Source organism: Pistacia vera, unplaced genomic scaffold (genome assembly GCF_008641045.1).
Source record: "Pistacia vera cultivar Batoury unplaced genomic scaffold, PisVer_v2 Contig1140, whole genome shotgun sequence".
In the NCBI taxonomy this organism is placed as follows: domain Eukaryota; kingdom Viridiplantae; phylum Streptophyta; class Magnoliopsida; order Sapindales; family Anacardiaceae; genus Pistacia; species Pistacia vera.
The window spans coordinates 443088-504268 of record NW_022195183.1 but is presented as its reverse complement, the minus strand read 5'-3'; the positions used below and the strand labels follow the sequence as shown (position 1 = coordinate 504268).

General features: G+C 34.6%; 2 protein-coding genes across 2 annotated transcripts; both read left to right on the top strand.

The window, feature by feature from the left end:
- Positions 1-13646: 13646 nt before the first annotated feature.
- LOC116144589 (transaldolase-like) lies at positions 13647-20794 on the top strand. The gene is made up of 13 exons (XM_031430035.1): positions 13647-13806; positions 13887-13989; positions 14067-14145; positions 14299-14374; positions 14474-14557; positions 14653-14757; positions 15374-15454; positions 15578-15642; positions 18065-18134; positions 18227-18304; positions 19219-19316; positions 19424-19559; positions 20345-20794. Exons 1-13 carry the CDS (start codon positions 13744-13746, stop codon positions 20489-20491), a joined length of 1185 nt encoding a protein of 394 aa, XP_031285895.1. The 5' UTR covers positions 13647-13743; the 3' UTR covers positions 20492-20794.
- A 1475-nt stretch (positions 20795-22269) lies between these two features.
- Positions 22270-25390, top strand: LOC116144543 (acid beta-fructofuranosidase-like). The gene is made up of 7 exons (XM_031429990.1): positions 22270-22696; positions 23051-23059; positions 23507-24363; positions 24457-24618; positions 24705-24940; positions 25020-25107; positions 25184-25390. Exons 1-7 carry the CDS (start codon positions 22315-22317, stop codon positions 25388-25390), a joined length of 1941 nt encoding a protein of 646 aa, XP_031285850.1. The 5' UTR covers positions 22270-22314.
- Positions 25391-61181: the final 35791 nt, after the last annotated feature.

Here is a 61181-nt window from a genome sequence, read left to right as displayed (position 1 = left end):
CATTATTTAAATGACGTATTCGTGTATATGCATTTTAAATAATGAATCATTATTGTATGAATAATGTAGTAATAATAAAATACCAAAAACAACATTATTATATATTGGTGAATATATTTTAAAAAGAACTAAAAAATCATTATTTAAATGACGTATTCGTGTATATGCATTTTAAATAATGAATCATTATTGTATGAATAATATAGTAATAAATAAATAAGTAATCTTACAAATTAAAATCTAATATTAAAATTGGACATAGGCAACAGACTTCAGAAAATTTAATTGTATCATTATAATTACCAAAATACCCTTTGCCCCAAAATGACAAAAATGCCCCTACTCCAAATCTTCTTTGACTTGTCTTTTACATGTGTGACCTGTAGGCTGCTTATCATATCGTCAGAGGGTAATATCGCAACTGACACTCAATCAATTGTCTCATAACACATGGACCCAGATTAGCCTTTAGTCAAGCATCAACGTCACCCGATAGATTCGGAATCAGTGTATCAGCTACCTATCAATGGTATGATTACTGTATAATCAAATCCTTTCATCATCCATTATCTCATCAAGGTTTGAAGTACAAAAGTAATGTCAACTTCAAATATGCTACCTTGATATGTTTGTATTCGATAATTCAAACTAACGACTTAATCGAACTTGAGCACTGACTCTATTCCACTGTGACTATAGTTTTGCAGTCGTTGTCATTTACCAAATTACCCAACGAGATAATTCTCCTGTAATCAAGAGTAATGAATCCTGTACCAATCCACTATAGTCATAGTGTACTTCTTAATGTAGCTAATCACTTCTATATTGATAACCCTAAATAGGACTACGTTAGGCCAACGTAAAATTACATCGATATTTACACATGGCGCTCTGGTTATCTCAAGTCTAACGATCACATATAGTCATATACCACCAACCGTTAGAGGATGTATTCCATAAACATATGGAATCCTTTATTTGGTCATGTCCAGTGAACTTGCCAACTGCAAGCACCCATGCATCACACCAAGTTGTCACCAACCGACTTTAACATGCAATTACTATCTTTCGATAGGGTCTTTCAACACTAGATAGCCATACCGTATTATCTGTGTCTTTACTTCAAGATAATACTAGGCCTACGAAGGATTTCTAGAATGACCATCTAATTTGAACATAGGGTCCTTACAATCAAGATTTAAAGCACTTGATACCCTCGTCACGATTCTACAATTCTAAGGATATATATTATAACATATCCGAAATACGGTTTACATAATATAGTCAAATTGCCTTTTATTAAGATCAACATGTTGTTACAAGCAGTCAAACACTACAATTTGATTAGCTCTAAGGCACCTCCCCTAACACGGTGGCTACGACCGACAATCCAAGGAAACACACAAACAACAAACTCCAATCCAGATCAATCCAAACTCCCAACAATCAAACAAAACCAAATAACAGTCTCCCAACAATCAAACAAAACCAAACAAACTCCCCACAATCAAGAACATGTCGACGAGTATGGGTAGGTGGGTGTCGCAACTCAATCAGTTGAGAGGGCTATAAGGTGTTGTTGGAGGTGCATGGGATGGCCAAGGTGATGGGGTTTGGGTGTGTTTATGGGCGGTAGAGTAGCTAAGGTGCGGCTGGTCGTAGTCACATGGTGCGTGACGCAAAGAAGAAACACAGGGCATCTCTTTCAGGTGACAACGTCGTGGTGGTTCTCTTACCCAATGGTTTGGCATTGTTTTGTCAGTTCAACCCCAGGTCAATCCTAGCGAATGACTAAAACAAGGCTTAGAGTGTCCTCAGACAGGAGAAAGGGCTTATTCCTAGGCATGTGCATGTTCCTTGCTTTGACCCAACTCGAATGGGGCGAAAGATTCCCCGAATTGATTAGGGACAAGGACAGGCCCGGGCCAAAGCAGTCCCTAAATTCAAGATTGGGTCGGGGATGAAATTTGATACAAAAGTTGTTATATTTAATTTTTTTAATGACATGATATTATGTTATTTTGATGCAATTTATATATTCTCATTTTAATTAAAATCTAATTGCATCTAATTGTCATTAATAGCCATACTTAAAAATTTTAGTTAGGTTTAATCGTTTAATCCTATATTAATTTGAATAGTTGAAAACCAATCAATGAAGCCAATAACTACGAAGAACAAATTAATTGCTTAAATCGACATTCAAAATTGTTCTAAATTAAATTTACCAATTAATTAGAAGAAGGAAGAGGAACTTTATGTGATATTCAAAAAATTCATACATTGTATTATAAAGATGAAGAGACATAATAAATTGTATTATGTAACAAGACACAATTTGGTAATTTACTGATGTAAAAGAAAAACAAATTTGTCAAGAAATTACCACTTTAATAATTAATTGTTTCACATTATTAATTGATCAAATTCAAATGTGATTACAATAATATAATTTTAGGAAGATTGAGTGAAACCATATACAAATGTGTAATAATTAATAATAGAAAAATTGTCTATATTAAATATAATAAGCTAAATATGCAAATATAAATTACTTGATATATATGTAAATGACTAAATGTTAATATATATGTTATATTATTGATAGATAATAACATATTTTTTATTCAAATAACTTGTAAATGTTAATAACATAAATACATAATACATATGTATTAAGACATTTAAATTAATTAATAATAAATTATGGTAGTTATTTATATATAATTTATCTTAAATTATCTTTTATAATTTGATAAGAGATTTAAAAAAAATTATATCTTAAATAGAAATAATCTATCGTTTATAAAATAGACATAATGTATCATTTCATAAGAGACGTATTTTTTGACAATTTGATAAGACTTAAGAGACTTAAAGAAAATAGTTGGATGTCTTTTATATTTTTTGCGGAGAGTTTAGGGATTCCCCAAAATCCCCATTCGGGGATTGGGTCAGATTCGAGGAATCCACTTGGGCCTTCGGGTTGGTCTTGGGGATAACTCGACCTTGACCCGGCCCGTGCACATCCCTACCAATTCTCGGTTGGACCGGTTGAATCGGCTAGTTCGATCCGGGTTTTAAAACACACCAGCATCCAAAAATGTTTAAAACTTAACAAAAACACCCCGACTCATCCCAAGCCACTACCGATCGCCTAATACCATCGTTGGCGAAGGCAACAATGGCTGTAACAATGCATAACTGGCCAAATTTGGCTGAAAATGGCCAGATCTAGCTGTTGTCTAAGGCCAAAGTGTAAGTAAGTGATCAGGTTCGCGCAGCGGAACAAGTGTAATATTAAAAATGAAAAGATGACTTACTCGAACCAAGATCCAGGTACAGATTATAACTTTTTTCATGCATAAACTAAAACATAAAAATAAAATCTGTTTAAATCAATTCCATACAAGGATTTAGTTCATACCGACGTTTGGAGGCTCCTCCGAATATCTTTGACTTCACTTATGAATACTGTTCACTGACTATTCATCAGATACTGTTCACTAAACTGTTCATCGGATACTGTTCACCAACACTGTTCACTAATCGATCCAATGTAGGATCGCACTCAATGAAATCCACAGAAAGATAATCCAAAGAACCGCCAATTGTTTTGCTAGAACAATTGCCGACATCAAGAATCAAGAACAATCAAAAGGAAAAATTTATTTTCACTCAAAGAGTGAAAACGTGACATAGAGAGAGAGAGATAGGGTGGCTAGGGTTTTGTTTTTATAAAAAGTATTAATTGTGTTTTAATTAAGTTGCTCTTATATAGTGCAACTAATTAAAACCCTATTCTAATAAGGAATACTAATAGGCACCAACCCAAGTTTATCCTTGCAACCAAACACCATGTAATTGGTATTTTAAATTAATTAATTATTATTATTATTAAAATCAATTAATATGTATATAATAATATATTAACATTTAATTAATAATAACAATTCATTTAAATATATGCATACATATATTTAAATATAATCTCACGTATTTAATTTTAATATCAAATTAAATACAGGCAACAACCTCAATAAATTTAATTGCACTGCGAGATTATCAAAACACCCTTTCATCCTAAAAGACAAAAATACCCTTCTCATGAAATGATTCTTAAATTATCTTCTAAGTATGTGACCCATAGGCTCCTCATCATATCGGTAGTGTGTGGTATTGCGATTAAAACCAATTAATCATCTCACTATACACAGACCAAGATTGGCTTCTAGCAAGGCATCATGGCCACCTGATAGATTCGGATTCAGCGAAACCGCGGCCTGTCAACGGTATGGTTACCGTGCAATCAAATCCTTTCATCAACTATTATCTCATCTAGACTGAGGTATAAAAATAGTGTCAACCTCAGATATCCTCGACATGTTTGTATTCAATTACTGGACCAATGACAGGAATATCAAATTGGATTGAGTAACAACTCAATCCCACTGTGGCCACAGATTTAGTGTCATTGCCATTTACTGAATTACCCAGTGAGATAACTTCTTCCGTATCCAAAGTGATGAATCCTTTATCGATCCACCATAGTCTCGATACACTTTTCAATGTAGCCAATCACTACCGTATTGATAGCTCTGAATAGAACTACGTTGGACTAGTGTCAAACCACACCAATTGGTGCACAAGGCGCTCCGGTGATCTCAAGTCTAAGGATCACATATTCACATGCACCACCATTCGTTAGAGGATTTATTCCATAGACACTAGGGTTATCATCCATATGGAATCCTCTGGTGGGTCTGTCTAGTGAACTTGCCTTTAGCATGCACTCATGCGTTGCACCAGGTTGTCGGCAAATAAGCTTGACAAGTGAAATCAGTCACTGTCTTTTGATAAAGTTGTTCAACACTATGATAATATTATTGTATTATTTGTGTCTTTGGTCAGAATAATACTAGGGCTACGGACATTTCTAGAATGGCTACCATATGTGATCATAGGGTTCTCATTATCAAGATTTGAAACACTTGATACCCTCGTCACGGTTCTGCCACCTTAAGGACATATATCAATACATATAATATGATTTACGTGATATAGTGGATAATGCCTTTCATTGATTAATAAACATTATTACAAATAGTCAATTCTATAATTATTGATTGGCTCTAGGGTACCTACTCCAACACAAAGTTCTGGCTACTGACAACCAGATGTACGGCGATGGAAACAGCTAGATTTGGCCACCACCCTTTGGTAATTTTTTTTAAAATCCAAGGATATTTATGTCCTAAAAATTTTGTACATAAGGATAAAATAGTCTATTAGTATTTTTTGTAAATTATTTTTAAAATAAGGGCATTATTATCCAAAAATTTTAATAGTTACGGGAAAAATGTAACAAAAATAAGATTACCACATAATCTTAAAATACCTAAAAAAATAGAGATAATCAGATTACTTCCTATATTATTAATAATAATTACTATTGGTTTTAGAAAATTACTGAAATCTTATATTATTTGATAACAAAACATGGTAATTAAATAATATGAGATGATAAGAGATAACCTCAAACTAAACACACCCTAATTATTAAATTATTTTAATTATTATGATTAAAATTGGGCTAGCGAAGAGTTTCAGTTGGTTTTATATAATACTACTCTTATAAGCTTATCTTTTATTATCAATGAAAGGTCAAAACATACCTTGAAAATAACAATTTTAACATTAAAAATAAGTCTTTTACTCTATTGACGAATCAAATCAAAAGGTTCGCTCATTAACCCGTATAAAACTTCTGAAAAGTGCGGAAATTTAAAATAAAAATTCACCGAAAGTCTTGACGTGCTTTCTTTCTCAAGTATATTGTTATTTGTCTTACATTTTATGTTTCTCTTGTAAAAGTCAATTGCATCAATTTTTTTTTTTTTTTGTTTTTGTGGCCAATAAAACTTTATCAATCATCTTTTCATACCTCTTTCATCCACTTTGTTGTAAATGACTTTGAAAATTACGTCTGCAAAAAGGGTCTAGGTATTATGATCTATTGTATAGTCCATTCACAGCAAATGGAATTGACCCTTTAATTATTAAATAAGGAAATTACGAAACTTGTGTGTTTGGTTCAGTATTTCTACCTATATTCCCAATCCTAATCTCCAAATATTGTTTGGCACATTATTATAGAAATATTAGTGAATTTTTTTAATTACTTTTAGACCCCTTAAGTTTATTAATTTCACTAAATACCCCCTAGAAAAAAGTTTAAATATTACCAAAAACACCCCCACCCACCCATACTTGCCAAATTCCGGCAACCACCGTCGGTGGTAACCGAAATCTATCACAACAGCTTAAACCAAGCCCGAAACTGATCGGTTATTCATTGATCTAGTCGGAAAATGCAAGATCTGAAGGCCAAAGAAATGGTCGTCGTTGATGGTCAACGACGGCCAAAACTTGGCCATCATTGGCCAAAAACGACGGCCATATCTTTGGCCATCGTTGACGGCCAAAGATGGACCTTTGCAGCCCGTCAACGACCACATTTGGGAGTAGATCTGGCCTTTTCCGGGCAGATCCATGGTGGATTTGGCCGGAAAAGGCCATAGCGACACGTTACAACACAGATCCGACCGGTCTGTGTCGTAACGAAATTTTTTGACCAGATTCCAGTGGTGGTGGCCGGAATCTGGCATTGCGGGTGGTGGGGGTATTTTTGTCATTTTACATATTGGGGTGTTTAATTAAATTAGTAAACCTTAAGGGTTTTTTTTTTTTTTTTTTTTATAAATTTTTAAATTTTACCTCGTAATACTCCCTTATCCAACTACCCAAAATTATTCCTAAAATCCTATCTAAAATAATGAATCAAACACACCCTATATTATTAATTATTAGCAATCTCAGATCAATGAAAGTTCAAATGTAGTGTTTGTATTTGTATCAAATTTGGTTGTATTTGTATGTACAACTCAAGCCAGTGCAACGATTTTTATTCCAACCCTTCTCCTAGAGCTTTGGAGTTCACGATGTCAAAGTAGCTGTGGTGGGATGATCTAGGCTAAAAAATTCAGCCTTAGCTACTCGACTGGCCTAATTCTAATTCGCCTAATGGTCATCGCTTCTCCCAGACTCCCACTAGGGCTACTCTTGCTTTCGTGCCGATGTCGATCTTCTGTTAATTTAATATTTAATTTATATAATCCTTTGGGTAACAAATTAACCATTGTTTTGCATTGCATATTTTACTAAAAAAAACTTCTTTAAAGTGCGTTTTCGTATTGCAATATCTATTGATTAAGCATATATAACTTAAGAATCTAAGACAAACTTTCATTGCAACTTGTTAGAAAGGGCCAAAAACGATGCCCTTTCGATTGGTCTTGCTGATGTTTGTTCCCACAAAAGTCCACATGAAGCATATTATTTTTTCTTGAACTTCAAGGAAAAGTTTACGAGGTCACTTAATTCCAACTGTAGTCCAGTCAAAAGTTGCTTTAATTTTCCACTTCTTTTCTTGGCAANTATATATATATTGTCGTGAGAGAGTGATCGCCACCACGGTGGAGGTTCAAAGTTGAGAGATTTTTTTTAAGGAGAGACAAAAGAAACAAGAGATCTAGGGTTGAAAGGCAAAGAAGCCTGCAGGTGTTGTTTATATATTGGAAATCTTGTGTGGGAAGTTGTAAAGTAATAACATGACATCTCCCAATAAAAGCCTGCCACATGCACAAATTGATATATATATTTAAAGTGGTGGGGTGGGGTGGGGCGGGGCGGGGAGACCTTTATCTCGTCCCCATCCTGGATATTTTTGGGGAATCTCGCCCCGACTGGAGCAGGGCGGGTAAAAGGTCTATCCCTAATTCAAGATACATGAGATAATACCAAAGGCCACATGTACGGTCTACGGTCTAAATTTTGATGTCGATCAGGATTACTCTGTGGGGTGCATTTGGTTTGGGTCATGCAATATTCGTTTAATTTTTAAAATTCTTTTTTTTCGTTTGTAATTAATAAAATATTACAGTATTTTTTTTTTTGGTTATAAATAGTATTTTTTCTCGTAATATAGAGGGTAATCAGATTACTTTGTTAGAGGATGTTATTAAAAAAATTATCGAGCTAATCTGATTTTTATACCTATTTTACCTTTAATTAAATACAATTTCAAACACAATTGCCATCAAATGTCTATCAAATAATCATTAGCCCAAATCTCTTACATTTGAAATTTAGCTAAAACACTCCAACCACAAAAAAGTTTAAAAGTTAACAAAATATCATCAGCCATCCAAAATCACCGTGGATCTGGCCGAAAATGGTCAAAATAGATCTGGTCGTTTCCGACCAAATTCACGACGATCTGGCTATTTCCAGCTTTCGATCTGGCTGAAAATAGCTATATCACGACCAGATGTGTGGCCATGAAAAGACCTTACTGGCACATGACCTACCAGATCTAGCCGATCGTGCACCATTTCGATGACTATCAGCGGTGGTGACTGGCTATTGGTAGTGGGTTAGGATGGGTGGAGATGATTTTGCTACAAATTGAAGTATTTTATTGGTTGGGTGTTTTAGCAAAATTTCAAAAGTTGGGGTTTAAAAGAAATGATTAAAAAAATAATAAAAATAAAAATATATTAATATTTTAAAAATAGGACAATTTAGTAATTTACATAATATACACACCCATTTATCTCTTAACCAAAAATATCAATATAATATACCCACAAATTTATTCCAACCTAACCAAACATATTTCCCTAACACATTCCCAGTAATCTTCAAGGTAATCTATCTTTCTATTAATATAACATTCTCTAAACCAAACGCACCCTAAGGGTGTGTTTGGTTGGGGGTTATGAAGATTACTTTAGTAATGTCATCTTATATTACTGACATTACCATGTTTAATTTTCAAGTAATAAAATATTCTTGTAATCTTCTAAAACCAATTGTAATTACTGTTGATTATATAGATGGTAATCTGAATATTACCATTTTTTTAGGTATTCTAAGATTACTTGGTAATCTTAATTTTGTTATGATTTTACCCCCTAACTAATAAATTTTTTGGACATTATTACCCTTGTTTTGAAAACAATTTACCTAGAACACCTTTGCCAACTTCTGATGATTGTCGACCATCGCCACCACTTGAGAACAACCAAGTAGATCTGGCATTTGTTAATGGCTAGCTCGGCGCATAGTGGCCAGATCCGATTAATTGTGCGCCGTTTAGGTCACGGCTGGCCGCGACCGATAGTGGTGGTCAACGATCGGCATTGACTTGGGTGGGTGGGGTGATTTTGTTTAAATTTAAACTTTTATTATGGCAGGAGTGTTTTAACAAAATTTCAAAGTGTAAAGAGTTAAAAGAAAAAATTTGAATAATAATATTAAAAAAGAAAGACAATTCGGTAATCTATATAATATACCCACCAATTTATTCAAATCTAACTAAATACATTTTTACAATCTTTAAGGAAACTTATTTTCTCATTAATATAATATTTCCAATAACATTTCTTGAACCAAATGCATCATAAAAGGAATGGTTTATACAATCCAACAAAGCTTACCCCTTAAAGCAGTTATGAAAGGACACGTGGCCTAAACTCAATGGGACAAATGGTGCTAGCTCGAGGAAACCCTAATAGTATATAAAGGAAAAGACACCCCCAGAGATACGTTCTTAAATTCTATGGCACTCACTCCTAGAGAAAATACTTTGAACGAGGGCATTGGTTCGAGGAAGAAGGTCTCTTCTTGGTCTCACTGTTCTCAAAACTCACCAACGAGCTACCACTGATAATTCTTGACTAACTTGAGTGTCAATGAGCTTACGCCACCGACCTCCAACGTCGGTTGAGCTTTTGATGTTGTGTTTTTCATCTTATCAGGAGAACTTGGAATTGGACCAGAAGAAGAGGGAAAAAGAAAATCTAAATCAGAATAGTGTTTTTAGTTGACCTTGGGATCCAATTTCCGATGTTAACAATATTTTTGTTGAAGTATGCTATGGGATGGACATAATATCTGTCCCCGCCAGGACCCATCCTGAATGGGGCGAAGTTTCCCTGAATTATTCGGGATTTGAGTTGGGCCCGAGTCAAAAATCGATCCTCGAATTCGGGGACGAGATTAGTCTTACTCTGGCCTGACCTGTCGCCACCCTGTTTTATATATATATATATGAGAAAGAGAGAGAGAGGTTTTAATTTTAACCATTTTAATCCTATATTAATTTTAATAGTTGAAAATCAATCAATGATTAGTAATAACAAATGTCCTAAAATACTATTTTACTAGAATGCCCTTTAGATGATTACTAGATATAAATAATTAAGGGCTTGTTTGTTTTATTATTTCAAACCCTATTCTCTATCATATTCCCAAAATACTTGTTTGTTTAATTATTTGGGAAAAACTATTCTAGTTTTTTAATCACTTTTAGACCCCTTAAGTTTATTAACTTAATAAACACCCCCAGAAAAAAGTTTAAAAATTAACAAAAACAACCCCACCCACCCATAGTTTCCAAATTCCGGCAACCACCATCAGTAGTGGTCGGAATATATCACAACGGCCTAAAAACGATTGGAAATGGCCGTTTATTCACCGATCTGGCCTTTTCGACTAGATCCGTGGTGGATCTGGCCGGAAAAGGCCAGATTTGGCCGTCAGTAATGGCCAAAGAAATGGCTGTCGTTGACGGCCAACTCTTGGCCGTCATTGACGGTTAACAACGACCAACTCTTTGATTTGGCTTTTTGCGGCCGTTGATGGCCAGATCTGGCTGTAGATCGACACTCCACCGGCCAGATTTGACCAGTCTGAGTCGCAACAGCAGATTCTGACCAAATTCCAACGATGGTGGCCGGAATCTGGCCCTACGGTGGTGGGGTGTTTTTGTCATTTTACAAATTGGGTGTTTTGTAATTAACAAAGCTAAGGATATTTTCGTCCACATCATCCACTGTTTTGGGGCAAAATTGGACAGAAATTTGCATTACCGAAGTAATATTTTAATACCACCCTCCCCACAGGTAATATTATTCCCGGTGATTTACCCCATTTTTGGCACTGTTTGTCATCTTATTTTCTGATAATGTTTTTGTACAAAAATGCCAAACACGGTAATCTGCTCAATTAAACAAATATTACCCTTGTTAAAAAATTTCAACTTGATCCAAACGGGCCTATGTATAATATTATGTATTGTTTAGAATATTAATGAGACATTGTAATGTATATGGTATAATTTATTTAAAATTTATTATAATATATTATAAATTATAGATAATATGCTATTATCCGGAATCATAATATCATATATTTATATATTAATACTTGTTACTCAATACAATAATACATAATATTATACCATTAATATATAATATATTTACATATATGTATAATGTATCATAATTACAATTTTGATATTTTGATCCATTAAAATAAATCATTATAATATTTTTTAATCATTAAAAAAAAAATTATAATGTAAAACCCCAAATGGGACTTTTGAGGATTCCCCGAATTCTCCCGTTTGGGGATTGGGCCTAATTCGGGGATTCCCTGAATTCTCCGTTCGGGCTACGGATCAGGATTGGGGAATCCCCTTGAGCTTTCGGGCTGGGGTCGGAGAGAGGGGTCCCTGGCCGTGCCCATCCCTAGTATGATAAGAGTTGATGGTGTAGTTGGATAATTTCTCTCATCATAATTAATTAATTCATTATTCTAGTGTTTTTCTACTTTCTAAATAAATTAAAAATTGTATAGTTTTTCATGTTTGGTTGACATATAAGAAAATGGGGGACGGAGTATCCGAGGGGTGGGGATGCTGTTCGTATCAGACAAATTGCACCAATATTTCTTTAGATATTATCTCCATCTGTCCAGAGGCCAATGGCGATATTTAAGTGGAAGATTGTTTTAATCGTGCCATGTTAAATAATAACAAAAACAATATAACAAAGGCAAGAAAGCAGGGTACATAGATCGGTATACATTTTTGATGTAAAATATTCGGTGCCTATAGCTTTTTTGTAACAAAGGTCTATTTTAATATTCAATTTATGTTAAATATTATAGGATATAAATCTCTATATGATTGTAATTAAGGAGAAAATTATGAGAAGGTAATATTTCATAAAATAATAGGTGACCAAACAATCATTCATTAATTGATCTCTCATTCGATTGTGTAACCAATTTTTCACAATATTTATTGCATAAAAAAGTCATTTTAATGGTCGCAGTTGTAGCTAGTAAGGGGTGTTTGTCTGAGCTTATGAAAATTAGCTTATAGCAACAATTACTTCTAAGCTAAAATGAACTTATAAACATTTGAAATTTTAAGCAATTACGTGTTTGGTTAAAGTACTTATAAGTGACTGATAAATAATTGGCGTGTTTGGTAAAATGTGCTTATAAGTTATTTTATTATAAAATTACTAAAAAAGGTACTACATTAAATAAATGTATACTATGGAATTTTAAAATTAAGCAGGATAATGTGGTAATATACTTGTCAACTAGCTTTATAAGCAAAGTGCTTATAAGCAAAAAAAAAAAAAAAAAAAAAAAAAAAAGTACCTCCCCCCCTAACATAATATCACAAGGACGCATATCAATAACATAAGTCTCAGCCTGGTTCTCAATTATCAACTCAAGTGCAGAAAAATCAGATGGATAAAACTGGACAAATTGGATCAACTTATGCTTGTCAAAAGTGAAAATGAATTACTTGGATTTAAACATGTCATATAAAGAAGCAACCCAGTACTAACCTCAGTGAAATGAGTGTTAAGTTCTTAAAGTTTTGTATAAAACAATTCAACTCGATAGTAATGCAAATTTGTCATGTGCTCAACTCCCCATCGTGGTCGTCTGCGAATTGCAAACATATCATCCATATTCAAAATAGTAATATCATGCTTTTGGCAAAATGAAGAAACTTTACTAAACAAAGATTCTCATCCTTTGTCTCTCAACAATTGTAACTATTGTTTGCAAACTTTGACTAGGGTTATAGCATTTACAATGTCTTGATCTTTTCTCTGCAATGTTTGTGACAACTCATTACTAATTGCCAATATACTCTTCATCGTATGCAGCTAAATGCAAAAATTAAAAGAATGAATTACATACTTCTCGCCTGTGTTGAGGATTCAAACTATCTTTTTCAATAACCTCAAGCACATCACCCATAGAGGAGAACAAAATGATTAAATTGATCAGCTTTCTATTGTAAAAATGCCTAGATTTCTCCTCTCAGTTACATGCAAACCCAACAGCTTTTATTGTTTTCATTTTCACTCTCAAAAAACTTTTAAAAACTAACAGACCCTTTGCATAAAAATAAAAATAACAAAAAATATGTAATAAATATATTAAGATTAAAAAGGGCGTTTTTAAAAAAAAAAAAATCCGAACTTAGCATGGACCAAGCCCTTCCGCTCTCAAAATTTCAAAGTTGATAAAATTTAAATAAATATAAATATAAATTTAAAATCCTAAATTTTTAAAAAATTGAGTGGATCCCCACTCGTCATTCATTAAATCCGCCCCCGAGTCTCTATATGACTGCAATTAAGGAGAAAATTACCAGAAGATAATATTTCATAAAATAATATGGAATGTTGTTTTTCGCTGGAAGAAATCAGCAAGTGACATGTGCAGGAGTCACGCCATAAATAGAAGTTAGGAGTTGGGACAAGTCACGCATTCTGACTTCACTCACTCACTCAATCAAAAGAAATGTCAGTTTCTTTGCGATCTCCGCCCTCTTCAGCTCTCTCTTCTTCTTCCTCTTCTCTCCAGGTACTACTCTTACCTTTTATTTATTATTATGTAATTATTATTTTTATTTAACTTTTTTAATCCAATTCAATTGATTGTAGGGAAGAAATGTGAGGCTATTCTCAGCCGCTTCTTCTAATGTATACTTCAACTTGAGAACATCTTTTCCTCTTATTCGCGCTTCTTCTTCTTCGCTTGATGCTGGTCAATTTCTCTCTCTCTCTCTCTCTCGTTTACTTCAATTTGTTTCTTTTTTCAATTCTTGTTCTTTTGTTTTAAAGGATTGAGTACCGAGTTGGATGCTGTGTCTAGCTTCAGCGAAATCATTCCTGACACTGTCATTTTCGACGATTTCGAGAGGTGTTCAATTTCTCTCTGTTTCTCATTAAAATTCCTTACATTATCTCCATCTGTTCTCTTAGTTATCTTTATTTATTTATTTTAAATCAACAGAAATCTTTTTATCTTTTAATTGTGTTGCTGATAATTGTTTTCTAATAATTTATTGTCTAGGTTTCCTCCGACTGCTGCTACTGTTAGCTCATCTCTCCTATTGGGAATTTGTAGCCTTCCTGATACCATATTTAGAGTAAGCATCTCTGTATATAATGTTTAGCTTATGCAATTTGGTTTAAAGAGGGAATCGCATTCAATTTCCCTGTTAAATTGAATTTTATTTTGGGTATAGAATGCTGTGGACATGGCTTTGGCGGACTCTAGTTGTTGTAAGCTTGAAAACTCTGAGTTGAGACTGAACTGTTTCTTTAACAAGGTTGGTTTTTCTATATCTTGTTAGGAAATGCATGTGCCTTTTTTTTTTTTTTTTTGGACTATTGATAAGGTTCACGCTTGGAGATGGATGTGTAGGCTTTGGTAAATGTTGGTGGTGATTTGGCAAAACTGGTTCCTGGTCGGGTTTCAACAGAGGTCGATGCACGACTTGCTTATGACACACATGGAATTATTAGGAAGGTATTTGATTGCCTTTCAGGTTCATTTTTTTACTCCTCTTGCACTAAAGCAATGATGAACTATTTGATTGAGTTTTATTTTAGATTAAATTTGTAATAGTTTTTTTTATGTCTGAGCACCTACAAATAATATATTTGTTGCTGCTGTCTCAACCAGGGATTGGTTGTATTTTAGGATTAAATTTGTAATAGTTGTAATAGTTCCATTTCTTGAAGATAATTGTGATATTTTATCTTGCTTATGTAATGGTTTATATATGTTTTATTGAGCTTTTTTGTATTAAGGTTTATTAAATATTAATCTTATACTAGCTTATCGACGTTGTTTTCTCTTGTGAAATTATTCTAAAAATTGAGGGTGCTTTTTCTTATTTACATATATGGATTATATGTTTTGGAGAACGGGTGGAGGGTGGGGTGAGAGAGAGAGAGAGAGAGAGAGAGAGAGAGGTTTCTTGCTTCGTTAAATCTTTATTTTGGTCTTCTTCGTTCCATGTACTTTCTATCTCAAGTTATGTATTTGGTTCATTCAGCTAAAGCTATTGCAATTTGACTTGCAAGATTTTTAGGATTGTCTTGTCATGTAATTTGATACCAGTAGCTTATCAAATATGCAGGTTCATGACCTATTGAAGTTGTACAATGAAATTGATATCCCTCTTGAGCGTTTGTTGTTTAAAATTCCTTCAACTTGGCAAGTAAGTATCTTAGTGGAATAGATCTGTGTTGGGGATTAATTCTTTCTTTAGTGATTCCATTTCGCAAACCAATTTTTGTTTTCATCCCTTTTTGGCTTGTCACTAATTGAGTTTCTTGGCCAGGGAATAGAGGCCTCGAGACTGCTGGAATCTGAGGGCATACAGACCCATTTGACCTTTGTTTACAGGTACGTTTTAAAGCTTTATCTTGAAAATCAATTCAGTGTATCATTTTTGATTCCATCTATTTTAATTGTCTACAATGCTAACTTGCAACATTTTTACATGATTTAAATGTTGAATGATGTGTTCAAGTTTACAAAATTAGTCTAGATTGTCTTGCCCAACCCTTGAAGAGTTAAGATATGATTTATAACATAACAATTAATTTTAAATATATCAAAACCAGAAAAAAAAAAAAAAAAAAACCTCATGGTCTTATTCAACTAGATCCACAGTACAACTTATTTTTCCAAAGAAAAGTCTGCTACACAATTAAAAGAAATTGAACTTCCGAGTTTTAAGTCTTAGTTGAGGCTTTTGCAGGACGCCATATAGGTCTTCAATTCTGGCGCTGACACTAGCTTTTTTAATTCAGTCTTAAGGGCTTCCTAAATGTCTAGCTTGGCGTTCTGCAATATATGCCAAATATGAGACAAAGCTTAGTAGTTCCTTGAGCCCCTTCTCATACTCCATCAAGGACATGGATCCTTGAGTCTTACTAATGTATTCAATTTCCTTATCATCCCTCAGAGACCGTGGGAAATACTTGACTGAATAATTTTTTACATCTGGTTCATGTGACCCTATTCTCATTAACATTTTGAACCTTTTTGTCATCTCACAAATTGGTAGCACATCCTTTAAGCATATAAGTAGCACAAGTGACTTATTGTGCATTTGTTTACCCCTCCGTGCTAAAAGTTTTCTCCAACGTATAGATCCATTCTTCAACAAGTGGATTTTGGAGCCCTCAAAGCATGAAAGTTGGAGTTTCCTGAATTGCTTGACAAGCTGGCATTGCCCTTACATGGGTTGGTTCTGAACAATTATAGTTATTGCTTGTAGGAATGCCTCAAATGCAACATTAGCATCCATTTGGATTCAGCATTTCCCCTTCTACGACCATCAATTGTTTGATTTCTCCTTCAATTTCACCTATCTCATTTATAGTAGGATGAATTTGTGACATACTTTTATCAACTCTCAAATGATCCAAATATGAATCACCAATAGCAAGATAAAACACCATATGTAAATTTTGATAATCCAAGTGTAAGAGATCCTAATAGTTTGGCGTTGATTTGGTCCCTTGATTGCTCTAACTAAATGTTTACAAAACCCTACACTGTGCTCTAATACCAAACAATCACTCTCCAATGTGTGAAAGGTCAAGATATGAATTCTAACATACCAGTTAATCATGAATTCTAACATAATAGTTTATCTTAAATACATATAAACCAAAATGACTTGAGAGTCTTATTCTATAAGGTCCTCAAACCAACTTATTTCTCTAAAGAAAAAGTCTGCCACAATTAAAAGAAATTGAACCTTCAAGTTTTACCTATAAGAGCAGGGAGTCCCAACTGCCAAATCCACTGTTTAATCTTGTTTATCATCAATCCAACAAATCACAATAAACTAAGAGTTTATTTTATTTACCTCTTCTGAGATAGATTAATATGAAGCTCACCCACGTTTATCAAAAAGTAAACCAAACCTCCTTATTGTTAGCATTTGTTAACAATCAACTTTATTAAACTAGTGAAATATCTATTTTAATCTTATTACTTCAAATATGGTAATTTAAAAATACTTAAACACAAATCACAAATATATCCTGTAGCAGTATCCTTCATTATAAATTGTCAATTCACTTCAGCACAAAAACAAATGAAGTTCATTTATTATAGGCTTCTCAATTCAATTCAATGCAAAAACTTTTCACTATCTCAACAAAAATGAAATTGATCACATCTAAACTAAATTACACACTAAATTTAAAACTAAGCAACTATAGAATTCAATAATAAAGATTCGTATGAAATAATTTCAACATAAAAAAAAAGCAGGCAGGCTTATACTTAATTAGTAATTTCAATTATAATTCAACGATTTTTTGAATGTTAAGGTGACAATTCAAACAAAATTATACAAAATCATGGTGAAAATCAAATGGACCCTAATCTTAAGCTTTGAGTAGATAATATTCTTCTGTGTAATGTTAATGTAGCATTTATTTATGTTGCAAATGTCTCACATAAATAACGTCTAGCTAGTTACTTGAATAGTCCATGCAAAATGTAAGTTCATTCTTGGTATGTTTTAGTTCAAATAACATTTGATTGTGATGCATAAGTCGCGTCTTTGGATAAAACAGCTATGTGATAGAAACTAACATATGAATCTTTTCTGAAAAAGGAATTAAAACCCCCAGCTTGTGTAAGTAGCTTTGCCATTATGCTTGTCCTTAATCTAGCTCATCATATCAGAGCGGCATTTTACTTCCACTCTCAATTTTTTCTTCTAGATTTTCATAATACTTTGTGCTTATTTCTTAACTAATTCAACTTTACTTTTTAATTATTGGCTTGGCCGTGTCTTCAGCTTTGCTCAAGCTGCAGCTGCTGCACAAGCTGGTGCTTCTGTTATTCAGATTTTTGTTGGGCGCCTTAGGGTAACTATATTCCTTCAGAGTGTTAACATGGTTTAGCAAATATTTGGTTTGTTCAATGGTGACACCATTGAATTTCATTTGTTTTCTTTCAGGATTGGGCACGCAATCATTCTGGTGACCCCGAGATAGAAGCTGCTCTTAATAGGGGGGAGGATCCTGGGTTAGCATTGGTTAGTTGAATAATATCTTTTGTTGTATTTGTATTTGTTAACAATGTTCAAGAAGATTTTTATTTAAGTGATATGATATGTTTACTGAAATTATATACTTAAGCCATTTTATACTTTTTTTAAGACAATATTAAAATCTGAATTCCATGGTTTTTAGGGATTAAATGCTGCTTCTTTTTTTCCTTCTTTTATTTTTTTATTTTTTTCATATTAAAGAAAATCTTGTCTAGTTTATGGTTGGTTTAATTTGTACAAGAATTTCTATAGAATTGAGAGAGCTTATCCTTTTCTTTTTTGTTTACACATCTTGCAAACATTTAGACAAATCTTATTTTATTATTTATGCTGTATCTAGATCTGTACTTTTTCCCAAGTAATGTGGAACTATGTTTGCCAAAGCCCATTATCAATTGCCTTCTCCATAAGTAGAGCAGTGTGCTTTCCTTTTTGCTAACAAGGTGCAATAATTCGTTGGTAGCATGTCAACATTACATTTCAGCCTGATTTTCGTCATTTTCCAAATTGCTGATGCCTGAGCTCTTCAGTGGTAGATTACCTTAGATGTATCTTTCTAGCTCAGTCTTACAAATTTTAGCAATGCAAGGCTTTTAGAAAAATAGGGATGCTTTCCCCTCCTCTCACAGTTGTGTGGAGTAAATATCATGTGTGCATATCTTTGTATTTCATCAGCTACAGTTTCATGACATTAAAAATAAAAGATGTATTTCACCAGTTACAGTTTCGAAACATAAAACATAAAATAATTATTAATAGGCATCTCAACATAGGACTGAAGTTTGCAAAGTTTGCTTGACTTTTTGTATTGAATTGTCCAAGTTGCTACTTGGTTTATATTGACAATACTAGAAACCGACAATTTTTTGAAGCCATTTTAATGTTATCCTTCATTTCAGGTGACAAAAGCATATAATTATATACACAAATATGGACACAAATCAAAGTTGATGGCAGCAGCAGTTCGAAACAAGCAGGATTTATTCAGTCTTCTGGGGTAATTATATGAATCACCTTTGATTCTATTTAACTGGATTATTTTGGTAATTTTGATTTCAGGAATGATCTTTACTGCTCATCTTGTGTCTCACTCCTTTTGTTCAGGGTTGACTATATCATTGCACCATTGAAAGTACTGCAGTCTCTCAAAGAATCCGTCACTTCTCCTGATGAGAAATATTCTTTTGTTAGGAGGCTAACCTCAGAGTCTGCTGCCAAGTACAATTTTAGTGAAGAAGAGGTCTGCATTTTTCTCAAAGTTGCAATTTATATTTTCCCTAGGCTTTAGTAGTTTTGCAATTGAACTTACAAATAGAGTAGTGATTATCACTTTCTTATAGTGCTATATAAAGAATCGGAAACCTGTTTTAACACTGGTTATGATTAGTTTTCCACATGCACACTAGTTTGAAGGCGATATGGACCAAGATATCCAAGTCTTTCATTGGTTGACGTCTTTTCGTTTCTGTTGCTTAAATAGCAGACCAATAGATAATAGTCTTCTACTTCCGATTTCCAATAGACTATTTTTCCACCAAGGTTTTCAAAATTCCTTTAGTTAGTCTTCTACTTCCAAGTTCCAACAGACTATTTTTCAATTAAGGTTTTCGAAATTCTCTTAATGGTCTATAGCTAAATCTTCAAAATTCACTAGTTAGGCATTTCCTTGGTAGCAGTTCACTAGTATGGGAGTGTTCTGAAGTTGGTGATGTTCCTTATAAAGGGATCAGCTATTCCCTGTTATAGCTTGTAAAATGTGTTTTTTCTTGTCATTTTTAACCTAAAAGAGAGAGAACTTGAAGAAAAATGGTATTGTAAATGGAATTTATAAACTTATGAAAAGTGAATTAAAAATTTTCATCAAGTGCAATGCTCTATTAAATGTAAGAAATGGGTTAACTTGTTAGATGAGAAAATGATAGTAATTGTTTTGCAATGGTATGTATGATTGATTAGGCGTTGATGTTAAACATTGTGAATTAGAAGGGGAGAATGTGGGCTAATTGATGTGTCATTGATGATCAGCTGACAAAGTGGGATCAATTGAGCTTGGCATCAGCTATGGGACCTGCTGCTGTGGAGCTTCTGGGAGGCGGACTAGATGGATATGTAAACCAAGCAAAACGAGTGGAGGAGTTATTTGGAAAGATTTGGCCACCACCAAATGTGTGAATTGTTCCTTGTGTGAATAAGGGGAAAATGCCATGTTACTGTTGACCAACTTGTATGGTACATGGTTGGACTCAATCAAAAAGAGTTTGAAGTGATAAGCATCTGGTCCTAATCATGCCATAGTATTTGTGTATTCGTGTCATTACCCATATCTCCTGTATTCTCTGTGGCAATGAGTGCCAGAACTTTTGAAATTGGTGAGACCTTTCCACATCGTCACTTCAATAATTCACTACTGTTGCATTCCAAACATTTTGTGGATATACTCATTTCTCTTTTCATTCCTTTTCTTGGAAATGATGTCATTTGGATTTCCAAATTTTAAAACGGTTTGATCTATATGCATTATGCAAGACAATTATCATTTTATTTGCTTATTTTCTAAAGGTTGTGTTGGACACGGAGGCGGTGAATGAATGTAAATCCCAAATTGACTTCCAAGTTCACCCAACCTTGGCTGAATCAATCAATCAATCAATTGTGGCAGGTGTATTAGATTCTAGAGATTTCTAATCTCATTGTTTACCCATTTAATTAAGAATCATAAAGCTATAATAATACACTGGATTCCAATTTCCACATACACACAATGGCCTCATCTATTTGGACAAAACATAGGGTTATAGAATTATCGATGAAATATTCAATTTAATTTTGTAACCATATTCTGTTTTATGTTTCAAAATATAATTGGACCAAAATGCATGTGAAATCTGCCAAACCCATATGCATGTGGGAAACGTGCACAATCACATTATTATTTAAAAATGTTTTGTCTTGTTTTGCATTATATTACCTTGTTGTTTCTGTAATTATGAAAGGTCAGGAGTGGGGCGACAAATCGGCATCATCCATCACATTTAGCCAAACAAGTGTTCCTATAAGCATGTGCCTCTCAACATTTTTTGTTGCGTATAAATAAATTTTCATTTAATTAGTGGCCCGAAATTTAACACCCATCAGCATCATCTTTCAATCTGACTCAGCAATCCCTGTTTGGTTGAAGTTAATTATAGCCAGCCACGTGGTTTGACCCCACATAACCTAATCAATCATCTCATTTTTGTATGTTACCTTTCGCCACTCAATCATTCTCGTCGTATAGGTCATATCGTCAATTTTTATACACTTTCCAACTCAATTATTTCATTCAAATAATCAAATTCTCGAATGAAATATAGCAAGTTTGATAAAATCAAATTCCACTCTAAACCCAATAAGAAATCCTACCACAACACTAAACAAAAAGGATAACCCTAACCCACGAGACGACCATTGGATTTACTGAAAACCAATCTAACGGTTATTATAGAGAACAGCTATCCTATACAAAGAATAGATGAGATGACAACAAATATCGGAATCCTGATTGAAGTAGGACATATTTAGTAAAGTATAACCCTTATAAATTACAATAATAAAAAAAAAAATACAAAGTAATTATTACAGAGAGCAGAAACATTAGCTTTACAATTCCGGGATTAGGGCCACCAAGCACGAGAATAAACACACATAAACCTTGTTGTTTTTTGCAAGGTTAATATTATTATTTACAGTCAAACTCAAACACAGCACAGGTCATATTTTCTTTTTCTTTTTTTAATAGGGATAAATCATCAATCATACGTTCAACTTCCAGTTGTCCGTTCCAGTTTACTTGTTTAATTATTTGACAATTTCTAAATTACCTCTCCCTCAGTTTCGCCATTCAATTAATGTCATATATATATATATAGCAAGGCTGCAACCTTTAAGGATATACCATCTTCTTCTCTCTGTCTCTTCCTTCCCTTTCCCATTGTTGTTTTTACATTGTTTTCTTCATGGCGGATCCGAATCCATTGTTGCCAGCTTCAACTCTTGCCGACCCCACTTCTGAACAACGTTCGTTGAGCCGCCGCAACCCCACCAAGGTGCTCCTCGTCGCCTTTTGTGGGTTGTTGATGGTCGGTTTTTTTGTTGCATTAGTTAACGACCAGGGATCATTACGTAATGCCCATTTAAAATATAAAAGTAATGATGATCATAAGTCATCATTCCAACGCGGAATAGTACGGCCATTGGCTCGTGGGGTGTCGGCCGGCGTCTCCGATAAGTCGAATCGGCGGCTCGGTTCCAATGCCCGGTCTTTCCCATGGAATAACACCATGTTGTCATGGCAAAGAACGGCCTTCCATTTTCAGCCTGAAAAGAATTGGATGAACGGTACATTCTTTCTTTCTACTTTTCTAATTCAATATGCCAATGCTACACTTTTTTCTTTTTTTCTATGAAAAAGCATTACATTACTTTTGGGAATTTTTAAGACCTGCCACTTTATTTATTTTTCATAAGTTAACTTTTTGAAGGAAATTTTGGAATTTATATCTACAGTGATGACATCATGGTCAGGATGAGTCAAAGTCAAAATTTTCAAAAGAAAAAACATAGGTGTTACCGTGTTATTGTCCAAATAAATATGGCTTGCATTAATTTTGTTAATTGAATGCTGACTTTTGTTTGCTTGTTGTGAATGAATATGATTGCTCTGATGTGGAATTGTTGTTGGCGGTGGTTCAGATCCTAATGGTGAGCCCTCTTTCTTTTTTCCTTTTGTCTGCCACATGTCTTTCTCCTTTCCCTGTTACTATTACTGCTGCTTATTTTTATTTCTTAACACATGCTTACCTCTATTCACAATCTTAATATACAGTATTTTCAACTTTTACAAAATTGTGGTTTGAATTTGGCCATTTAGTTTCTAATAAACTAATCTATAATTTATTTATCTTTTTTTGAGATCTACCAAGCCAAGAGCTTCCATGATTGCCAACTAAGAATTTCCTTTCTAAAATAGACTGGTAAATTGAAGATATTGTCTGGATCCTCCAAACCACTGGCCTACATGTTACTGTGTAGCTGACACTTCATAATATTAAACTACTTAGAGAATATGTTTATATAATTGCAATTCTGAATGAATTTTGAAAATGAGTTGTTAAATAATATATATCATTTACCTGCAACATATCACAGGTCCAGTGTTGTACAAGGGATGGTATCACTTGTTTTACCAGTACAACCCAAAAGCTGCAGTGTGGGGTGACATTATTTGGGGTCATGCTGTATCAAGGGACATGGTCCATTGGCTTCATCTCCCTGAGGCCATGGTTGCTGATCAATGGTATGATATCAACGGTGTCTGGACTGGCTCAGCCACAATCCTTCCTGACGGTAAACTTATTATGCTCTACACTGGATCCACCAATGAGTCAGTCCAGGTTCAAAATCTTGCATATCCTGCTGACCCATCTGATCCTTTCCTCACCAATTGGGTAAAATACCCCGGAAACCCGGTTCTAGTCCCCCCACCAGGGATTGGTCCCAAGGATTTCCGAGATCCAACGACAGCTTGGTACACTTCTGAAGGGAAGTGGCGTCTTACTATTGGCTCCAAAATAAATAAAACTGGCATATCTTTGGTATATGAAACTGAAGATTTCATTAATTATAAGATGTTGGATAAAGAATTACATGGTGTCTCAGGAACAGGGATGTGGGAATGTGTAGATTTTTATCCTGTGTCAACAACAATAGAAAATGGGTTGGACACATCAGTTAATGGCCCTGGAGTGAAACATGTTATGAAGACAAGCCTGGATGATGATAGACATGACTACTATGCACTTGGTACTTATTATGAGAAGAATGGTACATGGATTCCAGACAATCCCAAGATTGATGTTGGCATCGGAATTAGATACGATTATGGTATTTTCTATGCGTCCAAGACCTTTTATGATCAGCACAATGGGAGGAGAGTTTTGTGGGGTTGGATTGGGGAATCTGATAGTGAAATTGCTGATGTCAAGAAAGGATGGGCATCACTTCAGGTACTATATTTTCCTTGTTGGGAAGTCATATATATATATATATATATATATGGTGTACTTGGTGTTCATATGATGACTTTGTTTAATGTTCAGGGCATTCCAAGGACAGTGGTATTTGACCAGAAAACTGGTAGCAATCTACTCCAATGGCCAGTGAAGGAGGTGAATAGTTTGAGATTGACCAGCAGGGAATTTGACAATGTGGAGCTCAAGCCAGGTTCAGTGGTACCACTTGAAGTTGGGCCAGCGACTCAGGTATATAATATGCTTTATATATATATATTTTATAAAGTAAAGTAAGAAAATTTGATCTTACAAGGAAATGCTTGGCAATGTAACAGTTGGATATCGTAGCTGAATTTGAGTTAGAGATGGAGGCTTTGAACAGAACATCTGCATCGAAAGTAGAGTTCAGCTGCAGCAGCAGTGGGGGTGCTGCTGAACGCGGCGCATTAGGACCCTTTGGCCTTGTAGTTCTGGCCGATGAGCACCTCACTGAGCAGACTCCTGTATATTTCTATGTTGCGAAAGAGAAAGATGGAAATCTCAAAACTTTCTTCTGCAGCGATCAATCAAGGTATAAAACCTGTGTTGCCTTAATTGGGAAGGTTAATTCATAAAAAAAACACCAACTGTTAATGTTAAACTGTTTGTAGGTCTTCTGAGGCAAGTGATGTTAACAAACACATCTATGGGAGCTTCGTTCCAGTACTAAAAGGAGAAAAATTGTCAGTGAGAGTATTGGTGAGTTTGATTTATAGTTGAGTTTTTAGCATTGAGAAAGTGAGGAATTAATTAATGAATTCTGGGAATGTTGCAGGTGGATCATTCAATAGTAGAAGGGTTTGCCCAAGGTGGAAGAACATGTATAACATCAAGAGTATATCCAACAAAGGCAATATATGGAGATGCAAGGGTGTTTTTGTTCAACAATGCAACTGAGACAAGTGTTACTAGCTCACTCAAGATTTGGCAAATGAATTCTGCATTCATCCGTCCTTTCTCAAAGGCCGATTACGATATTTAAACATATCTATTTTCATTTTTGTATCCAACCACATATTAGCCAGGGAAAAAGAATTATCAACCAGTCAGTTGTCGTTGTAGAAATTCAATTCAAAACCTCAACGATTGCTGTAAGAAGTTTATAAAAGGCACAGCTCAGGAAATTGCTGTAAGAAGCACACAAAAAGCAAATTAATGAAACCTTTACCGCTAATCATGAGTTGAAAATTAATAATCTCTTTTAATGAATGATGTTTGTGTTGCAAGTGGAAAGAAGGAGAAGAGATACGCGAAAGCTATTGAAACAAACACTGAAATAATGCAATAAATGAGGCTTTACAAAGAGAGAGCGTCCACAAAGCCTACATCCAGTAATTGAACAAACCCCACTAAAGCCATTAAGAGATGACAACCTGACCAAATCAAATAAATAAATTTCAACAATCCGTCCCTTAGACTGATAAGTCTACAACTTTCAGTTTTAACTATTTTCACCCATGCAAAGTGACTTTCTCAACTTCATGAATGTTGCCAATTTGAGTGGCTTGGTCAAAAATCAAAATATCAACTGCTTGATCTTCACTCCTACAGTAAATGACATCTGTAATCCACTCCTTTGTAAGATCTCTCAAGAAATGGGGTTGGGTTCTGCGTGTTGTGGGTTATCTACGTATTTTTAACTTTTGTATATTCTGACTTTTAACTATTATAAATACTCTTATTTTGATTTCAAACCTAATTTATTACAAATAATTAAAATATGTTTATCAACAACTCAATAAATACCATTGCAAAAAGTTACAGTATTTCACTATAACATAAATTTTATAATAATTAATTGGACTTCTATAGGCAGCGGGTCACCAAACCCAACAATTTTAATATGTGTTTTTAGTTCCAGTTTTGTAATTTTAATTCTTTATTATTATTTTATTATTTTAAGCCCAACTTAATTACTATATAGTATATCCTGCTAATTTATATTTAAAACGTTAATTGATTTTCCAATTAATTAAATTTAATATAAATAAGAAGATGGAGAATATGGGAAATTAGTATAAACAAGCAGATATTATTTTGAGGTGAAAATATTTGTCTAATTATTCATACTTCCTATTATTAATATTTTTTTTTAAAGCATAAGTAACTAATAAAAAAAATACACATATAAATCAATCTATCAATGTACCAAGATTTAATTTTATTTTCTAAATATAAGATTCGAATTTTATGACATTCTTTGATCAATTTGCTATATAATTATATGTACACATGATTATCCTACATAATTTTGTCCTAGGACTATTCGGATCCACAATTATAATTGTAAATTTAATGTTATTATTATTTTTAAATTTGTTAATAATAAAAAAAAAAAAATGGTTGTAGATTTTTCCTGGCAAAATAAATCAATATTTAATGCCTAAATATCAACTTCTCAAAGCTACATTATTTCAAGAAAGGAAAAAGAAATAATTATGGTTAAATGATTAAGCCATGGAACACAAAATATAATTGTGGTGGAAATAGTTAATCCATGTAAGGAAACAATATAATTAAGGTGGAAAGAATCAAGTAAATAATTAAATAACATATAATTATAATATATAGAAAGATTTGTAAATTAATTGAGCAAGATAATTACGATAGAAATAAGAAAAAAAATTATCTGATTAATTTAATTTCATATGTTTTCATTTAAGGTAATTAGCTCCATGATTATTTTGTTTACTTTGTTTAGAAACAAATATATTTAATTATGACCATTGTAGTAACAAATTTCGAAAGAAGAGTATTAATGATTTACTTAAAGAGGGCGTTTGGTTCAGGGAATGTTGGATTACTGGAAAGTTAGATTACCTTGAAGATTACTGGAAATCTTTAGAAAAATGTGTTTGGTTAATTGGTGGGTATGTTATATTAATATGTTTGGTTGGGAGGAATAAATTGGTGGGTATGTTATTTAAATTACTGAATTGTTATATAATTAAATATTATTATTATATTATTTTTTAATATTGATTATTATAACCCCCCTGCATTTAAAAACTTAGCAAAAAAAACCCCATAATAAAAGTTTGAAAAATCAACAAAGCACCCCCACCAACCTAGCTACTGCCGGCAATCTAACGGCGCACGGAAGGCAGGAACTGGCCTCCGTGCGCCGTATGGCCATTTTCGGCCAGAGATCTGGCCAGATGTGACATCGTTGGCTGTCAACAACCATCGATCTAGCCATTGACGGCTAGATCTGGCATGATTTGGTCATTTTCAACCAGATATCTATCCGGAAATGGCCATAACGATGCACGATGGCCATTTTTGGCCTTCCGTGCACCGTTTTAGCCGCGACGGCTAGTCGCGGGGGTGGTTGCCGGCGACAAGTGGCGGCAGGTTGGGGGTAATGGCTTGGGTGGCCTGCAATTTGTTTTGAATTCAAGGGTAATTTTGCCCAAAAAGTTAATTAATTAGGGTGAAATAGTAAAAGTCATATTCATGTAAATAAATTTAAAAATAAGGGCATTATTATCCTAAAATTTTATTAATAAGGGATAGAATTATAACAAAAAAAGATAACCCTGATAATCTTAGAATACCTAAGAAAATGGAGGTAATCAGATTACCTTCAATATTACCAATAGTAACCACTATTGGTATATAAAGATTACCGGTATCTTATATTACTTGACAACCAAACATAGTAATCAAGTAATATAAGATGATTTAACCCTAGTAATCCCACATAACCCCTAACCAAACACCCCCAAAGTGTTTAGAAATTTACCATAAACATATACAGATATTTACATTATATCTGTTAATATGGATTTAACCATTTATGGTTATTAACATATTAAAAGTGTATATAAATTATTATTGTTTTTTTAATAACTTTAAATGGGTAAACCGGTTGGGTATGGGTATTCTTGACTTGATTCGAGCTGAACAGGTAATTATGAGTAAAGCACATATTTACCCATTCCACATATGGGTTGGGTAATTTCCAACCCGTTGGGTAAAAACACAGTACCCCACCCGCTGAGTTTTTTTACCAATGCTAATCTCTATCCTCTTGCTGTTAATTAGTTCAGTGTTCCTAAAGGTTAAACGAAATATATGTATTTTTAGTTTTTTAGGTAAGAAGCCCACATTCAACTCTACCTAATCCTCGGGTCACGAAACACCTTACAAACTCAATGGATTAAGATAATTGCATAAATGTGGTAGATACCTCTCTTACGGCTCGAATACAAGACCTCCTGAATATAGTTAACTCTAGTGGCTAAAGGGTTTGCCATTTGACCACAAGAGAAGAGGCAAATATTTGTATTTTGATATTCACTTTATGAGTTTTCTTTTTTGCACCTCCAGTATATACTTTCTTGTTGGTATCTACCTTCATTATTACTTTTATTAAGGAACATGTTAGTGTCCTATGAATTTTGATGGTATTTTTGATGGTATTCTACATTTACTGTTATGGTTTATGCATTTTGCAACAAATTTACACAAATCTTTTTCCAAACCAATCCAATCTTGATTGGGAGAACGACATTTTCCCACCCAAGGTTTGGCGAAACGACACTTTCCCATCTATCAAGTTTCGAAATGACACTTTCCCACCCTTCGTTAGGTTTTGGTATGTTTTCCGTTAATATTTTATTGAAAAGACGAAAATACCCTTAAATATTTGACTTTATAAATTGTTTATTGTTTTTTAATTAGCAAAAAAGTCAAAAAAGAAAAAATAGTTAACCTCACCTAAAAAGTTAAAAGCAATGCTATGGAATTGTTTAAAGTTAAACGACCTTAATATTTATTTATTTATAATGTCATCAATATCCCATCACTATTATTCAATAATCTACTAAATTAATAATGTTTTTCATTTTTACTAATTAACATAAAAATTCAATATTCCTAATTAATTAAATAAACAAAGGAAAAAAGATATCTTTAAACTTGAACTAATAAATAATTGAGTAAAGACTTTTTTTCGGTAAGAGGTAATTTTATAAAAAGAATAATGAATTACAAGTACGATGGGAAAAACCCCAGCACTTCATCCTTAGCAAATGGCAAGAGGTGAAGAGGCCCAAAAGAAAACAACAAAACAAGACAAGATTTACAAACCAACACAAATTCCTGAATCCAAAGACAACATTAATTTTTAAAGTGTTGAGTTCTTATAGTTTATATGCTTAGGATTTTAGAGAAAGAGGAAGTACTCAAGTTCAAGGTAAGAAAATCCAACCCTAGTCCTTGATTTAAGCAATCATTGAGTAGAGAATTTCGCTATATGTATTTTATATATACTTGAGTGCTGAGTTTTGTTGATGGAATTGATGATGAAATTGATGTTGAGTGTGGTTTGAACTCCACCATGAGAAGTAGTGGTTAGTATGAGATGAATTGGTGGAAGTTTGAAGAAATCATGAAGAAGTTGAAATAGAATTTTGAAGTGTGAATTTCCTGGCCAGGTTTGAGATTAATTGTAGAGAATTGTGTTTCAATTTTGGTAGCTAGAAAAAAAAAATAGAAGAGTAGTTAATTTAGTGCTTATTTGTGCATACCACTTGTTTGATGAAATTCCAAAGTGAAGTGCCTGTATGGTTATGATAGTATAATAGTTTGAAATGAGTTTGTAGATGGTAGAGGAAGTAGAAAAGGACATGTTTACATGCCATATTGCATCTTTGCATTTAACTAAGAAGTGAGAAAGAATAATAAGAAGAATCCATCTACATGCATACAAGCACACTAAAGAACAAAGAGAAAGAAAGAAAAGCACTAAAGAATAAAGAGAAAGAAAGAAAAGTGCTAAAGAAAAGAAAAGAAAGGTTGTTGCGATGGGGAACCCGTGAGTGACAAGAAGAAGAATATTTCCACATGCATGCCACCTTGTGAGTAGCCTTAGAATAAGAAGAAGAATTTGTATGGCCTGTAAGAGTGCATGTGGATGAGGGCTGTACCCAAAAGAATATACCTACATGCACGCCGTTTTTAATGAGTGGCCTAAGAAGAAAAAGAATTCGTACAGTCTGTAAGAGTGCATGTAGATGAGGATTGTACTCACTCACACGGCTAGGGTTCCAAATCCATGCAGCAATCGAGTTCGATCGGCAAAGAATAAGAAAGAAAAGAAAGAATAGAAAAGAAAAGAAAAGAAGAGAAGAAGAAAGAAAAGAAAGAATAGAAAAGAAAATAAAAGAAGAGAAGAAGAAAGAAAAGAAAGAATAGAACAAAAAAAGAAAAGAGAAGAGAAATAGAAAGAAAGAAACAAGAAAACAGAATAAGAAATAGAAAAGTAGAAAGAAAATGCATTCTTATGCATTTGTGTATTTGCATCATATCCACGCATGATACCATGATTACTATCATGGGTCGTGAGAAGTTAAAATAAAGAAAGAACAGTGAGAACTAGAAATAGTGAGAGAATAGAGAAAGAACAAAGAAAGAACCGAGAAGAAGCAAAAGTGTGATGTAAGGAAAAAATTCAGAATATGAGCAACGGAGATAGAAGAATAGTATAGCTGATTTACTTATTGAGCAACTAGTGTTCACCCCGTTGTTTCTAAATGTTTTTTGTAGGGAATAGGTGAGAAGCGGTCGGATGGACGTCAAGAAGGGAAGAGAAATGGCACTACTGTCCACTGTTTTTAAACTAATGTATATGATACTTTTGTTATGTAAAGAATTTAATATCTAAAGTAAAGAAAATTTTTAGGCCCATTATTTTTCACTTATATGCATATGTGTTTTTATCATATTATATTTCCCAAGTATACTAGCTAGAAAGAGTTACTACAAGAATAATTCCATACTTTCAGAGGACGAATGCCTAAACCCTATTTGCCTTTGGCACACATAAATCCTTCCAAGCAACTTTAACCTTACCATTAACAGCTCATTCCTTGACCAAAGGAAGCTTCTCATCAGTTTTTCCAAAGCTTTGGTCACTGAATTCGGTTGAAGGAAAAAGGATGCCCAATAAACTTGCATAAAGGAGAGGACAGTGATAACAAGCTGAAGCCTCTCAACATATGAAAGGAACTTATTCTTCTGTGACTTCAACCTTTTTTCCATCTTCCATCTTCTTAATGAGAGGAGTGCAATCATTGTGCTTAAGCCTTGCGGTAATCAGCAGAACCCTAAGATATCTAACAGGGAGATGACCTTTAGAAATGTCTCTAATCTGAGCACAAATCTCCTCCTTAACATTGCAAAAAAAAAAAACATAGCACTTTTCAAGGGATTGGGCTTTAACCCGGAGACCTGAGCAAAGTCTGAAAGAGCTTCCTTAATGATTGAAACCAAATAAGCATCTCCATGGAAGAAAAGAAATAGATCATCCGCAAAACAAAGGTGACTAAGATTTAGCTTCTCGCACCTAAAATGGTACTTGAAGCCATTGTTCCCCTCAATTTTACTAAAGACCAGTGCAGTGAGAACTTGCATAACTAGCGTAAATAAATAAGGAGAGATAGGATCCCTTGCCTTAGTTCCTCTCTTCCCAAGGAAGAATCCATGGAGCTCACTATTAACAGAGACAGAAAAGGACATTGTAGTCACACATTCACGGATCCACTGAATCATTCGAGGAGGGAAACCAAACTTACTAGGAATATGAATTAGGAAATTCCAGTTAACACTATCATAAGCTTTTTGTATGTCAACCTTAAATGCGCATCGGGCAACCCTTTTATCTTTATGATAATTGTGGAATATCTCTTGGGCAAGCATAATATTGTCACTTATTCTTCTACCTGGAATAAAAGCCAATTGATTCTGGTCAACCACATCCTCAAGTCTGTCCTTTATCCTGTTAGCAAGGATTTTAGAGATACATTTGTACACTATATTACAACAAGATATCGGACGGAAGTCATTGACAGATAAGGGCACATTGAGCTTGGGCACATGTGCAATGATAGTAGCATTAACCTTTCTAAGTAATCTTCCACACCTGAAGAAATCAATCACAGCCTCAGTAACATCAAGACCAATAATGTCCCTGGCCTCCTTAAAGAACTTAGCAGTAAAACCATCAGGCCTAAGAGCCTTATCATCCCCAAACAAAAACATAACAATTTTAACCTCCTCAGTAGTAACAGGCCTAATCATATGCTCACAATGAGCAGTGGAAATCCGACGAAAAGCCAGATCCTCTAACCCCTTAAGACCCGAGATAGGGATAGCACAACCCAAGAGATTCTTGTAAAAAGACACAAACTCTCCAGGCAGATCATTATTCTCAACCATAACACTTGACTCTGACATAATTCTATCAATACAATGAGCATTCTGAGATGAGCAAAGAGATCTATGAAAAAACGCCGAGTTCTGATCACCCATTTTGAGATAGTGAACCTTAGACTTCTGCTTAAGAAATCTTTTTTCATCAAGAAGTGCCCCCTAAAAGCCTCAGAAAAGATAGCCTCATGGTCACGCAACTCACTATTACGCGGATCCTAATCCAAAGCTCCTTGGATAATCTCAACCTCATGCTTAAGGATCTCGACATTCCTGCTTAAATTGCCTTGTTTTCTATTCAGGGCTCTCATGGACGGCTTTAGGAACTTAAGCTTGCTGATTAGTGAAAACATAGAAACACCACACACCTCAATCTCCTATACCTTTTTGACAACAACTTTGAACTCAGCCTTATGGGCAATATAATTGAAGAACTTAAACGGTTGAGGCTTAGCCACAAAAATCTGAGAGAAGGAAGTAATTGAGGGGCTGTGATCGCTCGAGGAAATCTAGCAGAAAAAAAACTCGTTACCCATAACTCGATCCGGCTTCTTCATGACCCCATTATCACCATGAGGCTTACCATTCCAAGTGAACATGATACTTGCTTGGCAAATATCTTTAATCTCAAGCTCTTCAATGCAATCTCTAAACTCACTCATTCCAATCGACACAATATTCGAATCACCCAAAGTCTCACTCACAGATAAAGTAGCATTAAAATCCCCCAACACCAGCCACAAATTCTCACCCATCTCAAACTTATGCTATCTAGTATAAAATATAAACAAATACTTTTATTAATCATCTGATACTTTTTTGTCAATAAACATACATTTTTTGATAGTAAACGAACATTTTTTTAAACTAAAAATTTCATTTGATAGATAAAGATGTTTGGTTATTGATACAAATAAAACTAGTGTCATTTTTTCATTAATTTTTTTAAACAAGTGTCCTCCAATGATAATAATCCTGCTCAGTAAGGGTGGTAAGTGTTAATTTTGGTAATAGTTGGGTTTAAAAGTATGAAAACCTCAGACCTGGCACCTGCTGTAATTTTGGGAAAAAAGCAAGGGCAATTGGTGATGAAGGCCTTATTTTTTAAATAAGTTTGTCGAGTTGCCACGTTGTCTATATGATAGGGTGTAGATTGACGCTTTGACCTTTTCCTAGTGGTGGGAAAACAGTAAGAAATAGTCAAACATTTCAAAACTTAGCCTCGAGATGCTAAGTGTGGATACGCATTTTTTTTGTTTTTTTCCTTGTTTTATGAATTAGGGAGACATTGATACCCAAGTCATGCACTTTATGAGCGTGACAAAACAAGACCCGCATGGATATATATAAAAGGAAAATTGCTGGGTTGTATTTTCTTTTTAAATAAAATCAAATTAATTTCATCTTATTTTCACAAGATATATCACACATAATTTATTACTTTTTGCACGTTAGATCATAGCTAGAGACATGACAAGACTGAAAAGTGTTTTACTGTTGCTGTCTTATGTCAAAGAAGAAAATGGATTTGTACTTACATTGTAATTGTTTCACAAGTATATAATAACTTTCAAAAAAAGACTAACGCAATACATGTTGAAGGCTTGGTAGCTGACAAGATCAACTTCCCAGGAAAAGATTTGGACAATATATATGTCATTCACTTTGTTTTATCAATTTTGAAGCATATTTTCCTTCCCCCTTTAACAAAGCAAATAAAACACTCAAAACTCCAACCACCACCTAATTAATTTTAAGCTGACTCATACTAATTGCATCTCTTTAATTAAAAACTTTATCAACATTGTTACTCAATAGGTAAGTTAATTAATATATTTTTTTCATACTTGTGCACAAACACAAGCAATTAGACAGCCTAGCGAACTTACATCATCAATACAAGATGGTCCACAAAAATCCATTTTTTGACTTGGACAACATCATCAAATCTAGCGATGAGAGGGACACTTTGTCCATTCTACTTGTAATTAACTGGTTCTATGATACAAATTATATAAGATTTCCCCATTATTAAAAAAAAAAAAAATAAAAAAAAAAGGTCGTTACTATTCAAAATTGGCGGAAATGATGCCCACAATTAACCAAAAATAATTAATATAAAGTTGATAAAATGGAAGGAAAAGGTCGTTTCATTTATTGATATGGGCATGGGTCAATGATTGTTACTTCTTAAATGCGAATAGGTGTAAATCATTTCACTTCACATGTTGTCATAAAAAATAAAAACAAAAAAATAGTGGCGATCATCAAACATGCCAACTCAACGTAACCAAACCCACCTAATTAATCTTTATTTATTTAATTAATATTTTTCAAGTAATGCTTCAATATTACTCCACACAACCGCTATCATTTATGCAGGCAGGATAATCTTTTGACAGTAAAAACATAAAAGAAGCATCATATAATGATGATTGTTATACAGAAATCTGCATCAATCAGAGAATTGCGATTAACCCTGACGGAATCAGAACGGATGTGTGCATGATTTAATGAAAACTAGCAATTGAACAATTAAAGACAAAATAACAGTAATGACAAGAGGCAATTTTTGAAGTGGTTCGGCAAATTTGAATCTTGAGCCTACGTCCACTGTTTCTTTTATTGAATGAGAATTACAAGTGATGAATCTTTTTCTATAACAATTGCCCAGGCCCCTAGAAAACAAGTTGTGATGGGTTTATATAGCACTCATTTATATGATAGAGTTGAGGTAAGATTCAAATACATAGAATTAGGAAGTTGCATGATCTTCAACTACCTTAGTTGGAATCTAAGTCAATTTGAATATCTTCCTTCCAAATTGAGTCAATCTAAATATTTTCTCTCATAATAGGGAATTTCCTCTTCGGATTTCCTGCACAACAATAGCCCCCCAGTTTTTGGAGTGCGTAATCGCACTTCAAAAACTCATGTCTTTCATATGGATGGCTATCACACTATAGGCTGCAGTCTCGAACTGAAGAGCTTGAACTATGCCTGGCGTGATTTGAGAGATCTTGAACACGTGATCTCAAGTGAATGAGTGAGCTTATGAGCTCAATCAAAGAGCATAAAATGCTCAATTTGAGAACATAAAGAGCTCGATCAGAGAGTATAAAGAGTTTGATCTGAGGGCGCGAAGAATTCGATTAGAAAGCGCGGAGAGCTTGATCTGAGAGCACAGCTCGATCAGAAAGCATGGAGAGCTTGATCTGAGTGCACAGCTCAATCAGAAAGCATGGAGAGCTTCATCTGAGAGCACAGCTCGATCAGAAATGATGGAGAGCTTCATTTGAGAGCATAGCTCGATCAGAAAGTATAGAGAGCTTCATCTGGGAACATAGCTCAATCAGAAAGCATGAGGAGTTTGATCTGAGAGCATAGCCCGATTAGAAAGCATGAAGAGCTTCATCTGAGAGCATAGCTCGATCAGAAAGCATAGAGAGCTTGATCTGAGAGCATAGCTCAATCAAAAAGCATAGAGATCTGGGTGCGCGATCTGAGGGATCTGGCCGCACGATCTGAGATAGGCTTCAATATCTTGACAATAACTTGAGCTGCAGACCTCAGATTTGGATGATTCTCAAATCGTTGGAAAGCTTACTCGAAGATCTACAACTTTTATGTTTACCACTTTGCCAGACTCATACTTTATAATGCTTAATACTCCGCATCTGGCAGCTGCTTTCATTCGAAAGTTTGATTTGGTGACATGGATTGTAGCCATGGCTGATTTTTTTGCAGTTGGAAGATGGGAAAAAAAAAACTGCTGGAAAACAGAGAGAGCTCAAAGTGTTGAAGCCATCCTTCTAGCGCCAAAATGTTGATACAGAAATCTGCACCACCCACAGAATTCTGATTGACCCTAACAGAATCAGAACGAATGTGTGCGTGATTTAATGAAAACCAGCAATTGAACAATTAAAGACAAAATAACAGTAATGACAAGAGGGAAATTTTAAAGTGGTTCGGCAAGTTTGAATCTTGAGCCTACATCCACTGTTTTTCTTATTGAATGAGAATTACAAATGATGAATCTTTTTCTAGAACAATTGCCCAGCCCCCTAGAAAACAAGTTGTGATGGGTTTATATAGCACGCATTTACATGATAGAGTTGAGGTAAGATTCAAATAAGTAGAATTAGGAAGTTGCATGATCTTCGGCTACCTTAATTGGAATCTAAGTCAATTTGAATATCTTCCTTCCAAATTAAGCTAATCTAAATATCTTTTCTCCTAATAGGGAATTATCCTCTCCGGATTTCCCACACAACACTGACATTAACAACGAGTTTGGGGGTTATTTTAATTTTGAGATTTTATTATGATAACCATATTACTCTTTATGTAGATATATAATATATAGTCTCCAATTTAATGTGAGTAATGGTAGGTTCGATGGAGCTGGCATAAATAGCATCAATCCAGTGTTGCAATCTTGAGATTGAAAAACAAATGCTCCAGACAAATGGCACATGGGAGTCTACCCTTTACACCCTTTAATTGAAATATAAGTAATTAAAAAATGATATTTGAAACAGACCAGAAAACCTTCTTTTTGAGGATTGTCCAATTTTGCATAAAGAATGTTTTCAATTATGTATACGATTTTCTTGGACTTTTCTTATGTTAATTTCAAAACTACTTACCTATGTAGACAGTGCACGACATTAAATTGCTTGTTTCAAGCATCCACGCCAAGCCAAGCCAAATGGAGAAGGTTAAGTTACTTGCCGCAAATTTTGCGGCAAATGGCTCCAATGGCCTTATCAATTTCTTAAAACAATGCATCATCATTCAAGTAATTGATTGTAAGAATTAATATGCTTTTTTTTTTTTTTTTTTTTAACATTATGTTATATCCCCAATACAAGGACAACCTTTTATTAGACAAAAATTTAATTAATCTGTTTGGTATCTTTAAGCATTCATAATTTCATATAATGTATTAGTATTCCCTACATTTTTATTTTTTTCGATTTTATCAAGTTAAAATTTAATATATTTATTATAAAGGATAATACAAGTTTTGAGTACACGCATATCCTAGTTAGTAAATACAGGTACGGCAAAAAAATGGTACGAAAATTTTACGGGTATGATACGGCAAATGAGAAAAAATACGTTTGTAAAAATTCGATAAAAATTCGGATACGGAAATAATTCGCGAACAATACGACTGAGGCATATAATTCGCGAATAATACGGTTAGGCTAATAAAATACTATTGTTCGTGAACAATACGCGAATTTACTAACTAGTGTCGCATATCTTTTTTTTTTTTTTTCCTTACATGTTTACTTTTGTATAAACCTTGACTTTAAATTTTTATATAAATCATATTAAGTAACCTATTTTTGGAGAATCGATTAAAAAATAATAGTATGTTTCTGAAAGTATTAGGAAATTAACCAATTCTAAAATTTTAACATGGACCAAAATATCAATTCTTAACTAAAAAGCCAAAATAACAGGTAATCAACCGATAAGCATATATCGGTCAACTGATATAAACAATAAGACCTATATCAGGTTTGTATCTATTGGTATCAATCATTTTGGGTTTTTAGTTTAAAAAAAAAGTAGTTTGGTCTAATTGATTCTAAAAGTTTGAAATATAATTATTTTCTAAGAGATTTTTACAAGTGGGTTATTTCTTGACTAAAAAAAAGTTTTTTATATCCATTGAAAATTTTTATTTCAAACTGCTGAATTGAAAAAGAAAATTGTTTGATTTTCAAGAATAAAGTTTCCAAATTTAATAATTATTCACTATTTTGAACTAATAAATATTCAATTAAACAATTGATCTAAAAAAAAAAAAAAATTGTTACTAAAATGAACAGAAGTTAATTCTAAAGATTTCATAGTTTGCACGGAGGATTATCAATTATAAATCCTTCAAGAATAAAAGGAAAGACGGGCCCAGAACATAACATGGAAAAATCAAGATGGGAGAACAACATTTTCCCACCCAAGGTTTGGCGAAACAACATTTTCACACCTGTCAAGTTTCAAAATAACACTTTCCCACCCTTCGTCAGGTTCTGTTAGTATTTTCGGTTAATATTTGATTGAAAAGATGAAAATACTCTTAAATAGTTTATTTCTTAATTAGTTTATTATAAATTAAAATTTAGTTAAGTCAAAGTACCTCTTTTTTAAACAATTTTCTTTGTCACCTTGTTCTCAAGCCTTTTCTTTCATATTGTATTTTTAATCCATCATTATGCAATCTAGTAAAACCTTAAAACTCATTGTTAGAGTTTGAGTTGAAAGGTGGCAAAAGAAGTAGAAGACTGCCAAAGAATGCGAAGAGAAGAAGCTTTTTAAAGTGGCAGACATGAAGGCCGAAGGATATCAAGCAAACGAGAGAAGAAAATTTTGTAATTGTATTTTCATGTATTGTAATGAGTATATTAGCCAATTTATACAATGGCTGTGAATACAATAATGGAAATGAAATAATACAGTAAAGGAAATACAATAAAAGATTAATTACAAAATATTACAACAATTAATAGAATAAATGTAAATTATAAATGGCTTGATCTCGGCTTGATCTCAGCATGAATATTAGCAAGTTTCCATATTTCATCACTCCCTCTCAAGCTGGTGGTTTGTATCTGTCAAAAACCCCAAGCTTGCATAATAGATAAGAATGCTAATGGCTACAAAAAGGTTTAGTGAAGATGTCTACTGGTTATTCCGAAGTTCATATGTGCATGGTCTTGATGATCCCCTCTTGAATTTTTTCCCTGACAAAATGACAATCAATCTCTATGTGTTTGGTCCTTTCATGAAAAACTGGGTTTGTTGCGATATCATTTGTTGATTTATTATCGCAGTATAAAGTGACTGGTTTTCCCTTCTGTACCCCTAAGTCCTTTAGCAATCTGAGGATCCAAACAATCTCACAAGTTGTTTTCGCCATAGCTCTATATTCCACTTCGACCGATGAAAGTGATATTGTTGACTGCCTTTTTGTTTTCCAAGATATAAGAGATCCTCCAAACTTGATGCTGAATCCTGTAATAGATTTTCTGGTCATAGGGAATGTATCCCAATCTGAATCACAATATGTCGTGATGTCCATATTCCCATCCCGAGGTAAAAGGAGTCCTAGGCCAAGACATCCTTTTAAATACTTAAGAACCTTGATCGTTGCATCAATATGAGATTGTTTTGGACCATGCATGAACTGACTCAATATGTGAACGACATAACTTATGTCAGGCCTTGTCATGGTGAGATGAATGAGTCTCCTTACGAGTCTTTGATAATGAGATGGGTCTTGTAACAAAGGATCATTGTTTGAAGATTCTGTCTCATGGTCATACTGTTGGGATGTGAGTTTGATGTTTTGTTCCACAGGAATGATGCTTGGTTTGTAGGCAGATAGACCAGAATCGGATGCAAGTTCTAAAACATACTTCCTTTAACTTAGAGAAATACCCACTGGGGAACGTGCAATCTCATTGCCTAAGAAATACTTTGGCTCCCTCAGGTCTTTTATGTGAAAATGTTTATTAAGATCCTCTTTCAGGGTACGAATGCCATTCTCATTGTTCCCAATGATTAGAATGTCATCTACATAAATAATAAGAGCAATGAAGGTGGTACATTTGTGCCAAGTGAAGAGGGAGTAGTCATGCTTGGATTGAGTGAATCCTATGTTTGTTAAGGCCTCTGTGAACTTTGCGTTTCATTGGCGAGATGCTTGTTTCAAACCAACAAGAACTTGCGTAAACGACATACCATATTCTCCCCATGTCTACAAAGTTTGGGAGGAAGATCCATGTAGATTTCTTCATGAAGATCTCCATGTAGAAAGGCATTATGGACGTCCATTTGGTGAAAAGGCTAGTCACATATGGCAGCAATGGATAAGAAGGCTTGAACAGTAACATGCTTGGCCACAGGGGAAAAAGTGTCTTGATAATCAAAGCCTTCTCTCTAGGTGAAACCTTTGGCAACAAGATGAGCTTTGTATCTCTTGATAGATCCATTGGCACGGTGCTTGATCTTGTAAACCCATTTGCAACAATGGGCTTCCTGTGAGGAGGACAAGGAACAAGATCTCAGATGTGATTATGAGATAGAGCATTGAGTTCATCGGCCATGGCCTGGTGCCAGTGAGCATGGGAAACTGCATCAGAATAGCATGTAGGCTCTTGTTGGGCTGATATCTGAATGATACAGATCCTGTGGGTAGGAGATAGTTTGTCATAAGTAACATAATTGGAAGCAGGATAAAGAGTACCTGTTTTTCCCTGAATGGAAGACAGACATAATGTTATTCGCTGATGGGGTTTACGCAGTGAAAACAAAAATAAAATCCCCAACAACAACATTGAACCCAAGAACCTTATACCCGATTTAAGTTATTTACATATGAAATGATATTTAATATAAAATTTTCAGATTTCATACCAACGTTTGGAGGCTCTTTCAATTGATACAAATCGCTCCCACTCTAAGATAAGAGTGAACTCTCGGTATCCACACGAAGACAGGATGGCAATCGACTTGCGGTCTCAAGTGCTGGCAAGACACACAAGCAAAAATGATGCATAATTTTTCTTCAAGAAAAAATCTCTTCTCCACCAAGTGAAAAACGTGAGAGAGAGTGAGGTCAGTGGCTTGGATTTTATTAATGTGTTCTCTCATTTTATTTTAATTTTAAGTTGCCTTTTATATGCAACAAAAATTAAAACCCTAATCTAGTTAGGAATAAATTTATTCCATGACTAGAATAGTAAATCCTCATTACCAAAGAAGGTAATAATCCACATGGCAGCTTATTCAAATTCAAATATGATTTTCATATTCATATATTATCTTTATTATTATCATCAAATATTAATATTGAATATATATTTAAATTCAAATATGAATTTCATATTTCATAAATATTATCTTCACTAATATTAATATCATCAAATATTAATATTAAATAATATATATATAATATTTAAATACATAATCTCACTAATTTTAATTTCAATATGAAATTAAATATAGGCAATGACCTGAGCAAATTTAATTGCACTGTGAGATTACCAAAATGCCTTTCATCTCAAAAGACAAAAATACCCTTTCTTACCAATTCATCCTTAATTTGTCTTCTTTATGTGTGACCCGAAGGCTCTTCATTATATCGGTAGTGAGTAGTCTCGCGATTGACACAAATCAATCGTCTCACTAAATACAGACCAGGATTGACCTCTAGCAAGACATCATGGCCACTCGATAAATTTAGATTCAGCGAAACAACTTGCCTATCAATGATATGGTTACCGTGCAATTCGAACCTTTTATCATCTGTTATCTCATTGAGGCTGAGGTACAGAAATAGTGTCAACCTCAGTTATCTTCGATATCTTTGTATTCAGTTACTGGACCAATGACCGAAATAATAAATTGGATTGAGCAACAACTCAATCTCATTGTGGCCACAGCTTTAGTGTCATTGTCATTCACTCAATTGCGTCGTGAGATAACTTCTCTCGTACCCGGGAGTGATGAATCCTTTGTTGATCTACCATAGTCTTGATACACTTCTCAATGCAGTCAATCACTACCGTATTGATAGTTTTGAATAGAACTATGTTAGGCTGGTGTCAAACTATACCAATAGGTGCATAAGGCGCTCTGGTGATCTCAAATCTAAGGATCACATGCACCACCATTCGTTAGAGGATTTATTCTATAGACACTAGGGTTACCATCTATATGGAATCCTCTGGTGGGTCTGTCCAGTGAACTTGCCTACAGTAAGCACCCATGGGTTGCATCAGGTTGTCGGCAAACAACCTTGACAAGTGAGATCAGTCATTGTTTTTCGACAAGGTCGTTCAACACTATGATAGCCTTACTGTATTATCTGTGTCCTTAGTTAGAATAATACTGCGGCTACGGACATTTCTAGAATGGCCACTATATGTGATCATAGGGTTCTCACTATCAAGATTTGAAGCACTTGATACCCTCGTCATAGTTCTACCATCCTAAGGACATATATCAATACACGCAATTATGATTTACATGATATAGAAGAAAATTGCCTTTTATTGATTAATAAACATTATTACAAAGAGTTAATTTTACAATAATTGATTGGCTCTAGGGCACCAACTCTAACACATAATATTCTATCCAAATAGGTGGACGAGTAGTCTTGGTGGATCGTCTCGGAAGAGGAACAAGGATTGTGGGAGCAGGGTCCAAAGATAGAGGTGCACTGGTGTGCTATTCTTCTGGAGAAGAATCAGGAGGCCTTTGATCAGATTCTGATGTGGTCATCGAGGATCGCAGATATTGAAGAGGATGCATGGTGTAATAAGGTCCTGAAGGAGCTTCATCGGATGGATCCATAAAAAAGGGTAGAGATTGCAAAGGTTGATCAGAAGTGGTCCTGTCTATAAATGGAAAAAAGTTTTTATGAAAAACCACATCTCTTGAAACCAGAAATTTCCTTGAAGTGAGATCATATAATCGATACCCTTTTTGATGCATTGGTTACCCCATAAATACACATTGAGTGGCCCGTAGAGAAAACTTATCATGCTCCCCCAGATTTGTAGAATAACATAAACACCAAAAAACTCTTAGATGATCAACAGTGGGTGGTTTACCAAAGAGAAACTCATAAGGTGTCTTACCATGGATAACCCAACTTGGCATCTAATTGATCAAGTAAGTGGTTGTGACCACACATTTGTCCCAAAAAAAGATTGGAATGTTGGCTTGGTATTTTAAGGCACGAGCAACTTTTAGGAGGTGTTTATGTTTTCGTTCAACTATCCCATTTTGTTAAGGGGTATAGACACATGAACTCTCATGGATAATACCAAGAGAAGAAAACAAGGTGGAACAATGTGCGTTAAAAAAATCCCAAGCATTATTGATTATAATTCATTGAACCGAAAAATCAAACTGGGTTTTGACCATGGACAAAAAATGTCTAATGTGAGTGATTGACTGTGTTTCAGACTGCATGAGGTAGATCCAGGTTCCCCGAGAGTAATCATCAACAATGGTTAGGAAAAATCTAGATCCATCGTGATTGGCTATGTAATATGGACCCCATATGTCCATATGGACTAAGGCAAAGAAGCGTGTGGTGGAAGGTGTCTGTTTGGGAAATGTTGTGTGGGATTGTTTTGCAAGAAAACAGACAGGACAATTGGGTTGTGAAATAGAGGCACTATGCCCTAAACGTTGATGCAAAATAAAGGAAGTTTTATTAAAATTTGTATTACATAAGGAAACTTTATTATTGGTAATACAAGACTTAGAAGTTTTTGCGTCAGAGTCACCTATTTAGTAATAAAGACCATGATGAACTTTATCCGGGACCATCAAACTCCCAGTCAAATGGTCCTGAAACTCACATTTGTTAGGAAAGAATTTTAAAACGCAAACATTATCTTGACATAATTTAGAGATAGATATAAGGTTGAAACGGAAATTAAGAACAAACAAGACATTATGAAGAATTAAGTGTTTGTTAAGATGAACTATCCCTAATTGTGTGATCGGGGCATGTGTACCATTGGGCATACGAACTGACGTATATGTTATGGTGGATGTGCAGGAAAAGTGTTTGGGATTGCAAACTATGTGGTCATTGGCCCCTGAATCAATTATCCAAATATTTTCTTTAGTAATATTTGAACAAAAAGATGTACCTGTGTATGTCGTTGTATTGGTTTGTGGGGTTTGGTTGAGCATTTGTAGGATCTGTTGGTACTGTTCTAGACTGAACATAGGGGTTGTAGTGCCATTTCCAGAAGTGACGGGTTGACTTACTTGATTGGCAGTAGCAGCTCCAGACCTCTGATTTTGAGGGCAGCCATGTAATTTCCAACAAGTGTCCCTTGTGTGGTTTCTCCGTTTGCAATAATCGCAGTAGCGATTTTAATTGGACTTGGATGACCCATGAAAGGGATTAAAGGAGGTGGTTGGGCTGTTTGCAGAAACTGGGCTTGCAATTAAATTTGGGCTGCTGCTATTAGTGAGCCCAAAAGAGCTCATTGATTTGGGACCATTAGATTGGGAAGCTAGATCTGGACTGTTCATTCCGCCATATAAATTAAAAGTTTCTCCTCCATTTTGCCTTAGCCCCCTTTACTGTCACATTCTTATTTTCCTACCAGTGCTGTTGAGAAACGATAAAGGCTGTAGCTTTAGTACTTGTTTGAGAGTTAGACGAGGTCAATCTTTGGCTTTCGTCTTGCACCGCTAACTGGTAGGTGTGCTTGAGTGATGGCGTCGGCGATGTGGCAAGCATCTGTGTCCGAAACGAAATAAACTATCATTCAAACTAATCAAAAATTGAATCAGCCTCTCTTGATCTTTAATACGCTTGATCTGTTGAAGAATCAAAGATGGCCCTTCAATCGGTTCTTCAGCAGCATCAAGTTCATTCCAAATCACTGAAATGCGATTGAAATAAGTGGTAACCAACAAGTTGTGCTGTCTGATTTCAAGAAGAGATTTGCACAAAGTAACATTTTTTGTGAGATCTAATTGGCCATACATCTTTTGGATGTTGGCCCACATTTCTTGGGCATTCTCGGTTTGACACAAGCCAGCAACAATCTCTTTGGTTATGGAGTTGCTGATCCAAGTGTGAACAAGTGTATTGCACCATATCCAATGCTAGGAAAGGTGGGGTTCATTGGGCTGGGGAAGGGTTCCATTGATGAACGCTTCTTTATTCTTGGCGATTAGAGCACGCTGGAGGTCTCTAGCCTAGGTGGCGTAGTTTTGGGTTCTAGCAAGGGGCTGTTTTACGGGCACAAGCTGAGATCCATCGAAAACCAGTGAAAAAAGGGCATCCCCTGGTTCTAGTCGAATGGTGGTGGCTGGAAGAATCTAGAAGACCGTGTAGGGATTTTGACCCATCGGGTTAGGTTTTGCCCTATAAACCCGAATGGAAATGGGCTGGCTTGGAAGTTGGATCCAGGTTCAGTTTGATAGGTTGGACCAGGTTGGGTGTTTGGGCCTGTTGGATGAGTTGGCTTAGTCTGGTTGTTTGGGCCTATTGGTTGAGTTGGGCTAGTTGGGTTTGTGTTTTGTGGCTGTGGACTTTGAGTCTGGTTCAATGGGTGTTTTGGTTGGGTCCATTTAGTGGTGGTTGAAAAAAACTAATCTAAACCTATAGCCTTGTTTTGTAGGTTTAGGAAAAAATAGGCTTAGAAAGAATTTTGGGTGGAAGCAAAGAAATGTTCTGATACCATGTCAGAGTTTGAGTTGAAAGATGGCAAAAGAAGCAAAAGACTGCCAAAGAATGCGAAGAGAAGAAACTTGATAAAGTGGCAAAAATGAAAGCCAAAGGATATCCAGCAAAAGAGAGAAGAAAATTTTGTAATTGTATTTTCATGTATTGTAATGAGTACATTAGCCAATTTATATAATGGCTGTGAATACAATAATGGCTTGATCTCAGCACGAATATCTGCAAGTTTCCATATTTCATCACTCATGTCCTAGTTTCATTGTAAATCATATCAACCTATCAATTGTTCCCCAAATTCATACTACAAAACTAAAAAAATCAAAAACAAAAAACAAAGAGTGTGAACGTTGCGGAGATGGATGGTGGTTGAAATGGGAAACTTTCAAGCAATTCAATTATACAAAAATTCATAGCCTCGAAGAGAACTAAAATATCAAATATTTTAATTAAACCAAATGCATCTCCACAAATTCAATCTAACTCCTCAAATTTGCATCCACAAAGTTTCATCAAGAAAAAACCAAAAACCTAATAATAGCGAACAACTTTTACAACAAACTCCACTAGAAAGATTTAACAAAAAAATAAATGAAGTAAAATAAAATTCCATTATCTATCATATCAAAACCAAGGTTTTAAAACCTGGCCTGAACCATTCGGTTTAATCGGGACCTAGGGCCTTGGCTGAGCCGGGTTCCCAATTTCAAATATTCACAACTTATCAAAGCAAACCCTAGATTTATGGAAGGTGATCGGCAAGCATACAGTGGCAAGGCTGTTGGAGGCTTTATAGAGGAAGTGTCGACAAGTTGAAAGGTGGTGACATAGGTGATTTTCGGTGACTGAAACGACCAGAAAAGGTAAAAGTCACACGGCCACAACTGCGGGCTGTTGTCGGTGATTAGCAAGGTCAACAGGGGGGAGGTGAGATTGGTTTTGGTCAGGAGGCTGAGGGGAGTGTTGTTGTGGTGATGGAAAGTGTTGTTGATGTTGAAAATATGCTTTATTTGGCCTGGGTTGTCGACTTCGGCAGTTTGTTGGATTTTAAACCTATAGGGATTGATGTGTAATTTTTAGGGATGTGTTTACTGGATTTCAAACCTTTAGACATGCTGATGTCACCTGTTTGACTTATCGGTCAAATTGATTCAACCGGACAACCCGTGATCCGACCACTTTGTCAAGTTTCACCCTGGGCCGGTTTTTAAAACCTTGATAAAAACATAAATGGATGAGATGACGTGGTCAAAGATAAAAGAAGCTTGCTTTGTCGGAGTTAGTTCAATCGCGTTGGAGCATTGAAGAAGACGGGTTCTCAACCTTAATATGACCAATATTCCTCATCAAAAGAAGGAAAATCAAGTGATGAGTTTATCAAAACAATGTTCAATAACTAAACTCAACAACTAAAGTATGATAAAGAAAATGTTAGTGCAAATAAGCAATAAATATACTTAAGAAAGAACAATAAATGCAATCAACTTATTGGCAATAAATATGAACAATGAATGCATGACCAAGTGTAATGAATGATGTTCAACCAACAACTATACAAGGAATAATAAAGAGTTGAAGGGAGAGAAATGTTCAGAGATTTATAATGGTTCGGAGCTATATCCACAAGCCTCCGACATCTACTTCTTCAAGGCAACCTCTTTGAAGATCCATTAGAATCAGATTTCATCAATACAATAGTTTTCACAGGGATTTTCACCTCACAAACTTAGATTTACAGGATTGCACCTAGTTTTACAGGATTTCACCACTAAAGAATGATTCAAAGTGTTTTGTGAATGATTGCCTCTTCAATGTAGGCTTATACACACAATAAGAACAAGTGAGCTCTCAAAGGTTTACAAGATGAGTACAAGTGAGAGTCTTTGATTTGGATCTTGAGCTCTAGGGATTATATAAGAATGTTTTCTAATTTAGTATGACTTTTTTCTATCATAATACCTAAAAACGTCGAGCTTTTATAACCCTAAAAAGATTAGCCTTTGCAGCATTTAACGCAATTCTGATAAAGTCCGCAGAACCCAGACGAACGGTCGTTCCTAACACAACGATCATTTTTTCTCAGATCTAGGTTAACTGGAACGGTCATTCTACCACGACGTATTATCGTTAATGAACAGCGCATGGTCATTCCACCACGTGGAATAGTCACATCCAAATGCTCTTCCAAATCCACTTAATTTTCTAGAAGCGTGAACAACTTCTTGGAACGATGTCATAGAAAACTCTTCAGATATGAATGGTCATTCCATCATAAGGAACAGTCGTTCCAATTTTGGACTTTGATTTTTGACTTTGACCTTTGAGATGAAGTCAAGAGCGTGAAGTATTATGAATTGAATTATCTTGACTTTTTTGACTTGAGTGCACGGTCGTGCAGGATGGACATGCGAGTGCCACTCAACTTGGCAGAATGATGAACGACTATGAGGAACGATGTCATGTGAAACTGCACGTTTATTTGGGCAACTTTCTCTTATGGAATGGTCGTGCCTTGCTAGTGCACAGTTATACTACAACAGAAATTTGCTTATGCATGGTCATAACACCTAATAAACCTATTTTTGTTTGGTTATGACTTGTGTCATACCTTAGCGTGTTATGGTTAGTGTTCAATCAAACTTTTGGATAGTTTTGGCACATCAAAACACATGAGAGGTCAACAAAAACAAAGACAATAAGTTCTTAGTCGGGGGGAAAAGCAAAAGAGAAAGAAATCTTCCATTTTATCTCATTGGATCACCTCGTACTGAATTGAATCTTTGAATCCATCAATAGATACAAATGAATTAAATCAAAATAGAGGAAGATTTCTAATTCCAAGAATAGGATTTACTACATTTATTCTTGGATTATTCGACATGTTCCTTAAAGGAAGAAAAGGAAAGAAGATGGCATTGAAGGCTTTGTTAGAATGAAGTAAATGAGTTGTTTCGTTTGGTAGGTTGCTTAGTGTGTTCTGTAGTGCAGCGGTGATCATGGAGCCATCCAAATTTGTAGGAGTGTGGTGGGGATGAGATGGACAAGATGGGAAGGGGGTGTGACTGGGTAGGCTTGCGATAGGGAAGAAAAAGGGGGGTATTGGGTGGCTAAGGCAGTGGACAGTAGGATTGAGTTTTTTGTTTCTTTTTTAATATTTATTATTAATATATAATTTTTAATTTTGTTAAATTTTAATATTAAAGGCAAAATAGACTTTGTGTAGTCAAATAATACTATTTAGATACATTTGTGTTAACAAATGTTAACAGTTGGGGTTTCCTTGTTAACCTAAGCATTATTATTTTTCTGCTTGTGAAAAAAGTAAATGTTAAAGGTATACATGTTATTAAACCTCCAACATATGATATTCACGAATTTGATTCACTTGCTAAGACAATGCATGTACTGGAGAAACTTGAGAGTAATATAAATTGTGTGTTTGTTTCAGGGGCAAAAAAAAAATAACACTAGTAATCTATCTTATTTTTTTGGCAATTACTACATTTGGATGTTAGGCAATGAAAGATTATGGTTAACTTTCAATGCCAATAGTGGTTGCTATAGGAAAAAAAAAAAGGGTGATTTGATTACCATCTGGGAGGGTGTTATTTTTCCATTACCGGGATAGTTGTAATCTTGTTCCCATTTTACCCTTAGCTAGTAAAAATTTTAGACCAAAATACCCACCGATGTCAAGCAAATAAAAAATATACCCAACAAGCTGATTTTACTTCTATACCCTGATATATTTATAATTTCGGACCTTAATACCCCTGCATTTGCACAAAACTATAATATATAAAGGGCCAACCCTAAAACCTAATCCCATTTCGATTTCTCATCTTCGAAGAGCAGTTTTTGTGTCGTTCTCACTTTCTTCATCTGATAGTGTTTGATCTCCAAAATCTCGATGAGTTCTCTAACACTTGATGATATCTTGGCTAGAGTTTTCACATTTCTGTTGTGTTTTGATTAGCGTAGGGTTTGAATTATTTGCTTTTGTTTCTATGTTGTTGGGTGCTTGTACTGATGCACACAACCCAGCTTTGTCCAGCAAACAATAAGGAATCCTCCTTCACTTTTTACACATTTGATTGTGCTACTGCTTTATTTAGGGTTTGTGTTTCAAAACCCATTTCCCACTTTGAGATTAGTTGAGCTGTTAGTGGCAGTGGCTTGTTGTGTTCTTATTATTACCATAGTTATATCATTTGATTTTGATGGTTTAGCATTTTTGGCTTATGTATTGGATAATGGAAACCTCTATTAACTTTATTGTTTTCACCTTTGTGTTCTGTTCTAATTAGCTTCCTGTTTGGATTATGGGGTTTTTTTTTCTATGTTGTTGGGTGCTTGTACTAATGCATTTGCTTGTTCTACTGCTTTAGCTTTTGGTTTTGGGTTCGTTTTTATGCATCTGTAGTGAATTCATATCTGTGAATCGATTCAGTATATCCCCTTAGTTAGATTAGTCATATAAATAAATTATTTATTTGCAGATAATTTTTTATTCACTTAAAATGGTTAAAAATCTCTCAAAGAAAGTTTTTTCAAACTTATACTGAAACTTGAAGGAAGGTTTTGTAACATGTAAAGTTTGGTTGCACCATAACAAAAGCTTTTTATCTGTTATTGTTTGAGTTTTAGAATAACTTGCTGCATTATTTCATACAGTTTTATTACATGTTTAAATTAGATTGATATAGAGATGTTATAAAATGTTCTCTTCTTTAAATTTGTAATTCTGTGTCTGAATTAATGTATAGTGACTTCATTTGTTAGCTGTGCTTTCTTAGTGCACTTTTAAGTCTTCTGTGTTTATATGATTTAAGCTCTGTTATTGTTTTAATTGATAAAGATTAGTTTTAATTGTAGGATAATGAAACAATTTCACTTTAACAACGATGATCTCGACTACGTCATGGATGACATGTTTAGGGTCTAGTTTGATAATACTTCACATTAGTTACATAAGAATGTTGATGGTTTAACTCTAAAACAGTTTGGTCATATTACGTTTCAAAAGGTGCACATTGCAGCCACCTGATAAATCACATACACTCAGTAAAAGTAAGTATTTCCTTGTTCCTCATGTTAGTTGTTTGGTGTAAAGCCTTGTATTAAAAGTAATTCTATAAGTTTGTGAATGAGTGTGCACATATTAACTATAAGAAGAGACTGTTTCCCTTTGAAAAATCTTTGACAGGCTAGGGTCTAGTTACCGAGGCAACAAATAGAATGGCATAAATAATAACCCAAAAAATATTGATATTTGTGTAATTCTCTTGGCTTCTTTGTTTTTCATTTTATGGTTCATGTCCGACGGTCAGATAATAACCATATTAATGAGAGTTGATTGTGCTGCACTTGTTGCTGTTGTTGGACATGATTTATGTTTTCAGTTATGTATTGTTCACACTTTTAGGGCTATATTGATCAATTTTGTAAATGGAATAGGTGAAACCGCTATGGCTCATTTAACTCTAAGGTAGAAGATGCATTTGGTCGCACTTATGCTTATGCACTTGGACATGATGGAAAACATGTTGACCATGCCTATACTTCTTGTTGTGGCTATGGTTCATAAAAATAGGATTAGACATTGGCAGTCTATAGCGTCTAGGAGTGGAATTGGGCATAGATATCATATTAGGTCAATGAATTTATAGGAAATTCTTTATGACAATGACCTGCAATGTCTAGAGAATTGTAGAATGGACTGTAAATCCTTCAAGAAGTTATGTCATTTACTGAAAACTCATGGGAGGTTCAGTCAACTAGGCATACATTAGTAGAGGAAATGGTATGTAGTTTTCTTTCACATAGTTGCACACCATGTCAAGAACATGATTATGAAAAGACAAATCGCTAGATCAGGTGAGATAGTTTCCCATAACTTTCACCTCGTATAGATTGCTGTTTTGAGACTGCATACCATTTTACTCATAAAACCAGAACCAATACTGGAGAATTCAACCGATGAGCAGTGGAAATGGTTCAAGGTACAATTCTGGGTCATAGGTTTAGGGTTCACATGTTGTATTTGTTAGAGTAGATGCCCTAGACCCAATCAATTATTGTAGAATTGACTCTTTGTAATAATGTTCATTAATCAATAAAAGGCATTTTATTCTATATCGCGTAAATCATTATTATTGCAATATGTATTGATATATGTCCTTAGAATGGTAGAACCATGACGAGGGTATCAAGTGTTTCAAATCTTGATAGTGAGAACCCTATGAGCACATATGGTGGCCATTCTAGAAACGTCCGTAGCCCCAGTATTATTCTGAAGTAAGGGCACAGATAATACGGTAAGGCTATCATAGTGTTGAACGACCCTGTCGAAAGGCAGTGACTGATCTCACTTGTCAAGGTTGTTTGGTGACAACCTGGTGCAACACATGGGTGCTTGTTGTAGGCGGATATACCGCAGCAAGTTCACTGGACTGACCCACCAGAGGATTCCATATGGATGGTAACCCCAGTGTCTATGGAACAAATCCTCTAACGAATGGTGGTGCATGTGATCCTTAGACTTGAGATCACCGGAGCGCCTTGTGCACCGATTGGTGTAGTTTGACACTAGCCTAACGCAGTTCTTTTCAGAGCTGTCAATACGGTGGTGATTGGCTGCATCAAGGAGTGTATCAAGACTATGGTGGATTGACAGAGGATTCATCACTCCCGGGTACGGGAGAAAGTTATCTCACGGCGCAATTCAGTATATGGCAATGACACTAAAACTGTGGCCACAGTGGGATTGAGTTGTTGCTCTATCCAGTTTATAATACGGGTCATTGGTCCAGAAACTGAATAAATAATATCGAGAGTAACCGAAGGTTGACACTATTTCTATGCCTTCGTCTCGTCGAGATAACGTATGATAAGAGGATCGAATTGTACGGTAACCATATCGTTGACAGGTAGCTACTTTGCTGAATCCGAATCTATCGGGTGGCCATGATGCCTTGCTAGGGGCCAATCTTGGTCTGTGTATTAGTGACACGATTAATTGGTGTTAATCGCGATACTATACACTGTCGGTATGATGAGGAGCCTATGGGTCACACACATAGAAGATAATTTAAGACTCAAGAAGAAAGAAGGGCGTTTTCGTCTTTTTAGGCAAGAGGGTATTTTGGTAATTTCACAATGTAATTAAATTTGATGAGTTCGTAGCCTTTATTTAATTTGTTAGAAAAATTAAATAAGTGAAATTACGTTTAAATATGTGTTCACACATGTTTAAATATATTATCATTATTGTTAAATGTTAATATATATTAAATATATATATATTAATTGATTTTAATTGAGATAATGATGGAAAATAATAAAATATCTAATTGGGAGTGTTTGGTAACATGAGGTGTTTGGGTTGGAGCCCAAGCCTATTCCATATGGGAATAGGGCAACTAAATTTACTATAAAAGAAAAAGGTTATTTGTAAAATAACATAGATTTTTCATTAGTTCATTTGGTTGAAAAAGAGAAATACACAATAGCCCCATATTTCTCTCCCACACCAGTTTTTGGTTTGTGCCAAAATCAAAGTTTTCTTCTTGATTTCTTAAGGCTAAGGAGGATCTAGCAAATCCCTCCTTGGTTCCTTGTGATTGTCTTTGTGTGGACTTCGTGGGTTCGATCCTACACTTGGATCGGTAGCAAAACATGATCAGAGACAAAATTGGAGGATCCTCCAACGTGGGTATGGGTTCTAAATCCAGATTTATTTTCTGCAGATTCTTGTATTTTATAAACTGTAAAATTTATGCCTTTGATCTTGGCTCAATGGGAACGATCCTAGAAATTATTGTTTTGTTTTCCGCTGCGTTCGCGGGTCGTTTCCTAATAGTATTGTGTTTCACTTTATGCATATATACTAATATTTTTTGTTTCTGCCTCTATTTTGCCCGCCAAAACTGTTTGGGTGCATTAGATGGAAAATATATAAAGGTTCATGTTGACACAGTTGACAAACCTAGGTATAGGACAACAAAGAATGAAATAACGACTAATGTTCTAGGTGTTTGCAACCTAAGCACGTAATTCATTTATGTCATATCAGGGTGGGAAGGTTCAGCTGTGGACGATAAAGTATTAAGGGATGCCATTAGTAGGAGAAATGGATTAAAGGTTCCTCAAGGTAATCCTTCACTAAAACTTTGTTGTATATGTTCGTTTAGACTAATATATAACATGTATATTTTAGAGGCTGACATTTTAATTATCATTACTGGGTTCTACTATTTATTTGATGCTGGATACATCAATGGGGAATGGTTCTTGGCACCATATAAAGGGCAAAGATACCACTTGAGTGAGTGGAGGCAAGGCAGTCAACCAGTAACACCAAATAATTTTTCAACATGAAACACTCTCAAGCAAGAAACTGTATTGAGATATGTTTCGGTATACTAAAAAAAAAAAAAAAAAAGATGATTTTTTTTAGAGAAACATCTTTCTACTCGATAAAAACTCAATTTAGATCATTTCTGCTTGTTGTTTGTTACATATCTTCATTAGGACAAAATAATCGTAGACCCTACTGACAGTGAGGTTGAGGAAGTGGTCAATCCTCCTAAGGAAGAGGAAGCCGATGGTGAAGTTATCAAGCAAGTGGAGACTAGTCCAGCGTGGACTACATGGAGAGATAATATGGCTCAAGAAATGTTTAACAGTTGGATGAGTTCGCGAAATGCATAGTTAGGGATTAAAACATTCTGTTTTCTTGGTCTTAGCACAATGTTATGTATTGTGTTGCAAAACAATTATTTGGGTGACTTTTTGCTCGCTTGGACTGTATGAAACTTTATTGTACAAATTGCTTGCTGATTATTTAAATGTTGTTGATGGATGTTTTATTGTAGTGGTTAGCTTACATTGTCTGCCTTATGTTTATATGTATAACCTCTCGCATGCTTGAGCCATTTGGGATTTCCTTCTTATCTCATTTGTTATAATCAGGTTAATAGCAATTTGTTGCTTCTCTTATTTGATGTGCGTGTAGGGAACAAAATGCATACAGACTCGACACATCAAGACAATGGCGATCAGAGTTTGAGTTAAGACGAACCAAACATTAGAGGAAAATGAAAGGGCAAAGGGAAGAAGGCTTAGATTAAGAGACAGAGGATGAAGGCGGAGGATGCCCAACTAATTCAATGTTTGGTTCAAACCAATCACATTGGGAAATTCAGAAACGGGACATTCAAAGTTAGGTACTTGGCCCAATTGGAAAAAATGTTGGAAGAAAGTCTGCCTGGGCGTGGTTTGGCCATACCACACATCGAATCGAGGGTGAAGATTTGGAAGTGCAAGTATGGTGCTATCAATGAAATGACTGAGCACGGCGGCGGCTTCGGATGGATTGTTGAAGAAAGTGCATAACAACGTCGGCAGATGTTTTTGACAAAGGTGCAAGGTCAGTACTCTTAATTTCAACAAACTACTAATGCAATAAGTTGCTTATTTTAGAAACTTGTTTAGGTTTTTATTTTTTGATCATTTTTTTTTATTCTTGTTTCATAAAGCCATCCGGTAGCCAAGGGTTTGCGGTACAAACCCTTTCCACACTATGACTCCTTGGTAACAGTCTTTGGGAAAGACAGAGCCACCGACACTGTAGTTGAGACCATAACTGATGCAGTTGAGGAACTTGACACAGATAACGCAACCAACAATGATGAAGTTATGGAAGTTGATGTTGATCTTGAGGTGGAGAGGCATAGTAATGTTCCTATCAAAAAAGATGTTGTTGGGTCCACATGCTATAGCCATAGCTGGGTCCCAGCAGAAAGGCTATCAACAGCCAAAAGAGGAGGGTAAGGGATGACAGTTTATCTGATTTGGTGGACCAATTAGCAGGTTGGAAAATTTATGAAGGGCAGAGGGAAGAGATGAAGGATATTGCCTCTTTTTTCAAAAAGGAGGGTGACAAGAAGGAAAGAAGAAGCATGATGTTTAATGAGATAATTGAATTGGATGGTTTCACTACTGATGAGATGCTTGAGGCAGGAGAGACAATATGCAAGGAACAACATAAGATAGAGTTCTTCTTCGCGTTGCAGATGATGATTAGGCGGGAGTATGTGAGGAAGCAACTCAGTGAAAGTAATGTGTATCGCCCCCCTCATTTGATAATTCATGTTGTCGTCTTAACTTTTTTTGAATGATATGTAAATATAGGAAATTGTTGATGTCTGTCATGACTGTGATATTCCTTGCTTGATTTTTAGTGTTAGTTTGTGCAACCAGTATAGTGTAGGTTGTTGTTTTGTAAACACGATTTCGATGTTTTTTTTTTTTATGGGTTGATAGTGCATTGTATTTGCACTTAACCATTTGCTAGCAGGGATATATTTTGATATGTAATTACCATGTTGATGTAATGGAATTAAAATGTTTATCGTAAATGGTTCTCTATTTTATTATGTACTGTCCCTTTTCTAGCTACTAGATATGTTTGAAATCAATTATACTTTTTGTGCGACAATTATGTTCATTTCAAGGTGCAACTGAAATTATCATCATCCATTTTCTATTTGGTTTCAGATGTATGTCTCTTTGATTTGGTTTGTATTTGATGTTTCAGGGTTGGTGCCTGAACACCATTTTTAGCCAACAAATGTTATATATAATGGAGGGAATGGAGGACTTGAAGGTAGCAGCCACGTGTGCAACCACACCTATTTAGAGCAATAGCCTGCAGTTCTTTCAAACCATGGAGGGCATGGAAAATCTGAAGTCAGTCGCTTGGTGCGCATCGAGGCAAAATCCAAAGGTCACAGTCCAGGTATGAATACTTATTTAACTGATGTCCACAACCATTCAATAGATAATAATGAATATGTTTTGTATTTTAGGTCCTAAACCACCACGTTGGGCAAGTACATGAATTGCCACCACTAGGGACCAGGGTATGTTGAGCAACAGTATGTTCGACTGCCAGTTGGGTAAGCTTTCATTCGTTATAAATATAATTTCAGTTGATTTTCTGTTATCGATGGTTGACAACTTCGGTTTTCACAGCAATTTGTGGAAGCGTTTTGCAGCAAATCACATATATAATTTCAAGTGTCTGGATTGCATGTGGTTTTATTTGTACTCAAAAGAATGTCACAGATAGAAGGTGCTGAAACGGATAAAGAAAGAGGACATATTCTCCAATAAATATGTATTCGTTCCCATTGTGCTGTGGTAAGTGACTCGTATTCATTTATTTACGAATGATGGAGTTATTTTTAACTTGAGCTTAGTGGGCTGCTAAAAATTTTGAGGTGTAATATTTGTAAGGGGTAATTGGGTAGTATTTAGGGGCAAACCCAGCCCCTTGGAGGGTAGGCCTCACGTTTAAAAAAAAAAAAAAAAAAAAATTGTTTATATAGGCCCTTAAATTTTTTTTATTAATATATATATTTAGGCCTACCCTCAGATTTAAAAAAAATGAGAAATATTATACATATATCCATACCCATAAAAAACTTGCTATTAATATATATATTGCAGGCCTACATCATATTAAAAGTTTAAAACTCTCCCCACTCTTCTCTACGTCCACCTGTTTTTTATGATTTTGTCCCCAAAATTCTTTACTCTCTCATTCTCTCTTTCACTTTCTCTATGTTATTCGTTCTTAAAACTTTTGAGAATTGAAATTGTTGAAGCTTTCACTAATCAAGGTGCCACAATTAGCTTCATTTTCTGTTTTATCAGTTTTATGTATGTATATTGCTCATTTCATTTTAGTTTATTTTAGGGTTGTATCATGATTATTTTTTGAAGGTTTTTTATTCTAGTTTGAAGGAAAAAGGCATGGATCTTGTGAATTTGTTTCGTGTTTTGTGTCTAAGAATGTTCCTGCTTTCCCAAATTAAACCTTAACTATATTTTACTGAACATTATTCTTCACCTTTCATCTACCACTTTCCTACATTTTAAACGTCACCATTTAGCTGCTCAAAATTATTAAAGAAGTTTGAGTTATTATCTATGTATATACTAAGAAAATTTCCCTCTTTTTATTAATTCATATTAAAAGTCAAGGTAACGTTGACTTAATTTAAGTTTTGGTTTGACTTTAGCTTAGGGTAGACCTAATCAAAGTCATGAAAATTTATATTATAATCTTTGAAAGCCAAAAAAAAAAAAAAAAATTAAAAAAAAATTAAAAAAAAATTAAAAGAAAAAGAAAAGAGGAGAAATAAGAAATTTGTGTTAAATATTTTTGATAGATTGTGATTGTTGTAAACTCTTTTAATTATATTGGATTTAAGTGGATTGTTAGATTCCTATGGTCTTTTGCTCTCTTTAATTGAAGAGGTTTTTCCATGTAAAATTTTTCTTGTGTTTTCTCGTGAATTGGATGTTATTTTCAACATAATTTGCTCAAAGTTTTGCTTCTCATAGATTAATTCAAGTAGTAAAGTATTGTGTTATTGCATTATTTTCTTTCAGATTATTGATATTATCTTATTTCCCTTGCTTAAGGTTAGGTGATTTTTTTAAGGTTTTTATTAGTTGTTTGACAAACAATGGCAGAGCCGCAAAGGCCCCCTAGGGCAAAAATCCTAGGTCCGCCACTGGTTGTATTGATCTTATGCAACTTTAGCGGGAGATCACCGTTGCATCCCAAAACACGTTGCATGATATTACTAGATTCACTGCAAACAACTGATCCGTGAGGTTTGAATCACTAATAAGGAAGTAAGTTCTACGAAACTTGAAATCTGATTTTCAACATGATTATTAAGTACATCAGTATTTACTGAATTAGTGTGCTAGTATAAGCATATTTTCAACTGAAAAAATGTCTTGGCGGTTTTCCATGGACATATATGATGTAGAAACAATGCTAGAACTTAAGAACAGGGTTTCTGCTATGCCTCTCTTGGTTCCTAAGGTGATGACAACATAGTTCAAAAGTTAGTTATTTTATCTTGCCCTTCTTTTATTTATGTTATAGCTGACTAAATGTAATTGCACCCAGGTTCCCCAACAAAGAAACCAAACTGATTGTGGATATTTTGTCCTTTACTATATTTATAAGTTCATTGAACATGCCCAACGAGTATTTCAGTTACTGATGGCTGCTCTGACTTTCTAAGTTCCGAAGTGTTGTAACATAATGGTTGTTTGAAAAGAAAATTCCTCTGTAATTGTAATATATTCTTCAGTTTGTTTAAATTCTTTTATGTTGAACATTGCAGATGAATGAGGTTTGGATTGGTTTGGTCCAGAAGACGTGCAATCCTTTCGTAACAAACTACTCACTGACGTCGTGTAGAGTCACGTGTTGGATTCCCTTGCTTATTCTTTCAGTTTTTTCGTACGGAGTGTCATCATGATTGTTAAAGTACGATCAGTAACAACTGAGTTTTCCGCTGTGTTGGATTGACAAGTAATTTGGTGGGGTGTCTTATGTACTGGAATAAATGAGTTTGTAAATTATTATTTGAGTTAGCTTTTGTAACATATTTATGATTGAACTGCAAACTGTAATGAAATGTGTATTCTTGTGTTAAAAAATTCAGTTTGCGCGAAATGGGAAGATGATTATATTATGTCTTAGCAGAAAATGAGAGCGCTTGATTGGATTTCGGTGGTGTGGGCCAATGTTTATTCAATTTCATTAAATCCATGGCTGTATTGTATAGAGTCAATTGACAGCTTTTTTTTTTCTTTTTTTGGCTCAAATTGAATGAAGAATAAGTTTGAGACAATATACAGTTGGTTAAGAATAATATATCTTGGAATTTATTTATTCACACATGATTAAAGATGTTATGGTGAAGTTATCAATTTGGCAATTCAAGTCTGAGAAATTGTCACTCCAAAATCTCACCTCCAACTACAATGCTAAATCACGAAATTTGTCAACAATTCAATGACACAGGTTGAATCAATTCTTTAAAGGCTAAAAATATTTCTTGCATGGTACAATAGGATTTTCAACCGAGGGAAGGGATCAAAACTATTAGTAGTTCAATATTTGCAAATGCCCAGCAAATATGATTAAGTCTCATGAACATGTAGACATTGACATTTTCTGATCTCAGTTACCTTGCATCATAGAAACAAAATCCCCAATAATTCCTTCTCTAAGTTGGGGACTTATTAATTGCCTTCTTCATGGATTTCTGGACATGCAATCCATTTCTTTCCGTAACATGTAACGATCACGAATGTTAGGCTTCCAACAACGGTGATGTTATCAAGCAAATGTATTAGATTTCATGGATTATGGGTATATGAAATGGTGTATGAAAATATCCTTCGTACATGACTTTAATAAAATTATACCAGTGTAAACAAACATAGTATTAATTTGAACCCAGTCATCAGGTAAAGGGTAATTTAGTAAAATATAATTACTCCGAACCAAACTACTAATTTTATTATACAGAACCGACAAAACAAATATAGTATTTATTTATATCCAATAATCCTCACTGATAATCTATCTCAGTGATAGTCTTATGTTTTTTTTTTTGTTCAAGTAATGTAACCAAGTTTGTCGCAAGTTTTTAATAAATATCAATGCTTGTTTTGAAAAACAGTGCAACCACTAAAGATTAAGAAAATATTAGACAAAAAGATATTGTATGGGGATATATGCAGAAAACCATTTGTTGCTTTAGCAAAGAGCAGGGAAAAAAAAGTTATTTACACATAACCTCCATTCTGTCAATAACTGTTAATAAAAAAAGGAAAAGAAAATATTCAGGGTTTTATGAAAGTATATCAAAAAGTCAAAAATACCCTTGATATGTTTGTTGAATTTAAAAAAAAATACTTTATTAATGGTTAAATTTAATGGCCAAAACTAACGGAATGGGGGTTATGTGTAATTAACTTTTTTTATTGTGCTATCCAAAAGAAGCAAACATATGATCTCTAATGTCAATTCATGAAAAAAGGAAATGGGTGATTGGTGATGGCAATCAGGTTAAATTTTGGACATATAAATGGTTAGATAAGTCAATTCTTGACATAATTGGCTTAAATAATTCCTTTAACATTTGTTTCGCTTTATAATCTCTAATGTCATTTGAAATGGTGAATAATGGAACCCTCCTACCGAGATTTCTCTATGGTTTCTAGATTTGAAAGATTTAAATTTAATCTCATCAATTGAAATTACTGAAGGTAATAATCTTGATGACAAACTAATTTAGGAGGATTCTGCTTTTGGTTCTCTTAACCAATGTTTTAATAAAACCTAGCAAGGTGGTTAGGTCTCAGGTCGACCGGTTGAACCGGTCCGATTGACGGGTCACACTAGTGATGTCATCCAGCATGAAAATAA

Excerpts from the sequence above, each read along its gene's own strand:
- LOC116144543 (XM_031429990.1), top strand. The coding sequence starts at position 22,315 with ATGGCGGATCCGAATCCATTGTTGCCAGCTTCAACTCTTGCCGACCCC. Across the intron at positions 24,619-24,704 it reads AAGTTGGGCCAGCGACTCAG|TTGGATATCGTAGCTGAATT; the intron begins GTATATAATATG and ends GCAATGTAACAG. Across the intron at positions 25,108-25,183 it reads AATTGTCAGTGAGAGTATTG|GTGGATCATTCAATAGTAGA; the intron begins GTGAGTTTGATT and ends GGAATGTTGCAG.
- LOC116144589 (XM_031430035.1), top strand. The coding sequence starts at position 13,744 with ATGTCAGTTTCTTTGCGATCTCCGCCCTCTTCAGCTCTCTCTTCTTCT. Across the intron at positions 13,990-14,066 it reads TTCTTCTTCGCTTGATGCTG|GATTGAGTACCGAGTTGGAT; the intron begins GTCAATTTCTCT and ends TTTGTTTTAAAG. Across the intron at positions 18,135-18,226 it reads TTTTTGTTGGGCGCCTTAGG|GATTGGGCACGCAATCATTC; the intron begins GTAACTATATTC and ends GTTTTCTTTCAG.